The sequence below is a fragment of the Bubalus bubalis genome, chromosome 11 (genome assembly GCF_019923935.1).
Source record: "Bubalus bubalis isolate 160015118507 breed Murrah chromosome 11, NDDB_SH_1, whole genome shotgun sequence".
Taxonomy (NCBI): Eukaryota; Metazoa; Chordata; class Mammalia; order Artiodactyla; family Bovidae; genus Bubalus; species Bubalus bubalis.
This window is the reverse complement of record NC_059167.1, coordinates 40,880,964-40,953,052: the sequence shown is the minus strand read 5'-3', so window position 1 is coordinate 40,953,052 and position 72,089 is coordinate 40,880,964. Positions and strand designations below refer to the sequence as shown.

At 40.5% G+C, this 72,089-nt stretch overlaps 2 long non-coding RNA genes across 4 annotated transcripts; one reads left to right on the top strand and one right to left on the bottom strand.

Moving 5' to 3' along the window:
- Nucleotides 1-37,775: 37,775 nt before the first annotated feature.
- On the bottom strand, nt 37,776-39,029 carry LOC123328290. Its single transcript, XR_006543134.2, has 2 exons — nt 38,706-39,029; nt 37,776-38,282 (listed from the first exon to the last, which is right to left on the bottom strand). It is a non-coding gene; the product is annotated as an uncharacterized LOC123328290 (long non-coding RNA).
- Nucleotides 39,030-44,851: 5,822 nt separating this feature from the next.
- On the top strand, nt 44,852-62,044 carry LOC123328038. Of its 3 annotated transcripts, XR_006542765.2 has the most exons (5): nt 44,853-45,083; nt 55,368-55,514; nt 56,178-56,342; nt 56,479-56,606; nt 61,980-62,044. It is a non-coding gene; the product is annotated as an uncharacterized LOC123328038 (long non-coding RNA). The 3 variants fall into 3 exon arrangements; XR_006542764.2 differs by lacking the exon at nt 61,980-62,044 and having other exon boundaries at nt 44,852-45,083; nt 56,479-56,954; XR_006542763.2 differs by lacking the exon at nt 61,980-62,044 and having other exon boundaries at nt 56,241-56,342; nt 56,479-56,954.
- Nucleotides 62,045-72,089: the final 10,045 nt, after the last annotated feature.

Genomic DNA, 72,089 nt, shown 5'->3' with positions numbered 1-72,089 from the left:
CACTGATCAACTTTTTGTATTTTTAACCCAATAACTGATTGTTTTGATAATTGTTGCTATAAATCATGTTTTAAAATCTTGTCTAGCAAGCCATTGTAATTATCCTTTTTAAAAGAACACTTCAGTATTCTTGATAGCTTATTCTTCTAGATGAATTACACTGAGAGTTTGTCAGAGTCTATAATGTATTCATTTGGGATCTTGGTTTTGCATAAAATCTATAAATATTTGCTTAGGACTTATTGTCATTACTACTATATATGGTCTTTCCAACAGGGATCGAATATATATCTCTCAAATTATTCCTCTTATCTTTTATTTTTCCCACTATGAGTTTCAATTTTTATTTGAATAAGTAAGTCATTTATGTCTTGAATTAAATAAATATGCATTTAACCATTTCAGTTGTAATATAATCTTTTTATTTTATGTTGTCTCTAGCTATTTGCAATGGGTCTAAAAGAATGCATATGATTATTATGTTTATTTTTTCTAAAAAGTTATTATCAAATTTTTGGAAATTTTATTGTATTTTTCTCAAGTAAATATCATCAACATTTCTAGTGTTATATCTTTAAAAAACAGGTTTAAAAAAAAGACACCCTTGTTTTGAAAATAGTCTCATTCATCCTGGAAAAAGACAAAATAAGAAAATTTTAGGTTTTCCTTTTTCTTCCTAAACAATGCCTTCAATAAAAGATATTTTACTTTTAAGGTGAGGTTATTTTGTGGCAAGGCAGTCAGAAACATCAACAAAAGTTTTAAGTCTTTTTAGTCCATGCTTGACAATAATTTGGATATGCCATGAGGTCAATATTTGTTTGTGTGTGTACTGCAAGGCCCAGGAGTTTATCTACTAAAGGAGTATTACAAGATTCCACACCATCGCTTCAGCATGTGAGTATCATGCTAAAGAGATTAAAAAGTTTGAAATTAAGGTTCAAAGATAAACCAGAGTGAAGTTTTCTTAAATATTAAAGTTTTCTATTTGTTTTCAAATTGTTCTTTCTTCCTTCTTGGTAGTCACCATCTGTCTTTAATTATCACTTTATTTAATTTCCTTTGAAAATCATTGGTATTTCCTAAATTTTAGTTGTTTGACCTTAAGAAATTCTGAAGCCCTTCTTACCCTCTATTTCCTTATTTATACAATGGGAATGAAATTTTTTTTTTGCCTGTCTCCCTGGGTGATTGTTTCAATCTGATAAAATGGTTAAGGCACCATTTCCTTTGTAAGAGTGGTTGGCCATTGAGAACCATTTCAACTAAATTTAGCAAGAATATGTTCAATCTATTTCATGGCTGCCATGGTTCCATGTAATTTTGGAGGGGTGCAAATACAAATGAAATATAGAATAAGGTCTCCATCTCCTAGAGAAATGGCTCTCAAATGTTTGTGTGCATCCAAACTCCCAGGGTCTTGTTAAATAGCAGTTTCTGATTCAGTTTTTCTGGGGTGAAGTCTGAGATGCTGCTTTTCTTTTCTCATAGTTTAGCATTACAGCACTTGTTTATTGAAACTACTTCTCTGATTGGAGTTGTTATTACTTAGGTTTCCAGGTCTTTGAGGAGGAAAAACACACAACCTCTGTTGATTGGGTTACCCACAGAAATTCGGACTTGGTTAACAGTCAGAATCAAAAAGATTCAAGTCCATTCCCAACCAGGAGCACTATGAACATATGGTCACTTGGGGTGTGATCAAGGAAACAGGGCTATTGCAAGCAAGAGGGGAATATGGGGCACAGGTTAGGAATGAGGGCATCCATGGGCATGGAGGATAGTGAAGGCTGGAACACTGCACTGGGCGGGTCAGAGCGCTGGAGCAGGAAGAGGAAATTAATCTTGGGCAAAAATGCATAAAGACCTTTCCAAGGAAGACATTCTGCGTTCCTGACATCCCCCTAAAGGATGCTGATGCTACAGATAACAAGACCGTTGCAGAAAAGTCATACATGTTAGAGGCAGAGATCAGGAAAACTAGGTTGCCGGGGTCCAGCCCCGGCTGATCCAGGGTATTCGAAGTGGGGACGGCGTCGGTGAGGATAAGGATACAATAGCTTCAATTAGATATTAATTAAAGATATAAAGAGTAATAGAATGAGGATAGCTCAGTAGGAAAATTCAGTGGAGAAAAGAGGCTGAGTAGCTTGGTTTACGCGGGAGACCAATAAAACTTCAAGACAAGAAGTTTGCACCACTTACATAGGCCGCAGGCATCCTTCCGTTCTCCCAAAAGAGAGGAGACACTGAGGCCTCCCCGGTCGGATCTTAGAAGCCCAGGCATAATTAGCAAGCATGGCGGGTTCCGCGCTCCAGATGGAGACTCAGCCAGAATTTGAGAGAGACAGCGACATGGGGAGACCAAGTTTCAGTGAACAAGGCCCACACTTTATTTTCCAAAGTAGTTTTTATATCTTAAGTTGTGCATAGAGGATAATGGGGGAAGGGGTAGAGTCATGCAAGGACAGCAGTTCCTGGTCCTAATCGAAGCCAGGCTTTCAAACTTACCATATGCAAAAGTTCAGGTGAATTACATCATCTTCTGGACCGGAGGCCTGTTAACATTTTAAGAAACTTATTTTTTTTTAAAGGTGATTATTCCAAAGTCAGGCACCAGCCTCCAAAAAAGCATTGGACAAAGCTGCATTTTACATTTCTATACACCCATTATATCAATCAATACACTGCCAAGGACACAGTAGGTAAGGAGTATGGAGACTTAGCAGCAAACATTGGCTCAGTAAGTGAAAAACCCTTCACCAATACAATTTCTAATCAATCTTTTAACTACTCAAAAGAATCTGTGTTTAGACAGTTTAGAACATCTCCTGCCTCTCACAGTTGGGAGGCTCTGAACAATCACATGTGGCCGGAAAAACCTATTCAGGCAGGCTAGAGGATTTCCAAAGGAGTTCGTAGGTTGAAACACTGTCACACCCAGGAATTATTAACTGGAGCTGTAAGCTAACTCTTTTTTCAGAGAGAGGTAGTGGGGGACAGCCCCCGTAAAGTCAGAGGTGTAGGTGAGAGCACAAAGCAGAAAGTAGGCAGACTCTGGTTTAGGGGGTAGATGCTCGAGAACTTCCAGGGGGACTCCTGAGGCTCGATCCCGCCTTTGCGTATGCCGAGCCTCCTTCCTCATGACCTTTGCCATGGGCGGATCTCCTGCTCCCGGCAGTGATAGAATTCCAGTTGAGCTATTCCAGATCCTGAAAGATGATGCTGTGGAAAGTGCTGCACTCAATATGCAATATACACTCAATATGCAATATGCCGGCTCCCAGCACTAGGTATCATTAAGTATCCAAATATGTAGAAAACTAGAAAAATCAGTGTGGGCCAGAGCATGAGAAAAGTTTTCATGGCCATGAAAAATGGACAGGATTCAACTTGAGATTCCTTTCCAATGTTGGTAAGGAGACAAAGCAGGCTCAGGCATGCTATGATCTCTCACTGGAGAAAAACAGTGGCTTGATTTTTGAAACTTCTGTGGATTCATGCATTTTAAGATGCTTGAAATGGCTTCTTAAAAAATGTTGAAGGTGCTTAGCCAAAAATCAATGGTTTTAAGTTGTTGGAGTTCAATATTTTGTATGCATGTATATTTGGAAGTTCAGATTGCTCCTACATCCATGAAACATGTATGTGCACATGCCCTCTTACGTTTGATTTTATCACCAATCAGGATATTTTCTGTGCTTCTCTATAGACAGGTCACATGCTTTGTGTTTATAGTATTGTTAAAGGCAATATTTGGGCTTCACTAGGGACCATTTAGGTTCTAACAACAGATAAGCAGTTGCTCCTACATGCTGATCAGCTTGCTCTGGGATGAGTGAGTTACTGCATTCTTATCCCCAGAGGTTTGTTGTTGTTGTTCAGTCACTAAATCTTGTCTGACTCTTTGCAACCCTGTGGACTGCAGCATGTCAGGCACCTCTGTCCTCTGCTATCTCCCGGAGTTTGCTCAAATTCATGTCCATTGATTAGGTGATGCTGTCTAACCATATCATTCTCTGCCACCCCCTTCTCATTTTGCCTTCAGTCTTCCTCAACATCAAGGCCTTTTCCAGTGAATCAGCTCTTCACATCATTTGGCCAAAGAATTGGAGCTTCAGCTTCAGCATCAGTCCTTCCAATGAATATTCAGGGTTGATTTCCTTTAGGATGGACTGGTTGCATCTCCTTGCAGTCCAAAGGACTCTCAAGAGTCTTCTTCAGTACCACAGTTCAAAAGCATCAATTCTTTGGTGCTCAGCTTTCTTTATGGTCCAACTCTCACATCAATACATGACTACTGGAAAAACCATAGCTTTGACTATACAGACCTTTGTTGGCAAAGTGGTGTCTCTGCTTTTTAATATGCTGTCTAGGTTTGTCACAGATTTCCTTCCAAAGAGCAAGTGACTTTTAATTTCATGCTGCAAGTGGTCTGTAGCAAAGCTACAAAATTGCATAAATTTATCTTCAGTGCTCACTGACTTTTAGGTGCCCCATCTCTTGGGGATTTAGTGCCCATATACTTGTCCCCAGTGGCCCTGATCACCCTCACTCTAGTTTCCATGATTATAGCCTTTCTTGTAATCAAATGTGTTTCATTTTATGTCTGTCCCTTCAGAATGGAGCTATTCCATAAACTCATCTCCCCATAGGCCACACATGAGCCCCAGACTTCAGTAAAGGTGTTCATTCATTGTTCCCTGACCACAGGTTCTGCTTTCTGCTCTGAGCTTTAGCTTTCTCCTGGACTGCCCCTTCTCTTTCATTCTTTCAAGCCAGGCAGGACCTACCCATCTTGAACTCAGCTCAAATCCTGCCAACTTTGTAAAGTCTTCCAAAATTTTCCTGACATGGATCCCTCAGTAGGTTGTTGTGTGTCCTGTTCATGGGCAATTAGTCATTTGCTGAGAAACCTGTATGCAGGTCAGGAAGCAACAGTTAGAACTGGACATGGAACCATAGACTGGTTCCAAATAGGAAAAGGAGTACGTCAACGCTGTATATTGTCACCCCGCTTATTTAACTTATATGCAGAGTACATCACGAGAAACGCTCAGCTGGATGAAGCACAAGCTGGAATCAAGATTGTCGGGAGAAATGTCAATAACCTCAGATATGCAGATGACACCACCCTTACTGCAGAAAGTGAAGAACTAAAGAGCCTCTTGATGAAAGTGAAAGTGGAGAGTGAAAAAGTTGGCTTAAAGCTAAATATTCAGAAAACTAAGATCGTGGCATCTGGTCCCATCACTTCATGGCAAATAGTTGGGGAAACAGCGGCTGACTTTATTTTCTTGTGTTCCAAAATCACTGCAGATGGTGATTGCAGCCATGAAATTAAAAGACGCTTACTCTTTGGAAGGAAAGTTATGACCAAACTGGACAGCATATTAAAAAGCAGAGACATTACTTTGTCAACAAAGGTCTGTCTAGTCAAGGCTATGGTTTTTCCAGTAGTCATGTATGGATGTGAGAGTTGGACTATAAAGAAAGCTGAGCACAGAGAATTGATGCTTTTGAACTATGGTGTTGGAGAAGACTCTTGAGAGTCCCTTGGACTGCAAGGAAGTCCAACCAGTCCATTCTAAAGGAGATCAGTCCTGGGTGTTCATTGCAAGGACTGATGTTGAAGCTGAAACTCCAATACTTTGGCCATCTGGTGTGAAGAGCTGACTCATTTGAAAAGACTCTGATGCTGGGAAAGATTGAAGGCAGGGGGAGAAGGGGATGACAGAAAATGAGATGGTTAGATGGCATCACTAACTCAATGGACATGAGTTTGGGTAAACTCTGGGAGTTGGTGATGAACAGGAAGGCCTGGTGTTCTATGGTTCATGGGGTCATAAAGAGTTGGACACCACTGAGTGACTAAACTGAACTGTTTTATTACTGTTTTTCTGTTGCTGTCTTCCATCATCATTTAGAACTTATATTCAGCTCTTTAAAAGTTGACATCCTGGTTCCTCTGCTACAAAATCTCCTTGAACTTAGAGTTTGGATCTTAATATGTTTTTGTATTTGTACAGAGTCTCACACAATAAAATGTTTTTTATGTGATAAACTAATTCTAAAATTTTCAGGATGATCATAGTGAATATAAAAGGCCATTCAGGGACTTCCATTGGCTTAGCCAAAGAGAATAATAACTTGAAAAACCTGGATAGGATCAATGGAAGTCTTACTGATTTTCTCACAAATGTACCCCAAAGCTCTGGATCCCCTCCTGTTGGGCTGGCCCTATTACCATGGGAACTATGCCTTCAGCTTCAGTCCAGCTTTCAAGCTGCCAAATAAGAAAGGGTGTGCATGTGTGTGAAGTTGCTCAGTTGTGTCCGACTCTTTGTGACTCTATGGACTGTAGCCCACCAGGCTTCTCTGTCCATGGGATTCTCTAGGCAAGAATACTGGAGTGGGTTGACATGCCCTCCTCTAGGGGATATGTTCCCAACTCAGGGATTGAACCCACAACTCTTTGATCTCCTGCATTGGCAGGTGGGTTCTTTACACCAGTACCACCTGGGAAGCCCATGGGGAGGACATTTCTTAGGGCTTCTTGGCTCTTTCCAGTCCTGTTCTCCACACAAGTAGGGGTGTGGTATCTCTCCAAGGAGAAGCACATGCTGAAGCTGGAGATAAAGTGCACCTGCAGGCACAGGTGAAAACGCTGGGTGGGCACTGGGAGAGGTGCTCCCAGCAAGGAGTCAGCGTCTGCGATGCATCCATCACCCACACTCAGTTTCTGTCTTCAGAACCCTCTGGCCTGTGACAGACGCGATGTTGGTCTCTCTCTCCCATGCTTATTTGGGAATCCTGGTCTTGATGGCAACTCTGGTCAGCCGTGCCTGGTTCTGTGTTTCCCTGAGAGAGTAAATACCGATCAGTCTGTGTGTACGAGCTAGGGCAGGGCAAGCTCTTGGCCTGGAGAGGCAGCCAAGCTTCTACACACATGGGCTCCCTCCTAAGTGGCAAGGACCTCAGCTTCAGGGGTCCAGCACTGGCTTTGGATCACTCTTTTCCCATCCTTCCACCCTGAACCCTTCTATCATACTCTAGACCTAGTTGCATCACTGTGAAAAGCAAGACTTTAAATAGCTCCCTCCGATCAGTGATATCTGACATACTTTCAGCTCTGAGAAATCACAACTGCCACCCAGAAGAATGACTGGGGAGAAGCCAGATTTCTTTCCTCTTTGTTCTCTGATGGCACCCACAAGACCAGTGGGCCAGCTTGTCCCAATGAGGTCAGAGCTGGATTTTCATCTTGTGGCCACATCCTGGCTACATGACCCATGGGCCTAGCTGTTCTTCACTCTGCCCATTCTCTCACTGGTGCCTTGGAGGCTATTCTAGAAAGAAATTCTCATAAATGTACTGCCTTCTTTCAGATGGAGGGAGGGTCTCAGGGGATGGACTCAAAGGAATGAAGAAAGTGTAAGGAATTGAGACAAGAGATTGAGGCAGGTGATTCTGGAGCTGAGAAGTAGTGTTCAGGTTGGTCACCAGTTCGCTGATGCCTCTACTATTCAAGAGGGTAAACCAGAGGGATAGAGGACTAGGGAAGAAGAGCTAGTAGTGAAAATAGAAGAGGGAGTTTCTGTCTTTGGGGAGTTGACACTCCTAAGACACAGGATATATTTGTGTGTTAACTGTGTATTTAATTAGGATGTGTGTGTGTGCTTTCCTGAACCAAACCAGCATCCTCTAGACCCTTGCTGTATAGAGCCTCTACTTTAGGATATCACAACTCAAATGTCCCGTTGCCTTTATAATGCTTGATCTTAAATGCAATAATGATGAAGTGACTATCCAACCACAGGAACCTTATTTAGAGATTCCTTCGGATGATCTGAGAGATGCTGAGAAATTTTCTCTGCCCACCTCCTTCTGTCCCCTTCAAAACATGAAATCTAACCCACCACTGTTTCACCCACCACAGTTTCAGAAACTGAAATTGCATGTTGGGTCTTTTGAGGATATCTCAAAGACATCTTGTTTCCTAAAGTCTTTAATTATAAGGCAGTGTCTTATAGACAAGACAAAAAAAAAAGATTATTCAGAACTATTTAGGTATTTGGAAAATAGTATTATTCTCCCTTAGTAACTCTGTAAACCAAAAACCAAAATAATTCCCACTTTAGTGTAATAATTAAATGTAAAAAGAAAAAAATGCAACTCATTAAAATGCAAGAAGAATATAAATAAATGTTTACTTATTCCAGGCCAGAAAGGCCTCTCTAAAGCAATAGAAGAAAATATGACAGAAAAAAGTAGATTTGACTACATAATAATTTAAGAATCCAGTTTGTCACAATAGATTATAAACACTATTCATGATAAATGTCAAACTGGGAGAACTTGCAATAAATATGGCAAGAGACTGATATCATAAATGTATAAAGAGCTTTTCCAATCAATAGAAAGATCTCTAAGATCTCCTCTGGAAAACTGGTTAAAAAAATGAAGATGATGCACATATGAATAAACACTCAATTTCACTAGCAATCAAAGAAATGTAAAATAAAGTGATAAGAAAATACAATTTTCAGGTAAGAAATCGACATTAAAAAACCAACCGATGAAACTAAGATGACAGTGAAATCTCCAACTTGATGTCCCCTCCCTCTCAACAGAGCCTCTTGATTGGCTCCTCTCTCTACTCTGTCGGGGACTGAACTTATCCTTCTGCATTTCTGGGTCATCCACTCCCGTCGATGCTCTTGTCTTGCTTTCAGTGTTTATCTGTGTCCAGGGTAGTGCTGATAAGGAGGGAACAGAGCATGGATGGGAAGGAAGTCTGGAATGACTGTCATATTTCTAGAGATGTTCTTTCACTCAGAATATCTCATACCTACTACAGGCCAAACGACCTTTTGGTTCTCACTGCCAAATTTAATAGACATTTGGTAGAGAATTGAAGGCAGGAGGAGAAGGGGATGACAGAGGATGAGATGGTTGGATAGCATCACTGATTCAGTGGACATGAGTTTGAGCAGGCTCTGGGAGTTGGTGATGGACAGGGATGCTGCATGCTGCAGTCCATGGGGATAGCAAAGAGCTGGACACGACTGAGCGACTGAACAGAATTGAGAGAATGACTTATACTATAGCTTGAAAGCCATTAACTCTAGCCCCTTTAAATGGATAGAGATTACTCTCTGGGCCCATAACTGGTCCATTAGCCCATGCCCAGCTTCCCTTGGTTCCTTGCCTGCCTGGGCCTCCATGTTTGACATCTTTAATGTTGTCTTCATCACACTCTCTAGAATCTTAACTTTCTACTCTGTTACTTTGCTTTATCTCCCACCCCCAGGGACAGATTCCTGCTTTCTCTGCTTCTTGCCTCTATTCCCTGCTTGTTGAAGGACATAGGACCACAATATGGCTATGTCCACTGCAACACATGTGCTACACAATATTGATTTCGTATTGATTTTCCTGGGCACTTCCCATAATGACTGGTCCAAACATGTTCTAATACACAGAAGGCTCTTCTTCTTTCTCTGATAATCACATTAATAATGTTAATAAACAAAATAAAACAACAATAATAGCAAATGCTACTATACTACTTACTCTACTTCATCCTATAAGCATTTAGCAGTTATTTAGTCACTGAACTCTTCTAGTAATTCTATGAGAGAGGTAGGTATTATTGTATTTCCCATTTTACAAATGAGACAACTGAGGCACAAGGAGTGAAAGGAATTTTCCCGGGACCATGGTGGGTGGGGACAGATTGGTCATGTTGTCACAGTTTGACACTGGATAATCTAGAGACGTCTGGATCACATCTTTATCTTCTGTCACAGGAGACAATTTTGCTTCCAACATCACTGAGAAAGTCCATATAACATACAGGCTTTCTTACACATTTTCTCTTTTTGTATTATGGTTTTTGCTAGTTTGTTTAAACAATAGAAATACATTTTTGCACAGATATGGAGGCCAGAAGTCTGAGATAAGAGTCTCAGCATAGAGGGTTCTGGTGAGGACAGTTTCTGGCTTGCAGGTGGCTGCCTTCTCAATGTGTGTTAACATGACCACTCTTTTGTGCATGCATAGAGAGACAGCACAAGCTTTCTATAGTCTCTTCTTAGGAGGGCACTGATCCTATCAGATCAGGGCCCCACCCTCATGGCCTCACCTAATCCTAGTTACCTCCCAAAGACTTTTGTCTCTGAATACCACCATGGCATCTGGTCCCATCACTTCATGGAAAATAGATGGGGAAACAATAGAAACAGTGAGAGACTTTATTTTGGGGGGCTCCAAAATCACTGCAGGTGGTGACTGCAGCCCTGAAATTAAAATATGCTTGCTCCTTGGAAGAAAAGCTATGACCAACCTAGATAGCCTATTAAAAAGCAGAGGCATTACTTTGCCAACTAAGGTCTGTCTAGTCAAAGCTATGGTTTTTCCAGTAGGCAAGTATGGACGTGAGAGTTGGACTATAAAGAAAGCTGAGCACAGAATTGATGCTTTTGAACTGTGGTGTTAGAGAAGACTCTTGAGAGTCCCTTGGACTGCAAGGAGATCAAACTGTCAATCCTAAAGGAAATCAGTCCTGAATATTCATTGGAAGGACTGATATTGAAGCTGAAACTCCAAAACTTTGGCCACCTGATGCGAAGAACTGACTCATTTGAAAAGACCCTGATGCTGGGAAAGATTGAAGGCAGGAGGAGAAGGCAGAGGATGAGATGGTTGGATGGCATCACCAACTCGATGGACATGAGTTTGAACAAGCTCTGAGAGTTGGTGATGGACAGGGAAGCCTGGCGTGCTGCAGTCCATGGGGTCACAAAGAGTCAGACATGACTGAGCGACTGAACTGAACTGAACCACCACTTTAGGGGTTAGGGCTTCAATATATGAATTTGGAGGAGACACACTTAGTCCACAGCATTTGCTATTCAGTTGTGTATATTATGTTCAGTTTTGTGTGTTAAGTTTTAGAGCTGTCCTTGGCCCCAGCTCTATATAATTTGTCTTTGGGGGTGGGAGACAAAGCAAAGTGACCAAGTATAAAGTTAAGATTCTAGAGGTGATGAGGACATTAAAGATGTCAAACGTGGAGGTCCAGCCATTCTCTTCCCCTTATTTCAGACTAAGAAAATAGCATTTATCATAGGAGGCTGGCCCCCCACCTGTGTCCTTGGCCCTAGCTCTTTCTAAAGACTCAGTTTTTTGCTCTCCTCCATCCTCAGTTCATCATCAGGTTCTTCAACTCCTCCTCTCCAGTGAATCTTTCCTTTCAAAGCCTTCAAATGTGCTCTGATCTCCCTCATCCTGAGAGAGTTCTGAGCCCTCCTGTATAGTGAGCCTACAAGGCTTTACCTACTCCTGTTTACTTCTTGGGAGAAGGCAATAGCAACCCACTCCAGTACTGTTGCCCGGAAAATCCCATGGATGGAGGAGCCTGGTAGGCTGCAGTCCATGGGGTCGCTAAGAATCAGACACGACTGAGTGACTTCACTTTCACTTTCCACTTTCATGCATTGGAGAAGGAAATGGCAACCCACTCCAGTGTTCTTGCCTGGAGAATCCCATGGATGGAGAAGCCTGGTGGGCTGCAGTCCATGGGGTCGCACAGAGTCGGACACTACTGAAGCGACTTAGCAGCAGTTTACTTCTTAAAGTTATGTCCTTTATTCAGGTACTCATGAAATATCTTCAGGTGCTGTCTCTGAGCTCCATAGCTGGTCTTGTATCTCATGACTCTTGGCTCCCAGAGACCCTGTGCCAAATCCAGTCCTATTGGTATTCAGGGACCTACTCTCCCAGCATACTATTACTTACTCGTGCCTTGTCTCCTAGAGATCATGGCCCCTCAGAAACATAGCCCCTTCATCTCTCCATTTATTAATTAGCTAATTAAAACTGTTTCTTGAGTGCCTACTGTGCATCAGGCACTGTGCTAAGAATGAAGAATACCAAACAAATATGGCAGACCTTCAAATTGAGGCTTGCTCAAATGAAAAATAGAAAATCATTAACTAATGATTCTATTAATCATTAACTAACTATTCTATTGTATAGTAATACAATAACTAATGTTTTGATGGAACACATGTAATAGGTACCATGTGAAAACTCATTTTTATGTCATTTAAACTTTATGTGAAGTTTAAAGATGAGGCAGCTGAAGCAGAGAGAGAGGTTAGGTAGCTCACCCAAGATTATACAACTAATTGCAACAGGAGCTCCAAGCATATTTCCCTCTTTAATTCCGCTGTGCTAACTACTGCAGATATCTCTGTGAGATGAAATGGGAACCCAGAGACCAGAGGAACCAAATCTCTGAGTGGCAGGGGCCATTTTGTACACTGATGCTAACACTAGATCTGTGTCTTAGAGGAGAAATAGACATTTGCCCAGTGGACTGGAGGGTGAGCAGAAACACCAGGACATAGAATAGTGAAGAAAGGTGATGGGACTAAGGGCTGCAAAAATACTTACACAACCTGGAAATATAGGCTATCCGAGGGGAAACTTGGAGATGTGGTTCAAAATTTAGACAGTGGCTATATTGTAAAGAGGGCTTCCCTTGTGGCTCAGCTGGTAAAGAATCTGCCTACAATGCGGGAGACCTGGGTTTGATCCCTGGGTTGGAAAGGTCCCCTGGATAAGGGAAAGGCTACCCACAGTATTCTGGCCTTGAGAATTCCATGGACTGTATAGTTCATGGGGTTGCAAAGAGTTGGACAAGACTGAGTGGCTTTCACTCCACTTTCATACTGTAAAGAGCCTTATAAATGAAGAAGTTTTAATTTTACATTTTAAGATCCTGATAACATTTGCAAAATGATAACATTTCTGAGATGTCCAAATACTCTTTCTCGAACTGAAACTACTTTACAGGTATACAGAATGTGAATTAGGAATTTCCCAAATCCGCGCCTTTCTGCTGAGCTCACTGTGTTAGCATCCAGAGTATTTCAGCACCTTTCTTGACCTATTATTACATAATTTCAGTGCCTTCCATCTTTCAGAAAGCAATTCTGTGATTTCTTATCTAACTTGAGCCTTTTCTTCTCTGTACAAAGGGAAGATGACATAATTCAATTATCTGTTTTTTCTGTTTGGAAATAAGGCCAGAGATACCAACATCTCAAATAATTCTTTTTCTCTTGACTTCTTGTGCACTCAAATAGGCATGGGCTGAGTGAATTTGAAGATACAGTTATCATCCTGGGTGGGTAGAGGGCAGCATAAAGCCAGGGGCCCATGCACTGACTCCAGAGCACTGTGCCTCAGCATCCCCTGTGCCACTAACTAAACAGTGGACCTGACAGCTTTGTCACCTTAAGCCTTGGGCTACAAAACCCTTCAAGCTCTTGTTCAGTTTTTAAGTCATGTCCGACTCTTTGCAAGCCCATGGACTGCAGCACACCAGGCTTCCCAGTCCTTCACCATCTCCTGGAGCTTGCTCAAACTCATGTCCATTGAGTCGGTGATGCCATCCAACCATCTCATCCTCTGTCATCCCCTTCTCCTGCCTTCAGTCTTTCCCAGCATCAGGGTCTTTTCCAGTGAGTCAGCTCTTCACATCAGGTGGGTGAAGTATTGGAGTTTTAGCTTCAGCATCAGTCCTTCCAATAAATTTTTAGAGTTGAATTCCTTTAGAATTGACTGGCTTGATCTCCTTGCCATCCAAGGGACTCCCAAGAGTCTTCTACAGCAGCACAATTTGAAAGCATCAAGGCTGACGGAGAAAATAAAGGCTCCCTGCTCTAAGGGTTGGTACTGGTCTGTTCACTCCTTGTCAGCAGTGACTCACCCAATCCCATTTCTGTCCTCAGCACATGTTATGGAAAAGTTCTGCCTTTCTTCAGCTTGAATTTGTCATCAGTACAAAATATCAATGAGATCTTTCCTATATGTTTTGGGAAATGGTGCTCAGTGCTATTATAGACATCCAGTAACAAGGCATTTATTTATTCAGCATGCATGAGAATGAGCTATTGCACAGCCATAAATTTTCTGGATGATTGAAAATTAACTCTCTTTTTTAAAAAAATTCCTCCTTTTAAATTGAAGTGTAGTTGCTATACAATATTATATGCTACAGGTATACAATATAGTGAGTCACAATTTTCAAAGATTATACTATATATTTTTAAAGAAACAGTGGATATATTCCCAGTGTTGTACAATATATGCTTTTAGCTTATTTTATTTTCAATTTTTTTAGCTGGAGGAAGATTACAGTGCTGTGTTGGTTTCTGCCACATGTGTGGGCTTAGTTATTCAGTTGTGTCAGACTCTGCAAGGACTGTAGCCTAAGGACTAAGGACTGTAGCCCGCCAGGCTCCTCTGTCCATAAGATTTTCCAGGCAAGGCTATTGGAGTGGATTGCCATGCCCTCCTCCAGGGGATCTTCCTGACCCAGGGATTGAACCTGCATCTCCTGAGGCTCCTGTATTACAGGTGGGTTCTTTACTGGCTGAGCCACCAGGAAAGCCCTGGTTTCTGTTGTACAACAATGCAAATCAGACATAACTATACATATATCACCTGCTTCTTGAGCCTCTCTTCCCTTCTCCCATCCCAGCCCTCTAGGTCATGGCTGAGCCTTATAGCTTGTTTTACATATAATAGTTAGTATCTCTTTCTTGCCCCTCCCTGTTTCCCTCTCCCTACTAATAACCCTATTCTGTTCTCTATATACCTGATTCTGCTGTTTTTTTTTTTTTTTTTTTTGCTATATTCACTCATTTGTTGCATTTTTAAGATTTCTCATATAAGTGAGATCATACAGTATTGGTCTTTCTCTGAATTATTTCACTAAGCATAATGCCATCCAAGTCCATCCATGTTGCTGTAGATATCAAAATTTCATTCTTTTTTATGGCTGTTAACTCTCTTTTGAATATCATTTGGGCAACAGCATTTCTGGAATCTATTATATATGTGATGGGATAATGCATTTTGAGATATGCACTATGTTTTTCTGTCTCTGCTCTTCTCTTTTTTCCTTTCCCTTATCCAAGCATATCAGTTTTCTTTCATTGTCTCAAAGAAGGACTATGATGGGGTGGAAGGCAGAAATACACTGTGCATCTGTCTGGGGTTTGTGGTTCAAAGGCCCAGGTTCTTAGAACAACTTAGTGGATTAGGAGAGTGGCTGAAAGAAAGCGGACTTGGGCTGTGGAAACATGCATGAGGAAGGATAATCCTTCAGACTAAAAATATATGCACCCCAGGGCAGAAGAGGAGAAGGAAAAGCTACAGAGAAAGAAGGGGGTGGGGAGAATGGGGGAATGGCAGGAGAGGAACAGAGAGGTAGAGAGACAGAGATGCAGACCTCCCTTGCCTGGACAGGAATGCATGAGTGCTGCCTCCAGAAGAGCCAGGCAGAGCTTTGCAGGAAGATCATTACTCTGCAGGACTGATGCCAAGCAGCAGTGAGCCAAGGATGGGTGAGGAGCAGGAGTGCTGAGGGCAACAGTGAGCTCACCCGTGTTTGCCAGTGACTCAGGGACCCAGTGACCAGCTCACCAGTGTTTCAGCATTATTGACATCTCTTGGAAGCTTTGCCAATACCTCAGAGTTATGGAGTCTAGGGTGGTGCTATGAAAACTTGAGGTTTGAATTCCTAATCCACTCAGTGGGATAAGAGCTCTTAATAGAAATATTGTGAGCTAATGGACATTAAATTTCTTGCAAACCTTGCTTTTCTGAAGCATCAGGTAATCTGTTCCATGGTTGGGACTGGCTCACATCAACATCCTGTGGACCTGTTGAGAAAGGAGCACTTCTACCCCCATGCCAGTGTTGTAGGCTCTGGTGAATTTTCAGTTTTTGTGTCTTCTTTTTATTTTGTTTCCCTGTCCCCAGCCCAGCTTTTTCTTCTTGGTACTTATCGTGGGTACACCTAGTTCTCCCCCTCCATTTTCCTCTCCAGATTTGCTGTCCTCGATGTGCTTTGGCCAGGAAGCCAAATAAGGAACCTTAGAGTTATACATAAAGGGAGAGGAAATCAGACCTGGGAGTCAGCTCATTTTCCTCATCTGCAAAATGAGGGAGCTGTAATAGATCATTGCTAAAGTCTAGTTCAGCTCTAACATTTTATGATTCCTCTGAATAAAGTGTGGGAGCTTTTAGCCACCATTTTTGGAACATACACTTCTCCCATTTCCTGAATTTCAACCATTTTCTCAGGGGATGAGTTTGCTCTGTTTGTGACATTTTGAAAAGTGACATTATTTAACTTGGCATTTATTGCTCAATTTACATACATTTCATCCATTCCTTTAAAAAGTTCTTGAGCCTCTACTGTGTGTCCAGTGCTATATTATATGATTGGAATACAAAGATTAGTACATAGTGACTTCCTCAAGGTGTTCACAGACTATAAAATTGATTCTCGATCTTCTCTGCAGTCATGGAACCCTTCAGGAATCTGATGAAAGCCCATTATATTACAGGCTATTATCTATTGAGCACTTACTGCAGGCCATGTTCTATCCCAATGCTTCAAAAGTAGCATATTTTATCCTCAGATATCTATAAGGTAGTTATTATTATCTGCAGATATACAGATGATGAGACATAAGCCCAAGGACACAGGGCTAATAAGTGTTGAAAACCAGAATTTACTCCTTGTCAGTGCACGTCTAGAGCCTCATATGAAACTGCTGTGTTTCTGAAATTAACCACAATAAGAACAACATAATAACAGCAACAGTTTCTGAGAATAAGTGCTGTGTACCAGGCCATGTGTAAAAGTTTCTATGTTAATTATTTCATTTAGTATTAATCCTAACATCATAATCAGATACTTTTATTATCTGCCATTCAGTATGGAACCTCTTGGCTTAAAATGGTTAAATAATTTGCCCCAAGGTACACATCTAGTAGTGAGGGGAGATGAGGTACAAAGTGCATTTTTGGTACAGTTTTAGATGGTTCATGAACTTCTTGTCCTCTGACCAAGAGGAAGAGACTGATAAAAAGTGTATTGATTTGTAGTAAGTGCAGGGAGCAGTTCTGTGGGAACAGCATAAATCATTCTTCAGGAGCAGGGGCAACTTCCCAGAAGAAGTCATACTTGAACAGAGTATAAAGGATAAATAGGAGCTTCTTAGATGTCCAGTGGTGGGGAGAAGGGCATCTGGGGTAGAGGGAAGAGCATGCGCAAAGGCAGGGAGCCAGAGACTATAGCACGATCTGGTGGTCCAGTGGTTAAGACTCCATGCCTCCACTCCAGGGGGCCTGGGTTCAATCCCAGGTCAGGGAACTAAGATCCCGCAAGCACGATCTGGTGAACCACAGAGTTGAGTGTCACTAGGATTTGCTGTGTGTGAAGACAAGGCAGGAGAGAGTGAGGCTGAGAAGTCAGACAGGAGTCAGGTCACCCAAGCCCCTGGGTGTGAAGCAAAGGCATTTGAATTCTACCTGCTCTGTGCAGAGCCACTGAGGGCTTTGCATGTGGGAGCAGGTTGTTGGAAGGTGCATTGTAGAAACCAGGGTGCAGGGAAAGCTAGAAGGGTGGCCCCCTGGATCAGAGCAAAGGGAAAGGTGAGTTAGGCTGCTATTGTGATGAGAGCCCAAGTTAAGATACTGGTGGTAGAGACTGACTTGAGAGACATTTAAGGGATAAAAATCAAATAATGGTAGGAGTGAATAGGAGACTCTAGGAGACTCCTGGGGAAAGCCTGGGGCCTGGCTTGTCAGCTTCCTGGAACTAATCTAGAAAGATCATCAAGAGAACATGGAACATGAAATGAAGTAGAAAAAAATCATATTGACCAGTTTTACTTTGGGAGATTCCTGACTATAACTGATCTCCATGTGCTACATGAGGTGGTTGAAATAGGCCTGGGAAGTTGAGTTTCCCAAGTAACCAACACCAAATTTTGTGGGTTGAATTGTGTTCCCCTAAAATTCATCTGTTGAAGTCCTAGTCTCCAGTACTTCTGAATGTGACCTTATTTGTAAATAGAGTCATTGCAGATGTTATTAGGACTTCCCTGGTAGCTCAGACGGTAAAGCGTCTGTCTACAATGCAGATGTAATTAGTTAAGTTAGGATGAGGTCATACTGCACCTGGGTGGGGTTTTATTCCAATAGGAGTGGTGTCATTTTAAAAGGGGAGAATTTGGGCATAAACACATGCACAGTGACAAAGCCACATGAAGATGAAGGCGGGGATCAGGATGTCTGTACAAGCCGAGGAATGCCACAGATTGCAAGCAAACCACCAGAAGCTATCTGGAATGATACAGAATAGATGCTTTCTCATGGCCCCCAGAAGGAACCAACCCTGCCAATATCTTGATTTTGGATTCCCAGTTTCCAGAATTGTAAGACATACATTTCTGTTGTAGAGGCCACCCAGTTGATGGTACTTAGTTACAGCGGCCCCGGGAAGCTAGTGCAGCAAGTAGCCATGTGTGCGTGCTCAATCGTTCAGTCACGTCCTGCTCTTTGTGACCCCATGAACTGTAGGCCATCAGGCTCCTCTGTCCATGGGATTTCCGAGACAAAAATACTGGAGCTGGTTACCATTTCCTACTCCAGGGGATCTTCCCAACCTAGCATAGATGGTCTCTAAACTTCCTTCTGAGGTGACGGAGAGAGAGAGAGAGAGAAATCAACTGTCTGGATTTGCCCAGGACCAGGGGGTTCCTTGGAGAAGGCAATGGCACCCCACTCCAGTACTCTTGCCTGGAAAATCCCATGGACGGAGGAACCTGGTGGGCTGCAATCCATGGGGTCGCTAAGAGTCGGGCACGACTGAGCGACTTCACTTTCACTTTTCACTTTCATGCATTGGAGAAGGAAATAGCAACCCACTCCAGTTGCCGTCTCTGGGGTCGCACAGAGTCGGACACGACTGAAGTGACTCAGCAGCAGCAGCAGCAGGGGGTTCCTGATGCTGGGTAAGATTGAGGGCAGAAAAAGAAGAGGGCATCAGAAGATGAGATGGCTGGACAGCGTCACCGATGCAATGAAGATGAACTTGGGCAAACTCCGGGAGATGGTGAGGGACAGGGAAGCCTGGCGTGCTGCAGTCCATGGGGTCGCAAAGAGTTGGACATGACTTGGTAACCGAACAACAACAATGACACAGAGTTTCCAAGGACTTCCCAGTGGCGCTAGTGGTAAAGAACCTGCCTACCAATGCTGGAGACATAAGAGATGCTGGTTTGATCCCTGGGTCGGGAAGATCCCCTGCAGCAGGGCATGGCAACTCACTCCAGTATTCTTGCCTGGAGAATCCTCATGGACAGAAGAGCCTGGTGGGCTACAGTCCATGGGATCACAAAGAGTCAGACATGACTGAAGCGACTCAGCAGCAGCACCGGGGTTCCAATAGGGGCTTCCCAGGTGGCTCAGTGGTAAAAATCCTGCCTGCCAGTGCAGGAGACATAAGAGACACGGGTTCAATTCTTGGGTCAGGAAGGTCCCCTGGAGAAGGAAATGGCAACCCACTCCAGTATCCTTGCCTGGGAAATCCTGTGGATAGAGGACAGCCCGGTGGGCTGCAGTCTGTGAGGTCCCAAAGAGTCAGACACGCCTGAGCACATGCATCCCTTAAGGTGTGTTCCAAAGAATGGGGTTTTCAAGGATAAAACCAAGGAAGTTCTGGGTAAATTGGGATGAATTGGTCACCCTAAGAGAGTGAGTCTGCTTAACTGCAGCTTGTCAGGGTGAGGGCAGAGCTGAGTGACTTAGGACAGGAGGGAGCAGTGAGCACAGCCCTCAGCAGGGCTCTGTCTTCCCACAAGCAGCTCTTGCAGCTCTTCTAAACATGTCAGATCAGCATTTAACAAACAGTGCTTTGGAGAGCCATGGGTGTTGGCCTGTTTTGGTCACTCTGGTTCTCTGGATGGCTGCTGGTGGCATTCTCTGAGGTGCAGAAATGCTAGGAGTGGAGAAGCCCCAACATGAAGGATGGTTCTGTTTAAGGTGTGCTGAGTTTAAGGTAACTGGTAAATCCAGGATGGAATGTTGGCCGTAACAGCCAGATGGAGCCAAAAAGGAAGTATAAATGGGTCTTCAAAGGAGGAGGAGCTGGGAGGAGCTGCCGAAGTTCTAGGAGAAGTGTGCCTAGGATACAGGGCCCAGGACCACTGTGAGTCATTGCTAACAAAGAGACTGCAGTGAGAAAGGAAGTAGGGTTGGGGCAGAGAATGTCTTGGCAGCAGGAGGAAAGTGCGAGGTAACCTGATTTATTCAATAAGGTGGAAGAGTCAGGCATACGGAGTGCCTGTGTATATTCAGACAAACACATGGATGCTATTATGCTGCCCTGCTGTGAATGACATTCATCTCACTGCCTCTTGCAGCCCATGAAATAGCTCCCCTGGTCATATTAAATTGTACCTGCTTACCCCTGAGCTTCAGGAAATGGGAGTTGCCATGTGATACTAGCATAGGTTTTCAGATCTATCCTAATGTTTCCTCTTTCCTCTATTTCCTGGCCCAGGAGAGAATCTTAGTTTATTGACATATAATTCAAGGATGAATGAATGAAAAAAAGGCCCTTTTCAGACGGGGTGGATTTAAAGCCTGTCTATCATTTCTTGGTGATCCTGTGATTCTGGTAGAAACATATGTGTTAAATAGTAGTAACAACAAGATAATATCTTACATTCACAGAGGGCTTTATACTTTATTAAATGCTTTCACATGCATTGTCTCCTATGATTCTTGTATACTACTCATGTGAATTCTGGCATGAATTTTTACAATTTCTTACCATAGGTAAGAAATGGTCTGTCTTACCATAGGTGAGAAATTAATTTATTGACTTAGTAGTGTTTGAAGACTCCATTCTCTGATCTTCACAGACAGTCTTTGCAGGCCCACTGGGAGCTTTTATTCTCACACAATAGGGGGAAAAAAAAGATTTTCAGGAAATTAAGAGATAATTATTTAGTCCATAATTAGAGCAAAACATTGGACTAAGCTTTGTTGGATGATGCAGTGAGACACTAAATGGAGCTTCTGCTCTCAAAGAGCTGAAGATTTAGTTAAGAAAACAAGAAACACAAACAGAAAAGATGACTCAGTAAGAGGATCTTATAGGCCAAATGTGTAAGGCAGACAAATTGGAAGGAGAATGCTTGCTTTGAAATGCTCAGCTGAAGGGTTCATTGAGAAGGTAGAGCTGAAAGACCTTCATACTGTGGGAGGAGAATGGGGAACTTTCAGAAGGGCATGCACGGCTCATCCAGAGACTTTGATAATGGGACTTGTTAAGCTTTGGTTTTCTTGTTGAAAAGAGCAGAAAGGTTGCTGCCAGCTGGCACATGTGTGTGTTCATGAGAGCACAAGACTGGCATTTCCTTGTGGAGTTATAAAAGATAATTTTTTGCAGAGTCCAGATGTGTCTTGGAAAAGGTGAAATACTAAGGGAGGGCAGTGGCTTACTGCATGGGAAATAGGAAGATTTTTCCAAAGAAATGGTTAGGAAACCATGGCTGACTTAGGGGTTAATCCCATTAAACAAACAAACAAGAAAACCACTCCAATGAATTAGCTGTTTTTGATCTAGAGTGAGTCCCTTATTCCTGAATTGAATTTGGTTGAAAATGTTTTCTCAAAGTGTGGTCCGTGGACTGGTCAATTCAGTGTCATCTGGGAGCTAGGAGAAATGTAAAATCTGTGACCTGAATGCAGATCTACTGAATTTAAATGTCCTTTAATAACATCTCTGGTAGGCACGTTAAAGTAAATTAATTATTAGGAGCTCAGAGCATGTCTTTGCACTCAAACAATGGGGCCGAAAAAGCTATTCAACATAGGATAGTTCTAGTACTCATTATGCAAACCTAAGTATCAATTTATATCATTGTTTCTATGTATGAATGTATTCTTAGGTACAACTTGCAGCCCTAGAGATAATCATTCTCCCCCTTCACCACCTTCTGCATGGCAGCAGAAGCCCAGTCCTCAGACCCTGGGTTGATTTCTGGGGCAAGTGTTAATGAATTCAGCTGAGTAGGAGATGGGTTGGGGCTTCCCTGGTGGCTCAGACAGTAAAAAATCTGCCTATAGTGCAGGAGACCAGGTTCAGTCTCTGGGTCAGGAAGATACCCTGGAGAAGGGAATAGCTACCCACTCCAGTATTCTTGCCTGGAGAATTCTGTGGACAGAGGAGCCTCTCTGGCTACAGTCCGTGCCTTGCAAAGAGTCAGAGATGACTAACTGATAATACACACACAAACACACATAGGCATGGGCACTGGGGGCATCGAGGAAAAGGCATGGGGTTTATGGACAGATGTGGATTCAGATTTACTTACTTCTCAGAACCTACATCCTTCTTCATAAAATAGGGCCGTGAAAAGTTGAGATTACCTGCCACACATGTTTGTAAAGTTAAAAAAGATTGATCATGCAAAGCATTCAGAAAAACGCCTGGCATGTTGAGAGTATTCCTTCTAAAAGCAAAAGTAATGTACATTTCTACCCTTCTTCCACACAAACAGCTTGCTGTCTAACCTTTGGTGTATCATTGAACCTTTTTGAGACTCAGCTTTGACTTCTATATAATGAATTGGTTACTAGATGACCCCTAAGATTCCCAAGGTGTGACCATTAAGTACCCCAGCATGCAAGTACAGTGCCCATAGGAATGGGTGCTGCCTCGCTCCACTCCCCCTCACCCCAACCCACCCTCCTGATTCTCACACTGCTACACTCCCTGCTCACAGCCCAGTGCCGCTTGTCTCTAAAACCAAAGACTGGGAACCTAGAGGAGAGCTAGTACCATTCCTTGAAGGACCAATCTTTGCCAGGCTACGACAAGCTGAGTGAATTCCACAGCCATTAAGGACACTAACACACCCAGGAGGCCAGGTCTGAGGAGAGGTCTCTAGTAGGCATCCTTGGCTGCTAACGTGGAGAAACTGGCTGGGCTACACCCCTTTCCTGAGACATTGTAATCCTACCTAGAGACAATGTAGGGAGCCCAGGGCTTGTGTTGCACAAGTAGGTGCCCAGCAACAAGTCTGCATATTGCAAGTGAAGCGAAGCTTTTTAGTCATGGAGCCCAAATGGGAGAAGTCGCGGTAACTTGAAAATTATCAAATTAAAAGGCTTAAAAAAAATCATGTTAACGCAAGTTTCCACTTGGCAAAGTTGGCTAAGCAATTTTGGTTTTGGCTGGGATTTCTCGAAACAAGAGAGGGCTCTTGCTCTGTGCTTGGGCGAGTGCTGCCAAGGTGGTTAATCTGGGTTCTGTCCCTCCTGCTGACATAAGGGTTTCACCTGAGCCTCTGTATTTCTCTGGTCCTTTCTAAGGCACACAAGCAAAATGAAAAGAAAGCCCCAAATAAACAAAAGCCAACTGTTGATTTCTTGAATATTTGTATTTGGAGGGAAAACAAGACTTGCCTGTGGCTTTGCTCGAATGCATGTGTTTCTTCTGAGGCTTGTGTCTCTGAGCTCTGCTCCGTCCTCTTCTTTTCGGTCATACTTGCCTTGTCATTCCTTTTGTTTCACCGTTCCAAGATTTCTTCTTCCCTGGAACCATGTTCTCTTTCTTATCACCATTTCATTGATGCGGGAACCATCACATAGTGGCCAACTAGAGCACTTCCCTGGCAGGATGCTTCTCCGGTGCCAAAAAGGCCATTTCTTTCTACTTCCACCTAAACAGTTTCGCTTCAACTCCCTGTACCTGCTCTGAATTTTGAAGAAATGATGAATCGATTTGTCAATAAATATTTATCAAGAGTTTACTCTCTTCCGTTCTGTCATGGGAGTGTAAGAGCAGAGGTTTTCCAATATGAACACTGGGACCTTAAAGCAGGAGAGTGTGGACTTAGACTTGAGGAAGAGCTTGATACAGGCTTGGGGGAGGCGGTGGATGTTGACAAGTGTGCTGTGAGGATGAAATTTCATTCAGATCAAGTTTTATCTTAGATAATAGTGTAAATTTTCCACTCTACTCTTTAAAATGTCTGTTTGTGTTCATGTATAAATAATGTTTAGATTATTTACCATGGAATAAAACCAATGTTTCTAGAAATTTTTTTTCTATGTATTTATTTTAAAGACCTTGGTGTTTTATGTTGTTGTTGATTTTGTGTGTGTGTGTGTGTGTGTGTGTGTGTTTTAGAGACGTTTATGTTCGCAGAAAAATGAAGAGGAAATTAAGGAGATTTCCCAAATACCCTGTTCCCACACATCCAAAGCCGTCCTTATTATCAGCACCCTTCACCAAGGGTGGTACATTTCATGAACTGCATTGTTACAATTCCTGAACTGCACTGACACAGTGTAATCACCTGAAGTCCGGAGTTTATCTTAGGGCTCACTCTTGGCCATTCTGAGTTTGGACAAATGTATAATGATATGTTTTATAGGAAACTGCCAACTGCCTTCCAAAGTGGCCATACCATTTTGCATTCCCATCAGCAATGAATGAAAATTCCTGTTGCTTCACATCCTGGCTAGCATTTAGTATTAGTGCTTCAGATTTTGATGACTAATGGTATCTTTCTGTTGTTTTAATTTGCATTTCCTTGATCAAGTAGGATGTAGAGCTTCATTTTACATAATTACTTATCACCTGTACTGCCGCACAATTGCACTCATCTCACATGCTAGTAAAGTAATGCTCAAAATTCTCCAAGCCAGGCTTCAGCAATACATGAACCGTGAACTTCCTGATGTTCAAGCTGGTTTTAGAAAAAGCAGAGGAACCAGAGATCAAATTGCCAACATCTGCTGGATCACGGAAAAAGCAAGAGAGTTCCAGAAACACATCTATTTCTGCTTTATTGACTATGCCAAAGCCTTTGACTGTGTGGATCACAATAAACTGTGGAAAACTATGAAAGAGATGGGAATACCAGGCCACCTGATCTGCCTCTTGAGAAACTTGTATGCAGGTCAGGAAGCAACAGTTAGAACTGGACATGGAACAACAGACTGGTTCCAAAAAAGAAAAGGAGTACATCAAGGCTGTATATTGTCACCCTGTTTATTTAACTTATATGCAGAGTACATCATGAGAAACGCTGGACTGGAAGAAGCACAGGCTGGAATCAAGATTGCAGGGAGAAATATCAATAACCTCAGATAAGCAGATGACACCACCCTTATGGCAGAAAATGAAGAGGAACTCAAAAGCCTCTTGATGAAAGTGAAAGAGGAGAGTGAAAAAGTTGGCTTAAAGCTCAACATTCAGAAAATGAAGATCATGGCATCCGGTCCAATCACTTCATGGCAAATAGATGGGGAAACAGTGGAAACAGTGTCAGACTTTATTTTTTTGGGCTCCAAAATCACTGCCAATGGTGACTGCAGCCATGAAATTAAAAGACGCTTACTCCTTGGAAGGAAAGTTATGACCAACCTAGATAGCATATTCAAAAGCAGAGACATTACTTTGCCAACAAAGGTCTGTCTAGTCAAGGCTATGGTTTTTCCTGTGGTCATGTATGGATGTGAGAGTTGGACTGTGAAGAAGGCTGAGCACTGAAGAATTGATGCTTTTGAACTGTGGTGTTGGAGAAGACTCTTGAGAGTCCCTTGGACTGCAAGGAGATCCAACCAGTCCATTCTGAAGGAGATCAGCCCTGGGATTTCTTTGGAAGGAATGATGCTAAAGCTGAAACTTCAGTTCTTTGGCCACCTCATGCGAAGAGTTGACTCATTGGAAAAGACTCTGATGCTGGGAGGGATTGGGGGCAAGAGGAGAAGGGGACGACAGAGGACGAGATGGCTGGTGGCATCACTGACTTGATGGACGTGAGTCTGAGTGAACTCCGGGAGTTGGTGATGGACAGGGAGGCCTGGCGTGCTGCGATTCCTGGGGTCACAAAGAGTCAGACATGACTGAGTGACTGATCTGATCTGATCTCTTCTTTGGTGAGGTGTCTATTAAGGTCTTTTGGCCCATTTTTTTTTTTTTTTTAATTCAGAATATTTGTTTTCTTATTGTTGAATTTTAAAGGCTTTTTGTATATTTTGGATAACAGTCCTTTCACAGATATATGTTTTTCCAAATATTTTCCAGCAGTCTGTGGCTTTTTTTTTTTCTCAGTTTCTTCACAGTGCCTTTTGCAGAGCCGACATTTTTAATTTTAATGAAGTCCAGCTATTGATTTTTTTTCATGGATTGTCCCTTTGATGCCATATCTAAAATGTCATTACCATAATCATGGTTATCTAAACTTTTCTCCTATCTTATTAATCTTCTAGGAGTTTTGTAGTTTTTCATTTTACATTTAGGTCTATGATACTTTTGAACTAGTTTTGTGAAGAGTTCATTTTATCTATATCTAGATTGATTTTTTTTGCAATTACTCCAACACCACTTGTTAAAAACACTCTTTGCTCCATTGTGTTGCCTTTGCTCCTTTGTCAAAGATCGGTTAATTGATTATATGTATGTAAGTCTATTTCTGGGTTCTCTATTCAGTTCCATTCATCAATGTTTTCACCAATACCACTGTGTCTTGATTATTATAGCTTTATAGTAAATCTCAGCATCAAGTAGTGTCAGCCCTCCAACTTTGTTCTCTCTTGAATATTGTCTTGGTTATTCAAGGTCTATTGCCTTTCCACAAAAACTTTAGAATCAGTTTGTCAATATTCACAAAATAATTTTCTGGGATTTTTGTTGGGATTGCACTGAATCTCTTGATCCAGTTGGAAAGAACTGATATCATGACAATGTTTTCTTCTTATCCATAAAGATGAAATATCTCTCCATTTATTTTGTTCTCCTTTGATTTTGTCAGGGTTTTATAGATTCCCTTATAGATCTATCAATCTTCTACATATCATATTAGGTTTATAGCTAAGTATTTAATTTGGGATGCCAATGTAAATGGTATTGAATTTTGAATTTCAAACTTCACTTGTTTATTTGTGGAATTAAAAATGTTAATAACCAGTTCATTATTACTGTTGCTCAGTTCAACTATGCCCTTACTAATTATCTGCCTGCTGGATTTATCCATTTCTGGTAGAGGGGTATTGAAGTCTTCAACTATGGTAGTAGATTTATCCATTTCTCCTTGCACATTTAGTGGTTTTTGCCTCATATAGTTTGATACTCTGTTATTAGGTACCTACATGTTTAGGATTGTTATGTCTTCTTGGAGAATTGACCCCTTTATGATTATGTAATGTCCTGCTTTATCTTTGATAACTTTTTTTTGCTTTGATGTTTGCTCTGTCTGAAATGAATGAAGTAGCTACTCCCACATTCTTTTGATTAGCCATTAGCATGGTATATTTTTTTCCATCCATTTATTTTCAATCTATATATGTCTTTATATTTAAAGTGGGTTTCCTGTAGATAACATACAGTTGGGTCTTTCTTTTTTGATACACTGTACAAAAAAGATCTTCATGATCCAGATAATCATGATGGTATGATCACTCACCTAAAGTCAGACATCCTGGAATGCAAAGTCAAATGGGCCTTAGGAAGCATCACTATGAACAAAGGTGGTGGGCATGATGAAATTCCAATTGAGCTATTTCAAATCCTAAGAGATGATGCTGTGAAAGTGCTGCACTCAATATGCCAGCAAATTTGGAAAACTCAACAGTGGCCACAGAACTGGAAAAGGTCAGTTTTCATTCCAATCCCAAAGAAAGGCAATGCCAAAGAATGCTCAAGCTACTGCACAATTGCACTCATCTCACATGCTAGTAAAGTAATGCTCAAAATTCTCCAAGCCAGGCTTCAGCAATACGTGGACCGTGAACTTCCTGATGTTCAAGCTGGCTTTAGAAAAGGCAGAGGAACCAGAGATCAAATTGCCAACATCTGCTGGATCATGGAAAAAACAAGAGAGTTCCATAAAAACATCTATTTCTGCTTTATTGACTATGCCAAAGCCTTTGTGTGGATCACAATAAACTGTGGAAAATTATGAAAGAGATGGGAATACCAGACCACCTTACCTGTCTCCTGAGAAATCTGTATGTAGGTCAGTAAGCAACAGTTAGAACTGGACATGGAACAACAGACTGGTTCTAAATAGGAGAAGGAGTACGTCAAGGCTGTATATTGTCACCCTGCTTATTTAACTTATATGCAGAGTACATCATGAGAAATGCTGGGCTGGAGGAAGCACAAGCTGGAATCAAGATTGCCGGGAGAAATATCAATAACCTCAGATATGCAGATGACACCACCCTTATGGCAGAAAGTGAAGAGGAACTAAAAAGCCTCTTGATGAAAGTGAAAGAGGAGAGTGAAAAAGTTGGCTTAAAGCTCAATATTCAGAAAACGAAGATCATGGCATCCGGTCCCATCACTTCATGGGAAATAGATGGGGAAATAGTGGAAACAGTGAGAGACTTTATTTTTTTGGGCTCCAAAATCACTGCAGATGGTGATTGTAGCCATGAAATTCAAAGACGCTTACTCCTTGGAAGGAAAGTTATGACTAACCTGGACAGCATATTAAAAAGCAGAGACATTACTTTGTCAACAAAAGTCCGTCTAGTCAAGGCTATGGTTTTTCCTGTGGTCATGTGTGGATGTGAGAGTTGGACTATAAAGAAAGCTGAGCACTGAAGAATTGATGCTTTTGAACTGTGGTTTTGGAGAAGACTCTTGAGAGTCCTTTGGATGGCAAGGAGATCCAACCAGTCCATCCTAAAGGAGATCAGTCCTGGGTGTTCATTGGAAGGACTGATATTGAAGCTGAAACTCCAATACTTTGGCCACCTGATGTGAAGAGCTGACTCATTTGAAAAGACCCTGATGCTGGGAAAGATTGAGGGCAGGAGGAGAAGGGGATGACAGAGGAGGAGATGGTTGGATGGCATCACTGACTCAATGGACATGAGTTTGGGTAAAACTCTGGGAGTTGGTGATGAACAGGGAAGCCTGGCATGCTGTGGTCCATGGGGTCGCAAAGAGCTGGACATGACTGAGCAACTGAAGTGAACTGAACTGATGACAATATCTGTCTTTTAATTGATGCATTTCAATGGCACCCCACTCCAGTACTCTTGCCTGGCAAATCCCATGGAGGGAGGAGCCTGGTAGGCTGCAGTCCATGGGGTCGCTAGGAGTCGGACACGACTGAGCGACTTGACTTTCACTTTTCACTTTCATGCATTGGAGAAGGAAATGGCAACCCACTTCAGTGTTCTTGCCTGGAGAATCCCAGGGACGAGGGAGCCTGGTGGGCTGCCGTCTCTGGGGTCACACAGAGTCGGACACGACTGAAGAGACTTGGCAGCAGACCATTAACATTCATGATGATTATTGATATAGTTGGATTATGGCTACCATATTTGTTAGTGTTTGCTACCTGTTGCCATTGTTCTTTATGGCTATTTTTTCCATTATTTTTCTGCCATTTGTGGTTTTAAATGTGGCTTGTTTTAATTTAATGTTATATGATTCCACTTTCTCTCTTAGTGTAGACTTTTTTTAAGTAATTTTCCTAGAATTTGCAATATCCTTTTACAGCTAGTCCAAGTCCACTTTCAAATAATACTATACCTTTCACATGTGGTATACTTTATAATAACCAAATAATCCTAATTCCTTCCATTTCTTGTATCACTGCTGTCATTCATTTCACCTATGTATAAACATACATAATGATGTACATATATATCAACTGCTGCTGCTGCTGCTAAGTTGCTTCAGTCGTGTCCGACTCCATGTGACCCCATAGATGGCAGCCCACCAGGCTCCCCCGTCCCTGGGATTCTCCAGGCAAGAACACTGGAGTGGGTTGCCATTTCCTTCTCCAATGCATGAAAGTGAAAAGTGAAAGTCAAGCCGCTCAGTCGTGTCCGACTCTTAGCGACCCCATGGACTGTACCCCACCAGGCTCCTCCATCCATGGGATTTTCCAGGCAAGACTACTGGACTGGGGTGCCATTGCCTTCTCTGATATGTCAACTACATTGTTGCTATTGTTATTTTAACCAACTTTTATGTATTATATTAATTAAGAATAAGAAAAATAAATGTTTCTATTTTACCTTCACTTATTAGTTCTTGGTACTTTTCCTTTCTTTATGTAGATCCAAGTTTCTGACTTATACAATATTTTCCCCTTCTCTCTAAATGTTAAACTTCTTTTAACATTTCTTTCAAGACCAGTCTACTGACAGAATTTTCTTCAAGTTTTGTTTGTTTGAGAAATTCCTTATTTCTCCTTCACTTGTAAAGAATAATTTAATAGGGTACAAAATTCTGTGTTAGTGGGTTTTTTCTCTAACACCATAAATATTTTACTTCTCTATCTTCCTGCTTGCGTGTTTTCTGAGGAAAAGTCATTTTCCGTAGTTTGAAAATGATATGCTAATATGTAATTTGGAGGCGGGTATTTATTCTGCTTGGTGTTCTTTGAGCTTTCTGATGTCTGGTGGTTGGTGTCTGACATTATCGGTGGATATTCTTAGTCATTATTGTTTCAAATATTGTCCCTTTCTCTGTTTCTTCTTCTTGTGTTCCCATTAAATATGTAGTTTTTCCACAATCCTTGGGTATTCTGTCATAATTTTTTTTCAGTCCTTGTTCTCTTTGCTTTTCAGTTTTGGAGGTTTCTCTTTGTATATCCTCAAGAGCAGCAATTCTTTCCTCAGCTGTTTCTTGTCTACTAACAAGCTCATCAAAGGCATTCTTCATTTGTGCTATACTGTTTTTGATCTCTCTAGCATTCCTTTTTGATTCTAAGATTTCCACCTCTCCACTTATATCGCTCATCTGTTTTTGCATGCTGTCTACTTTAGCCATTTACAGCCCTTAGCATATTAATCATACTTGTTTTAAATTCACAGTCTGACAGTTCTAGTATCCATGCCATGTCTGGTTCTGATGTTTCCTCTGTCTCTTCAAATTGTGTATATGACTTTTTAGTATGCCTTGTAATTTCATAGCCAGACATGATGAACCCATAAAAGAACCTGCCATACACAGACCTTCAATATTGTGCTGGTCAGTGGGAGAATAGTGGAGAAAAGTTTTATTGTCTATGATTAGGTCTAATTCTTTGAGTGAGCCTTTGGACTATGAACTTCATAAGTACCACTCAGTTGCTTTTTTTAAATTCTCTTCCTTAGGTGGGACAGGATGGTTAGAGTGGACCACGGTTGATTACTTCACTTCACTCACATGGTAGACTAGCTGACTAGAGCTAGGTGCTTTCCTTCCCTCAGGTCAGTTAAGCTCCCAAAGCACCCCAGCAGGTTAGGCTCTAGTTAACAAGTGTCTCCTGAGGGCAGATCTCCCTAAGATCAGTGTGCTCTAGCGTATTTCAAAATCCTTCCTTTTCCTCTTGCCCTTCCTAAAACAGGAGGGAGTTTTTCTCCAATATTTATTGCAACAAACCGCTTGGGCTCCTGGACGTAAAACTCACAAAAGACTGGGTCTCTTTGGAGCTTTTAATTCTCAGAGTTGTTCATGCTGGGTCTCCAGCCATCAGTCAATTATTGATACAGTTCAGGCTTTCCCACCCCAGGCCTGGTTCCTGTGGCGGTTTCTGCTCCTGAGTCTCTGCTCTGGTAAACGTGGACTCCTAGTATTTGCCTGTCTGTCAGTCCAGTCTTGGGGATGATGGTTTGCTCTGTGTCCTCCTCTCTGTTACAGATTCAAGAAGAGTTGTTAAATTTTCAGGCTGTCTAGGCTGTTATTTATTGTTAGAATGGATTGGTGACTTCTAAACTCCTTACATGTAGAACTTACATGTAGGATACTAGAAATTCCTGGAGATAGTTTTTTAGATGCTTTGCATCCTTCCAGCAAGTCATTGTAGGCCCTGATAAAGTACTGGCTCCAGTGTAAGATAATGACACCAGATATATGAGCATAGTGACCACATGGATATTCAGAGACATCTCAAATTTACAGTATTCCTTCCTATTATTTTCAGACATGAACTTGTACTTGTAGACCCATATGATTTGAATTTTAATTTGGAAACAAGATCTTCATCAGGTTTTGTGACTTACAGGGTTATTTGTCCTGCCTTTGCAGAATTACTGATCCAGAGAAATGAGATGAGCACATGTGAAACAAAGGACAATATGAAACATTAAGTAATACCCTGAATTATTCCCCCAAAGGATTTGAGATGATGAATAAGGCCATTTTTTATTGTTTATTTGTGAGTAGTGTATTACGAGTGTTGACATGGCTTGGAAAAATGAAAGATCAGGACAGAGTAGAGACCATGGAACTGGAGGCTGTGCTTGAGTGGAGGTGAGAAGAAGGCTGGTTTTGGCTTTCAGAATTGCTGGGACAGTGGTAGTTGCCGATGAAGAAGCTAGAGGTTTGAAAAGAAGGGCTTCTTATCTCTTCCCAGAAGCGCTGGCACCTGGGAGCAGAGAGGCTTGGGGTCAGTAGGTTCCTACATGTGGTCTGTTACAAGTTCAAGGTGGCTCAGGCAATAAAGAATCCGCCTGCAATGCAGGAGACTTCTCTGAGTTGGGAAGATTCCCTGGAGAAGGGAGTGGCAACCCACCCCAGTATTCTTGCCTGGGAAATCCCATGGACAGAGGAGCCTGGCGAGCTATAGTCCATAAGGTCGCAAAGAGTCAGACATGACTGAGTGACTAACACTTCAAGGGTTCCTTGAGTGGGCAATTCACTAAAGAAAGGAGGCCATCCAATTCCACCTCCATTTAGTCTCACAAAGGTCTCTTCTTCCTACATTGTTAGCACCCTTTTGACTTTCAGCTCTTATTCTAGAGAATACATTCAAGGGCTCCATCCTGCTCAGTTGTCCTTCATCTCTTTTATAGGCTGGTTTTGTGAGGTGCCAGGGCAGTTTTGTTAGTCACTAACCCTTCTTTAGGGAGAAAGTCACTTTATGGGAGTGGAGTCACTCTCAAGTAATAATTGGCTACTTAGATGAGTGTGAAGAAAGGAGCAGTCAGTAACAAAATGGAATATCTGCAGTAATAGTAGACAAACACATTTTCTACCTCTTAGCAGGCTGTTTCCAAACAAAATAGGGAAATAGGTGGCATATGTTCTAGGGGGTCTCATCTCTGGGCTTTCCCCTGACTAAAGGACTTCCTTCCCCCTGCCACTTAAGTACCCCTTGCCTTTGTGTCTCTGGAACAGAAGAAGTATTTTTAGTAGAAAATTCATAGGTATTGGTGAATTATTATTACAACTTCAAGAGCAAGTTTCTTAGGGTACCTTGTATTTTAATAGAAATCAAAATCTTACAGAAGGAAGGGAAGTATGAGACTACCGTCTTCATCGTGTTGGCCTGGCCATGATTTCAGGCAAGGAAAGAGTCAAGGTCAGAAGTCCTAATTAGATTCGGTACCTGGCGTAACCACAGAGAGGAGGAAGGGGTTCCTCCTTTCAGTACATGGATTTCTTGGTCATGCTTACTTGGGCAGCCCTGCCAGTGAACATATATTTCTCCTTTTTAATCCCCTCCTCAGTAACTAGGCTCTTGGCAGAGGACACCGCTGCTCCCAGCATTTGGATAATAGAATAAACCTGATGGAAGCAGAATGGCCTCCCTCTGAGCATGAGTGCGGTCTGGAATCATGCTTGTGCCCGTTGCTCACTGCTGTTCATAGCCATGGGGAGAAGGCTTTGTCAAATGTCAGACTGATGGGAGGCTTGAAGTGACACAAGAACCCCCAACCTATCTCTACTTGATCATCCTCTTTGAGGAACCCTAAAAATGACTCTGACTGCTTGCGTGTTCAGATAAACCAGTTTAAAAAATACTACATTGAGGGGAGGGTGACTGCTCTCCACGTCTTGTCTGCATCAGAATGCCCGAGTTGTGATATGTATTTTTGTTTTGTGTATTTGTTCCCTGTCCTCACAGCTGTTAAGTCTTTCAGAGAAGGAGCAGAGTAGACTATACTCTGTCTTATTCATAATGCCTAAACATCTTGTCTGTACATAAAAGGAGCATTAGTAACTGAAGGACAGACAGATGAATTGATAGAGCATCTTGTTTAATCAGGCTTTCCTGATAGCTCAGTTGGTAAAGAATTCATCTGCAATGCAGGAGACCCTGGTTTGATCCCTGGGTTGGAAAGATCCCCTGGAGAAGGGAAAGGCTACCCACTTCCCTATTCTGGCTTGAAGAACTCCATGGACTGCAGAGTCCATGGGGTTGCAAAGAGTCGGACATGACTGAGAGACTTTCACTTTCCCTTGTTTTAGAGCCATTATATTTTCACAAAAGAGCAATATTTTAAAAATGCAATTCTTCTACAAAATAACACAATTTCTGAAAAAGTTATGGATGGCACTTTTGAAGTTTGTGAAAGAAAGTTCTGGGTAGGATTACGTAAGATTTGCTTGCCTTATGAGATACTGCGGATTTTCTTGTTTCTGAGAGAAAAAAAATTACTCCCCACATTATCTTTAGACAGCCTGCTGATATTAACATCTTTGATTCAAAGTGACGGTGCTGTCTCTGAGAACATTTCTGTGGGTTGGTTTCTTGGGTGAAACTAAGTGGCATTGACAATGATCTGGGACCCTGTTTTGAAAGATATACTGTGAGGGAGAAAGAACAGAGGGATGGAGAGGGCCCTCAAGTAGCCCACAAGTCATTCAAATGCCTCAGCAGTCATGGACCACAATTTCTGTGGACCCCACTCTCCACTACACATACATAAGTACACAGATAGGCCTGGTCCCTCATCTCTACTTGCTACTTATTGGAGCATGACAGAAAAGAATGATGCAGTGACAGAAAAGTGAAAAAAAAAAAAAAAGAACAAAAGAAAGATTATAATGTATGGAACTTGAGGTACTAATATAATGGCCCCTTAAGGGACACTTGCTGAATTAAGAAAGAGAATAGAGGGTCACAGCTGGTTGAGACTTGACCAGGAAAGGTGGGATGCAAGGCAACAGATGAAAAGGTGATGTAGGAGAGGGAGGAGTGGCAGAGGGGGCTGGACATGGGTGCAGCTGAGCAAGAAGCAGAGCACACCTGGGAAATGTGGGGGTGAAGGGGGCAGTCCAGACAGCGGACAGCCAGAGCTGATGATGCTACTGTGATAGACGGGGACCACTAAAAAGTGTACAGGGGCACCCCTGTCCCCCAGTAATGAAACTGCACGTCTCTTCAGCACAGAGCAATGCTATGAAGTGAGGACACTGAGTTGAGAATTCCAAGACAAAGACAAATCTCATGGAGCACGTCCTAAGTAGCCATTCTAATGGCAAAAAGACTATAGATAGCACAAAGCAAGGAATTACCCAAAGTACGTTTTTAAAATAATTTTACAAATTTTACCCCATAAATATATTTTTCCATTCCATTATAAATAAAAATCCCCATTATAATCTTTTTTGTTCTCCTTTTTTTCAATTTAGAAAAACGTATCTTTAAGGGTTAGAAAAAACAGTAAGAATTTGGGCTTCGGGAATTATGGAGCTCTAAAAAATTGTTTCTATCTCTGCCACTTTTTAGTGGTATGACTTTGGGCAGATTAATGTCTATCTCTAAGCTCTAGTTTTCTTATCTATGAAATGGGAACAACAAAAGCCCCCCATGATTGTGAAGAATAAAGTGGAAATGTACTCAGTGCATCACAGAGTGTTTGATCTTCAGGAAGGACTCAAGCTCAATCAGTGGTAGCTTTCACTCCCCACAATCAGTGCGCTGCCAGGAGCAGCTTGATGCTGGTGAACGTAGTTGTCAGAGACTGAGGAAGGAGGTTGTGAGACGATGTAGCTTCCTATTAACTTTGTCACTGATTGTTGGATAACTTTGGACCAAATGCTATTCTTTAATGAACTGGGGCGCAAAACATATTATGATTAATGACTGTCACAACTGGTGGCCAGATGTTTACATAATTCCCTCTGTTTTAGAGCAAACATATTAGATGAAAGGGGTTGAATCATAGAATTAGGCAAATAAGAACAGTATTTTGGGAATGTATTTTGATTAGGCTAATATTAAAAATTAGCATCCTTAAACCAGTAATCTAAATGAGGCAGTTTTTGGACACAGTGACTGGTGGAGGGAGCCCAGCATAGGAGTGCATGTTTCCAGCAAAACCTCCATCAATTAAATCCTCCCCTTAGAACAGAAAGTTAAATCTGTCCTTAATAGTCTCTAGGATAAAAGGGCAAATCGTTTCTTTTAATTGAGAAAGGATAAAATGTGTTTGTTCTACACATGCATTTATGTTCTATTTCAGCATCATAATTATTTTTGCAGCTGTCAGAATTTCACACAACCTAATAGGAAAATAAATCTGAGTCCAGATGGGCTCAATACTTTTCAGAGGAGTCCAGGAAAGAAAAACTCCACAGTGACTGACTGACCTCATTCAAGTCCGAACTCCTAAGCCCAAACCCTGGAGTGAATGGGAAAGGGGTTGATTAGTTAGAAAAAATTCATGGGATTTTTTTTTTTAAATCATCCTGAATTGAGATGATTAAAAAAAAATCAAACAGATAAAGGGTATTGCTGTAAAAGAGCAAGGTTTGCATAACTGAGTATCTTGATTATGTGGGGGAAGATGGGAAAAAAACCCTTGCCTGTTCTGGTCTCAAATGACTAAATCCTGAAAAGGCCAAGAGACAGAGTCACCAAAGTCAGAGTGAAGCTGGAAGCTTGGCTAAGCTGCCCACAGATGGAGTGCATGGTCCCTGAAGGGTTTTTATCAGTTGTAAGGGTGAAAGATTCTATTAATTACATTTATTTTTAGAATTTATAGTTAAGTCAGGAAGCTGAATTCATTCATTTGACACACACATATATATATATATCCATTTATCTTTTCCCTTTATTTTGTAATCGAAGGATCATTGATTCACAATGTTGCTTGTTTCAGGTGTACAGAAAAGTGATTCAGTTACATATGTATATTTAAATCTATTCTTTTTCAGGTTCTTTTCCATTTTAGGTTATCACAAGATACTGAATATAGTTCCCTGGGCTATACAGTAGGCCCTCATTGTTTATCTGTTTTGTATATAGCAGTGTGTATATGTTAATCCCAAACTTCTAATTTATCCCTACCCCATGCCCCATTTCTATTTTGTTTACACAAGCATATATGTAATATTTGTTTCTCTTGGAGGTAGTTTAAGCAACATAGCTAAGAGATATACAAATGTGCATGAATTCAATCCTGATGACGAGTATATATATAATATTTGTGGACACTTGTTGGCACTACATGTGCCCTCCATGAGCTGCTAACCCAGAGCCACAAAGGTGATCAGATAGAGAAGCTGTGGTAGAGTCATGGCTCCTCTAAACACATCTACATCTTAATCCTCAGAAGCTACATGAATACATTATGTTGCATGGCAAGGGGGAGGTTAAGGTCTACATATGGAAGTTAGGTGGCTGATCAGGTGACCTTAAAATAGGCATATTATCCTAGATTGTCTGTGTGGGCTCTATGTACTCACAGTGGTTCCTAAAAGATGGAATAGGTAGGCAGAAGAGCCAATGTCAGAGTGATGCCAAATGAGAAAGACTCAACAGGCCACTGCTGGCTTTGAAGATAAAAGGGAGCTTGAACCCAAGAATACAAGTGTCCTCTGGAACGTGGAAAAGGCAAAAAACCAGATTCTTCCATAGATCTTCTAGAAGGAATATAGCACTTTCGACACTGTGATTTCAGCCCAGTGAAATCCATGCTGGACTTCTGAGCTCCAGAACCACAAAATAATAGATCTGTGTTATTTTGAGCCACTTAGCTTGTAGCAGTATGTTATGGAAGCCATGGGAAACTAATACAGACAGCAAGGCAGTGGAATAGGAAGGCACCCCAGAGTCACAGCAATAGAGGAACAGAAAATATCCTAGGAAAAGTCAATGCTTCTTTTGAAAAGGAAAGTTCACTGGCAACTTCCATTTGAATTTCATAAGAAATTCTTTATTGTAGTCATCAGTCCTAAGGTGGCAGATTCTAGAGCTGATAGCTTATATAACCTTTGCTTTTTAAAAGGAGGCTAGGGTCAGTTTCTTGACCCTGATTTAAGGGGTAAGATTACGCATAGGAAACAATGTGAAGTGTAGAAGAACAAATGTTCCCCTACGTAACCCTGTCAGAGTGTCTCCAAACTTGCTCACCTTTCTGCTCTTTCCAAACCAGTGCTTTCATACCTACAGGGTTCATGGGGGTTAGACTGGACCAAGAGTTGTACTACAGACCACTGTTTCCATGATCGTTGTGCCCCCGCAGAGCCCTCCCTACTTCCCCACTGTCCAGAACCACCCGCTGGGCAGATTCTCTACATCCGGACAGGAAATTCCCCATGCCGGTCTTCTGGGTGAAGTGCTGCCAGTACTGACCGTGGGAATGCCATTTCTTCCCGGCCTTTTCAATATTCTTATTCCACTCCTGCTATCACTGCCAATCTGTAGAAAATTACAGGATAAATGTTGGTGAAGGACTGAATTTACATAACTTGCTTTTTGTTGCTTGCTGTTGCAGGGGAGGGGAGAGGAGGGATTCTGCTTTTTGTATACAATTTGTGTGCATTTTATTGGAGGTTATTGGGTTAGAGTCATCCCAATCATTCACTATCCTGGCATTGCTATGCATGTGCTGTCGGGGCTTAGTATTCAACGATTTTCTTTGTTCAGATTTGGATTGCTGTCTCTGCTTGCAAATTATTTTTCGCAACAACGCCTCTCCTCCCCTCTCCTCCCCTCCCCTTCCTTCCCCTCCTCTTTTCTCTCTCTCTCATACACACGTACATACACACACACACACACACACACATGCACACATGAGAGGAAACACATTACTCCATTGCCAAATTCAGGACCCATTAATACCTTTCTCAAGTTCAAGGCCTGGAAAGTTCAGGGATAAGTCATCTTCTGTGTCCTGATCATCACCCAGCCATTGCGTTCTGCTAAACAAAGCAAAGCAAATTTGCTAGAGGTGGAGCCCAGGTCTGTGTTTTAATCGAGCATGATTTCTCCAATTTAGTTCTATTGACACTTTGGACTTAGTAATTATTTGTTATGCAGGGGGCTGTCTTGAGCAGTATAGGATGTTTAGCAGCATCCCCAGCCTCTACCCTCTAGGTGCCAATAGCAACACCTCCACAAGTCATGGCAATAAAAAATGTCTTCAGACATCCCCTAAGAGGCAAAAATCACTCCAGGGTGAGAACCATGTACAGTAGAGAGATCAGCACACCCAACTTCAAGCAACTTGTTAAGACAGCCTCAAAAATAGTGAACAGGCTCAGCTGTTCACCCAGCTGTGTGGACCACCTGTGGCCAATTACTTTGACAAGAGTATTGAGTTACAGGCTTGGGCGTGTGGCCTCAGCTCCGGGCAACTGTATGCGCTCTGTGGGTTTTCGCCACTGGTGGCACTGGGTTACACACAGTCCCCGTTCGCTCTGCTCTTCAGCTGCTGGAAGGCAGCTTAGGAACTTGCTAACTGATGGTGATGACAGTTCAAACCAATCATATGATCCCGACGCAGTTGAATGTGTAAGGTAGAAATAATCATAGTCACTTTTTTGTGCAAACTATTATTGTTGGTGGTGACGTTATCGTTCATATTTACAAAAGAAAAAAGTTCCCAAACTTGGGGAATGACATAGATTTCATTAACGTTTCCCTTAGCAACTATAGATCCGCATTTTCCCTGACTGCTACGTGTCCCGACAGCACATTCAATAGAACACGTTCAAATCCAAGTTCGTCATCATTCACCTCCCACACAACATTTTTAAAATCTTTCCAATGTTTATCAGTTCTTTCTGTTACCTCACCTTGCAGCAGCACACACAGAAGATACCTAATTCAATGATCTTCTCTTCCAACATACAATTACCAAATTGCTTTTCCTAAATAAAGATTGGATTAAAAACTCTATTAAAAAACATAAAATGGCTTCATTAACTATTAATTTCTAGTTTTGTAGTCCAGCATTTAGGGTTGTCTGGCATTCACCTTCATAGCCTGTATTTTTTTCCTCTTTCTTTGTCTTTCCTTCCACCTATTTGTCCAATGTTATTGCCCAACCAAACATTTCTCAAAATGTGATCCATGGTCCACCTGAAAAATAATCAACAAAGATACTTTTTAAATGCAGATTTCTAGGCCTAGTCTCAGAATTTCTAGGGATAGGAACTGATTACCTCAAAAAACTGAAATATCTTAAAACCCAGATAAGAAGATTTTCTCTTTTTAAAATACTTAGTGCTTTGCTTCTGGTATCTCTTCTAAATTAGAAAATAAGAAAGAGGAGAGGAAGGAGATGAGAATAGAGGGTGGGTACAATTTTTATGCCAGGGATTGTGTTAAACACTTTACACTGATTATTTCATTAAATATTTTCAATATTATTATTCAGTTTATAGGTGCAAAAACTGCAGCTTGGAAAGGTTTATTTACTTGCCCATTATTACACTTACTATGTAGGGGAGATTTTCACTCCAAAGTTCATGGAATCAATACTGACCTTGCTCAGACTTCATTCTGTTCTTTACACACGTATCTTATGTGTTTTTCTGAGTAAACTTTTGTGAATAAGGCCTTGAAAAAATGGCTCAGTGGAAAGAGCATGGACTTAGAGTCAAACCAGTTATCTGCCTGAATCCTGGCCTGGGTGTTTTGGGGTTTCTTCTAGCTGGCCTTAAAGTACAGCCATCTGCCTCTTGTTCAGAACATAGCCAGACAATGAAGGAGGGGTGGACCCGCGAGGTGCACAGAGCAAGCCTCTGCTGTCTTTTAAGGAAGACACCTGGGAGCTTCTGTATATCTTCTCTGACCACACTTCCTTGTAGGAGTCACACATATGAAAAAAATAGGCCAGATGGCCTGAGATGTTTTTTAGAGCTCTTCTCAAGACCTTGACAAGAAACCAAATAGGCTAGATCTTTCCAGTTCCAGTCAGGCTGCATCCATATGTGAGAGTTGAACCATTCCCAAATAATTTCCAACTAAAATTTTATTTTCACTAATCATCTGTTGTCTGTCTTGCTGGAGATGAAATGCAGGGAGGGCACCACTTCATTGTCACCAGATGGTGCCATCATGTAGATGGACGGTTCCTGCTCAGGGCCACTGGAAGGGGACAGGGGAAACATTTCTACAACAGGTCCTTCAGTGGAGCAAAATCTGAAATCAATTCAAGCATTTGTTACTTATACCCATTTTGGTTCCAAAACAGATTTGAGTAAGCTTTCATTAAAAGACACAAGTACAATAGATCTGTTAGAACCAAGAGAAAGGAACAAGTGCCATACACTGAAGGGTGATTGTATCTATTCATTACAAACATTTTAAATAATACCTATATTTATGGACACATATCATGCATGTGGTTAAGTGCCCTGTTAAGTACTTGTGTCATTTCATTTAATTCTCACAACTCTGTGATGATAGCTCCTATTATTATTTGTAGTTTATGGTAAGAAACTGAGTAAAAAAAGGTTTAGTGATCCACTCATAGTCATATACCAATATATACACACAGCATCGCTGAGTCAGGATTTGAACAGTCTAATCCAGGATATGGGTTAGGCAGAGAAGTCTATCAGGCAGGGTTTGAATCTCTGTTCTTCCACTTACTAGCCCATAACCTTGGCAAGTCACTTCACTTTGTTAAGCTTCAGTCTATTCATCTGTAAAATGGGGATACTGATATTTGCCTGTTGGGTTAGTGGTGAAGACTTAGAGACAATGTATAAAGATGTATAGTAATGTGACTGGCACAGTAAGTGTGAGAGCCACTCAGGCTACCTTATGCTCTACCTGTGAACTTTCGTTATCTCATTTGCATAACACTCTAATAATGTTCCAGTAATCTTATAATAAAAAATTGAATAGTGCTTCCTTGGTGGCTCAGACAGTAAAGAATCCGCCTGCAATGCAGGAGACTCAGGTTCTATCTCTGGGTTGGGAAGACCCCCTGGAGAAGGGAATGGCTACCCACTCTAATATTCTTGCCTGGAGAATTCCATGGACAGAGCTACATAATGGGTTACAGTCCATGGGGTCACAAAGAGTCGGATATGACTGAGTGACTAAAATTTTCACTTCACTTTTTTCAAGCAAATATTTAGGTTACTAGCTACGTAACAGTTTATGAATTTATCCTTCTTTTCAGATATCATTTGCGAAGGACTTCATGTTTCTCCCCATTTCATCCTGGCAACATAATGCTAAGATTGTATCCTTGCCGGAATGGCAAAACTTTACAAACTAAGAGGAATATTCCAGGGGTTCAAACTGGACAAAAGAGAGGCACTGATAGGATGTGAAATAACATGGAGCTGACTGAGTGACTGTCAATTTTCCTTACTGAGTATGCAAATCCTCAATAAAGCTCATCAAATACAAAAGTAGGATTTAGCTGGTATGGCCCAGCGCCTCGTCACTGTGTGCTTTTGAAATGAGCTCTTCTTTTTGTTAAACAAATAAATGACAGACTCCCTGAGTGTCCTCAGGACCATAAGAAAGCGTGACATTGTCATTCAGGGCTGCTGACACGGAGAAAGAATGGGGCACCAAAGCCAGCCAGCTAGTGATTGTGTGGTGGGCTGGTCTTGTTACAGAAATCCTTGAGCAGATGTCACCACTGGCTTGAAAACACTGGTATCTTATTGTGCTACAGAAAGACACAATGATAGGTAACATGTCCCTGCTTAATTATCTGAAAAGCCTTAAATCCAAGCATTTTGTTTACATATATGTATGTGCCTATACACATGTGCGTGTGTTTACATCAAATAGACAAAACTCAGTGGGCAAAATATACTCTACTCCTTCCAGATTAGATCCTGTTTCTGTAACCCTCAGTTGTGAGCTGTCCACGTGGTACTGTTCTGAGAGCTGCTGAATGGGCCAAGGGTCACGCAGGAGCAGATGGGCTTAGGATACAGAGCATCCTTCCCCTTACTTGTTGGAAACTAGATCTTAATTAGACCAGTACAGGCAGGCTCCACGCTCAGATGGCTAGTTAATCTAATAGAGTACTTTCTCTTAGGAAAAAAAAAGAGTAAAAATAATTTGCAATGAAACCCTTAATTTGATGCTTCCACCAAAGGGACATTGCAATATCACTGGGAACCTCCTTGAGCCTTGTGGGAACCTGCTCAGTTCAGAGTGTTAAATGGGCATTTCACCTCCCTTTTTTCAACTCCCGCTACTCTCATCTACTTTTTTGCCCTCTTTCATACTTCTCCTTCTTCATTTCATCTTTGCTTCTCTTTCTTCCTTCTCATCTTTATCCTTCCTTCCTGTTTACATTCCATTTTTCTTTCTCCTTTTCCTGACTTTTGAAAGATTCTCTTATTTGTACCATGCATCCAGGGGAAGCAGTTAAGAAGTTGGGGAAGTAACCTAAGTGCTATGATCTGACTGCTTGTGTGCCGCCATGCCAAAATCCATATGTTAAAAACCTAATGCCCAAAGTGATGGTGTTAGGAGGTGGCACCTTTGGGGAGGTGATAAGATCACGAGAGTAGACCCCTCATGAATGGGATTAGGGTTCTTACAAAAGAGACTCCAGAAAGTTAACCCATGCCTCTTCCCTGATGCGAAGATACAAAAAATAAGACGTCTGCAACCCTGAACAGGGCCCCACCCAACTATGCTGGCACCCTGACCTTGAACTTCCGGCCTTCAAAACTATGAGAAATAAACTTACGTTGTTTATAAGCTGTCCAGTTTGTAATATTTTTTAGTAGTACCCTGAATAGACTAGGACATCAAGCCAATTTGAGATCCAGGCCATTCTAACAATTTACTGGGTTTGCATTAAAAAAAAAAAGTAGACTCTCTTCAAGTTAATTCCATTACATAGGCACATCATGTCATATCCCTCAAGGTCAGCATTCTTCATGACAAAATAAAAACACAATTTGGTATGATTTTATTACGTCCGGTGACACACTTGAATGACTGGGAGAAAACCAAACATCTTTCTTTAAAAGCTTTCCATTTCCTAGAATTAATACAAATTTCTTACAGCTGGTGGGTGGGACCCCTTGGTTTTACAGTTGCTATAATTCAAAACATCTAAAGTTAAGTGTATTTGTTAGCAGAGGTAGACTTAACAGTGAGCCAAAGGCAGAAAAATCATGTCAAAAATTATGTTTGACTGAAGGCTCAGATGGAACTTGCTCCATTGTCACGTGATCTCAATTCACAAGAAAACAAAACTTATAGAAAGAACATGGTGTTTTCACTAGCTGCAATCACTCTGAAAATCTCCCCAGGTCTCCTGGATATCATTGGCCTTTGCTACAGGCCTGACATGGCTCTGTTAGTCCAAGGTAGTCCCCTGGGACTGCCTACAGCTGAGTGAGTGATATTTCCCCCACCATGGCAGTTTACTAGAAAGGGCTGCTTAGCTACTGTCAGGGTGTAGAGAGTATTTTGGGAGAACGCAAAGGTTTTTTTCTCTTTTCTTTAAGGGTTGAATAGTCTTCTGAAATAGCATTGGCTACTCTGAAAGCTGCACCATTTCATCTGTCAGGGGAAAGAATAGGTGACTGCCTGCTGGCTTGAACTGAAAGCTGGACCTGGGCATTTGAAGGTTCCTCACCCTTCCCCCTGTTTTTGGAGTGTGTGCTTGTTTACCTTCCCAGCTCCTTGCTGCCAGAAGCTTCCCAAGGATACAACCTTGGGTTAATAATGTGGTGATGAGACTATCTGGACTGTGGACGTGACTGAACTCAGGCAAATCTTCCGAATAGATTTGTAAACTCCTGAGGAAGCTTGAGAAATAACATCATCTTAAAAATAATATTTTGATCCCAGACCATACCATGTTTCTGGCTACATGTTACCCTTGACAAGCTTTACCCAAATTACCATACACAGTCACATACTGTTTGCAACTGATTCCATTTTTAGCAATGTCAAAGGGAAGAAGGAATTCTCAGGACAGTGATTACATTTGATATGCCTAATACTGCTCTCAGAAGGTCAACTCCATGCATGTCCTTCCCACAGGCCAGCATTCCCCAGCACTATTCATACAGCTCCCTCCTGCATGAAAACCCCCTAGGCTCTGCCAAGTTCCCCACCAGTGCCTCAGCCCTCTTCTCTTTCAGGTATAGAAGGAAATCTAGATGGTCGGCATTTTGACTGGCTTTGTTCTCCGTGATGCCCGCTTCCATCCAAGATAAAAGCCTGCTAATTTGCCAGTCTCAGCAGTGGAGCTCGAAAGGGGAAAGAAGGGTAACAACTGTGGTTGCCATCTGTGTGTGTGTGTGTGTGTGTGTGTCTTTCAGACTTGTGTAAGAGTGTATGTTCCCAGCCACAGGCTTTGTGGAATTACTTTGGCATAAAGCCACAAGATATGGAAATTCTAGGCTTGGGAAAGTTATGGAGCCTGAACATCAGCTTATACTGGAAACCTTTTATACACCAACTGGAAGTTTCACTTTTTTCTTTCATTGTTTGCAGTTTTATCATGAAATAATACACACAAAAGAATGTGAATACAAATATGATAATGAACATAACAGATATTTATATATACATTCTGTGTGTCTATATATGTATATACTACAGAGCAAAAAGAAAAATAAAACCCATGTACATAGCACATAGCTTAAGAAATAAAAGTTTTTTTAAAAGTTCTATATTAATATGTCCCTAGTTGAATTCTTCCTGCTTCTATCTACTGTTCATAATTCTCTTTCATTTGGGGCTTTGTTACATATGTAACTATCCCTAAACAAGCATTGTTACATTTATGGTTTCAGAATTTGCATGAATAGGATATGTAATGTGGTTGTCTGCTACTGCTACTGCTAAGTCACTTCAGTCGTGTCCGCCTCTGTGCGACCCCCTAGACGGCAGCCCACCAGGCTCCCCTGTCCCTGGGATTCTCCAGGCAAGAACACTGGAGTGGGTTGCCATTTCCTTCTCCAATGCATGAAAGTGAAAAGAGAAAGTGAAGTCGCTTAGTCGTGTCCGACCCTCAGCAACCTCATGGACTGAAGCCTTCCAGGCTCCTCTGTCCATGGGATTTTCCAGGCAAGAGTACTGGAGTGGGGTGCCATTGCCTTCTCCATATGTGGTTGTCTACAACTTGCTTTTTCCACTCAATCTGATTTTTGAGATTCATCCGTGTTAATCTATGTAGTGTATATTATGAATGTAGTTGAATGCAGTATGAATGAATGAATGAATGAATGTGGTTCAAGACACTGTAGGGGATTTTATGTTATGCCTACCTCCCAGTGTATTACCCATTTTGCTTCACTATGGGCATTGTGCTCTTTCTGGTTCATTTGCTAATGAGAGCAGTGCTTCTGGGAACATTCTCTTGCCTGACTCCTGGTGTACACATGCAAACTTTTCTCTAGGGCACAAAATATGCGCAAAAGAGCAGGACCATGGGGTAGGTTCACCATCAGTTTCGCTCCCTAATGCCAAATTGATTTGGTGTTTTACAAATGTACATTCACACCAGCCAAATATGAAAGCTAGGGTGTCTTAGCTCCTCAGCAACATTCAGTGTTATCAGACTTTAGAAAATGTACCACTCTGATGTGTATGAAATAGTACATCCTTAGGATTTTAATTTATGCCTCTCTGAATACGAACAAGCCTGAGTACCTTTTCAAATGTTTATCTGCCATTCATACCTCCTATTTTGAATTCATGTCTTTTGGCTGTTTTTCTTCTGCTTTTTTTTTTTAGTTTTGTTGATATATAATACTTTGTAAAAAAACCTATACTACAGATATTTCAATTTTACATGTGATAAATGCCCTTTTACTTTCTTTATGAAGCCCTTTGATGAACAGGAGTTCTAAATTTTAACTGTCAAAATTTACCAATATTTTATTATAGCTACCTCTTTAATCTTGTTTAAGGAGTCATGTCTGACATCAAGATCATAAAGATATTCTATTTTGTCTCCTAAATAGACTATCTTCAAGTTTTGTTTTCACACTATACATGTAACTGGTTTATATACATGGAATAGGAATGAATCCATTTTCTTTTTTCAAATGTATAACCAAGTGCCTCGCCATGTTACTATTTATTGCATAGTCTATATACTAGCCCCCTATCATGTATCAGGTTTCCAAGAATGTGGGTTCTATATTATATTCATGGGTCTGTCTGCTACACATTACAAGATCATATTCTTAACTGTGAAAGCTTTGCAGTAAGTCTTGATTTTTGCAGTCTCCTTGTCTTGTTATTCTTCCTGAAGAGTACAGTAACCATTCTAACCTTTTGTTCTTCTACATAAATTTTAGAATCAACTTGTCAGGTTTCACTTAGAATCGTATAGGAATTTATGTTAGGATTTTATTGAGTTTATAAATCAATTTGGAGAGAATTGATGTATTTACAATATTCAGTGTTTAGATCCTTGAACATTCTTCCTTCATTCTTCGGCCCTTCCTTCCATCCCCCTTCCCTTCCTCCTTCCCTTCTTGCTCCATCCCTCTTTCCCAGTCTTCCTCCCCCTTGCCCATCGTTAGCAAAATTCTAATTATTTTGATGTGAATCTTTTAGTCAGTGTTTTTGTAACATATGCTTTTGTTTGTATTTTAATTTCTGTAAATGCTTTTCTATAATATCATTTATTACTCTTCTCAGTCCTGTTTTTCAGATACATTTAAGTGCTTGTATGTCTATCTAGATGGTTCTTGCTAATGGCTATATAGAATGCCAACATGTGAAGCTGCTTTATTTCATTTATTCATTCCCCCAGTTAACTTCAACTCACCCTGCCGTGCTCACATACACACAAATAATAGTTCCACGAAGAACCTGGTTCAGTTGTGTGGAGGTAAATTTCTTTGGGGGTTATTCACTTAGAGAAGGGCTTTGTCATAGATGATGAATATGGATAGAGCACTACATTTTGACAGATTTCTCTCAGAATGGTTTCAGTGTGTAGTTCCCACTCCCTGTATTCCTGTTGCATTATCCAACTTTCTAATCTTGTAGGTATAAGAGAATATAACTTTATTTAACATTTATTTTCTTGATTACTAATGACTTTAGAATCTCTTGACATGATTTTTTCCCTTTTGGATTTCCTTTGCTGTCATTTTCCTGTGATGTGATGAGATGAGTATTTTTCCATTAGGACTGCTGGCTAAGGCATTCTTATATATTCTAGGTATTAATCCCTTATCTATTTTAAGCAATACCTTCTTTTAAATTTTATATCTATTAACTTTTTCTACAATATCTTTTGCTGAAGAGAAGTTCTTTATTTTTAAAATTTAATCCCTTGGATGGCAAGGATATGAAACCAGTCAATCTTAAGGGAGATCAACCCCAAATATTCACTGGAAGGACTGATATTGAAGCTGAAGCTCCAATACTTTGGCCACCTAATGTGAAGAGCCGACTCATTGGAAAAGACCCTGATGCTGGAAAAGATTGAGGGCAGAAGGAGAAGAGGGCATCAGAGGATGAGATGTCTGGATATAATAAATATGAACCTGGGCAAACTCCAGGAGATGGTGAGGGATAGCGAGGCCTGGTGTGCTGCAGTCCATAGGGTTGCAAAGAGTTGGACACGACTGGGCGACTGAACAAAAACCACAATAGAAATATAATTGACATAAAACATTCTATTAGTTTAAGATATACAACAAAATTATTTAACATATGTATATATTGTGAAATAATGACAAGTTTAGTTAACATTCATCACCTCATATAATTACAATTTTTATTCTTAGGATGAGAACTTTTAAGATCTACTCTCCTGTAGTTGTTCAGTTGCTAAGTCCTATCTGACTCTTTGTGAACCCATGGACTTCAGCACATCAGGCTCTTCTATCCTCCATTATCTCTGGAATTGCTCAAATTCATGTCCATTGAGTCACAGATGCTATTTAACCATGTCATCCTCTGACCCCCCTTCCTCTCCTTTTGCCTTCAATCTTTCCCAGCATCATAGTCTTTTCCAACGAGTCAGCATGTCACATCAGGTGGCCAAAGTATTGGAGCTTCAGCTTCACCATCAGTCCTTCCAATGAATATTCGGGCTGATTTCCTTTAGGATTGACTGGTTTGATCTCCTTGCAACCCAAGGGACTCCCAAGAGTCTTCTCCAGCACCACAATTCAAAAACATCAATTCTTTGATGCTCAGCCTTTTTTAAGGTCCAACTCTCATATCTGTACACATGACTACTGGAAAAACCATAGCTTTGACCTTATGGACCTTTGTTGGCAAAATGATGTCCCTGCTTTTAATACACTGTCTAGGTTTGGCATAGCTTTCCATCCAAGGAACAAACATCTTTTAATTTCATGGCTGTAGTCACCAGCCACAGTGATTTTGGAGCCCAAGAAAATAAAATCTACTTTCCTAGAAACTTCCAAATATGCAATACAGTATTGTCAACTGTAATCACCATGCTGTACATTTTACCCCAGAGCCTATTAATTTTATAACTGTTAAGTTTGTACCCTTTGACCAACTTCACCCTTTTCCCCTCATCTCTGGCAACCACCAATCTATTCTCTGTTTCCATGAGTTCAGGTTTCTTAAATTCCACATTATAAGTGAGATCACACAGTATTTGTCTTTCTTTTTGACTTATTTCACTTAACATAATGTCCTCAAGATCCATCTATGTTGTTGCAAATGGCAAGATTTTTTTTTAATAACTGAACAGTATTACCTTAAAGAACAGTATATTTTCTTTACCCATTTATCTATCAGTGGATAGTTATTTGTTTACATGTTTTGGCTGTTGCGAATAATGCTACAGTGAACACAGGGGTAGAGATACCTCTTTGAGATAATGCTTTTGCTTGTTTCAAATATATGTATTCAGAAGCAGAATTGCTGGATCATATGGCAGTTCTATTGTTTATTTTTTGAGGATCTCCATATTGTTTTCCGTTGTGGCTGCAGCAATTCACATTTCTGCCAACGCTGTACTAGTTTCCTTTTTCTCCACATTCTCACCAACACTTGTTATTTGTTGTGTTTTTGATGATAACTGTCCTAAGGTGTGAAATGATATCTTTTGCTGTTTTAACCTCCATTTACCTGATGATTAGTGAGTTTAGCACCTTTTTATGTACCTGTTGCCCATTTGTATTCCCCTTTGGAAAAATGTCTATTTAGTTCCTCTGCCTAGTTCTAATTGATCTTTTTTTTTATATTGAGTTGTGTGACTTATCTGTATATTTTAGATATGAACCCTGTTAAAAATTAAAAAGAAAAAATTGGAGACCAACCTTGAAAATTTCCTGAGTAGACAAAACCAGTTTAATCATATTGGCAAAGCTTAATTTAGCTCACTTTGCAAGACTAACTTGATCTGGGTCATTTCTTGCTTATGCTTCTGGAGATCAGAAGCAATACTTACACTGTTTACCAAGGCTGATATGAGGTAATCACTAACCAATTTCCTACCACTGAAGAAAATTCTAATGAAATGACCAATCACTGTAAAGAATAAAGATCTCTGCTTTCTCACTATATAACTGTTCTACAACAATATCCCCTTGAACCTCAGTGATCCTGGTTTGCAGACTGTCTGTTTTGGTGTGTGCACAATAAACTTTTACTAATTATTACTTCAGTGATTAATTGGTTTGACTTCTTTCATTTCTGAACTTCTGACATCTCACCAGATACAGAACTTGGAAATATTTGTTCCTATTACATAGATTCGGAGAAGGCAATGGCACCCCACTCCAGTACTCTTGCCTGGAAAATCCCATGGACGGAGGAGCCTGATAGGCTGCAGTCCATGGGGTGGCTAAGAGTCGGACACGACTGAGCGACTTCACTTTCACTTTTCACTTTCATGCATTGGAGAAGGAAATGGCAACCCACTCCAGTGTTCTTGCCTGGAGAATCCCAGGAACAGGGGAGCCTGATGGGCTGCCATCTATGGGGTTGCATAGAGTCGGACACGACTGAAGTGACTTAGCGTAGTGTATTATATAGATTGTCTTTTAATTTTGCTGGTGGTTTCCTTTGCTGTACAGAAGTTTTTAGTTCGAGGTAGTCACACTTGTTTATCTTTGCTTTTGTTGCCTTTGTATTTGATATCAAGTCCAAACAATCCTCACAGGAGCTTAACTTCCTATGTTTTCTTTTAGGAGTTTTATGGTTTCAGGTCTTAAGTTCAAGTTTTTAATTCATTTTGAGTTGATTTTTGTGTATGATGTAAGATAGTGGTTAAGTTTCATTCTTATACATGTAGAATGATTTTCCCAACAACATTTATTAAATAGACTATCCTTTTTATTGCCAAATTCAGACTTAAATTGAAGAAAGTAGGGAAAACCACTAGACCATTCAGGTATGATCTAAATCAAATCCCTTATGATTATACAGTGGAAGTGAGAAATAGATTTAAGGGCCTAGATCTGATAGATAGAGTGCCTGATGAACTATGGAATGAGGTTCGTGACATTGTACAGGAGACAGGAATCAAGACCATCCCCATGGAAAAGAAACGCAAAAAAGCAAAATGGCTGTCTGGGGAGGCCTTACAAATAGCTGTGAAAAGAAGAGAAGTGAAAAGCAAAGGAGAAAAGGAAAGATATAAACATCTGAATGCAGAGTTCCAAAGAATAGCAAGAAGAGGTAAGAAAGCCTTCTTCAGCAATCAATGCAAAGAAATAGAGGAAAACAACAGAATGGGAAAGACTAGGGATCTCTTCAAGAAAATCAGAGATACCAAAGGAACATTTCATGCAAAGATGGGCTCGATAAAGGACAGAAATGGTATGGACCTAACAGAAGCAGAAGATATCAAGAAGAGATGGCAAGAATACACAGAAGAACTGTACAAAAAGATCTTCACGACCCAGATAATCACGATGGTGTGATCACTGACCTAGAGCCAGACATCCTGGAATATGAAGTCAAGTGGGCCTTAGAAAGCATCACTACGAACAAAGCTAGTGGAGGTGATGGAATTCCAGTTGAGCTGTTCCAGGTCCTGAAAGATGATGCTGTGAAAGTGCTGCACTCAATATGCCAGCAAATTTGGAAAACTCAGCAGTGGCCACAGGACTGGAAAAGGTCAGTTTTCATCCCAATCCTAAAGAAACGCAGTGCCAAAGAATGCTCAAACTACCGCACAATTGCACACATCTCACACGCTAGTAAGGTAATGCTTAAAATTCTCTAAGCCAGGCTTCAGCAATATGTGAACCGTGAACTTCCAGATGTTCAGGCTGGTTTTAGAAAAGGCAGAGGAACCAGAGATCAAATTGCCAACATCTGCTGGATCATGGAAAAAGCAAGAGAGTTCCAGAAAAACATCTATTTCTGCTTTATTGACTATGCCAAAGCCTTTGACTGTGTGGATCACAGTAAACTGTGGAAAACTCTGAAAGAGATGGGACCAGATGGTCTCTCTGAAAGAGACCAGACCACCTGATCTGCCTCTTGAGACATTTGTATGCAGGTCAGTAAGCAACAGTTAGAACTGGACATGGAACAACAGACTGGTTCCAAATAGGAAAGGGAGTACGTCAAGGCTGTATATTGTCACCCTGTTTATTTAACTTATATGCAGAGTACATCATGAGAAACGCTGGACTGGAAGAAGCACAGGCTGGAATCAAGATTGCAGGGAGAAATATCAATAACCTCAGATATGCAGATGACACCACCCTTATGGCAGAAAGTGAAGAGGAACTCAAAAGCCTCTTGATGAAGGTGAAAGTGGAGAGTGAAAAAGTTGGCTTAAAGCTCAACATTCAGAAAATGAAGATCATGGCACCCGGTCCCATCACTTCATGGGAACTAGATGGGGAAACAGTGGAAACAGTGTCAGACTTTATTTTTTTGGGCTCCAAAATCACTGCAGATGGTGACTGCAGCCATGAAATTAAAAGATGCTTACTCCTTGGAAGGAAAGTTACGACCAACCTAGATAGCATATTCAAAAGCAGAGACATTACTTTGCCAACAAAGTTTCGTCTAGTCAAGGCTATGGTTTTTCCTGTGGTCATGTATGGATGTGAGAGTTGGACTGTGAAGAAGGCTGAGTGCCGAAGAATTGATGCTTTTGAACTGTGGTGTTGGAGAAGATTCTTGAGAGTCCCTTGGACTGCAAAGAGATCCAACCAGTCCATTCTAAAGGAGATCAGCCCTAGGATTTCTTTGGAAGGAATGATGCTAAAGCTGAAACTCCAGTACTTTGGCCACCTCATGCGAAGGGTGACTCATTGGAAAGGACTCTGATGCTGGGAGGGATTGGGGGAAGGAGGAGAAGGGGATGACAGGGGATGAGATGGCTGGATGTCATCACTGACTCGATGGACGTGAGTCTGAGTGAACTCCGGGAGTTGGTGATGGACAGGGAGGCCTGGCGTGCTGTGATTCATGCGGTCGCAAAGAATTGGACACGACTGAGTGACTGATCCTTTCTCCATTGTATATTCTTGGCTCCTTTGTTCAGAAACCAACTGACCATATAGATATGTGGATTTATTCTATTACATTGGTCTAAGTGTCTATTTTATAAGACTACCATACTATTTTGATTATTTTACTTTTGTAATATAGCTTGAAATCAGGAAGTATGACCTCTGGTTTTCTGTTCTCAGGATTTCTGTATCTATTTGAGATCATCTGTGGTGTGTTCCATACGTATTTTAGGATTATTTGTTCTATTGCTGTGAAAAATGACATTGAAAATTCGGTAGGGATTTTACTGAATCTGTAGATCACATTGGAGAGTATGGACATTTAATTCTTCTAACCCATGAACATGAAATACCTTTCCATTTATTTGTGTCTTCTGCAGTTACTTTCAGAAGTTCTTCATTTTGATGCAATCAGTTTCCCACCCCCCCTTTATGATTTAACTTTCTGAAATATTCCCCAAGAGTCCTTTTCCTGCTTCTAAGTGTGGTAGACAGAATATGGCCCCCAAAGACATCTGAATCTTAATCCTTGGAATGTATGAATACATAACCTTACGTGGAAAAAGAAACTCTACAGGTATGATTAAGTTAAAGATCTTGAGATGGGACGATTTCCTTCATTATCTGGGTGGGCCCAGTGTAATCACGAGGGTCCTTATAAGGACGCAGGGAAACAAGAGAGTGAGAATTAAAGAAATAGGTATAATGGCAGAAGCAGAGGTCCGAAGAGATAGATGTATTTTAAATTTTTTTATTTTATATTGGTGTATAGTTGATTAAAAATAATGTGCTAGTTTCAGGTATACAGCAAAGTTATAAACAAATATGTATCTATTACTTTTCCAATTCTTTTCCCATTTAAGTTATTATATAATTTTTGTTTTACCAAAATAGTATCAGATTTATTGGGCAACAAAATGCAAAAAGTTGTGAGTTCTCTGTGCTATACAGTAGTCCTTGGTTATCCATTTAAAATATATCAGTGTGTACATGTCAATCCCAAACTCCCTAACTATCCCCACTAACCTTTCTCCCATAGTAACTGTAAGTTTGTTCTCTAAGTTTGTGAGTTTGGAATTCTCTTTTGTAAATAAGTTCATCTGTATAATTTTTTTTTTAAGATTCCTCACATAAATGATATATGATACTTGTCTTTCTCTGACTTACTTCACTTAATATGATAGTCTCTAGGTCCATCCATATTGCTGCAAATGGCATTATTTCATTCTTTTTAATGGCTGAATATATAAGAGTTGGACAAGACTGAGCGACTTCACTTTCAATTTTCACTTTTATCCATTGGAGAAGGAAATGGCAACCCACTCCAGTGTTCTTGCCTGGAGAATCCCAGGGACTGGGGAACCTGGTAGACTGCCCTCTATGGGGTCGCACAGAGTCGGACACGACTGAAGCGACTTGGCAGTAGCAGCAGCATATTCCATTTTATACATGTGCCACACCTTCTCTGCCTGTTCATCTGCTGATGGACATATAGGTTGTTCCCATGTCTTGGCTATTGTAAATAATGCTGCAGTGAACACTGGTGTACATGTATCCTTTCAAACCATGGTTTTTTTCTTTTTTCTGGATATATGCCCAGGAGTGGGTTTGCTGGATCATATGGTAACTGAGTTTTTAGTTTTATAAGAAACTTCCATACTATTCTCCATAGTGATTGTGCCAATTTTCATTACCTCCAACAGTGTAAGAGGGTTCCCTTTTCTCCACACCATTTCCAGAATTTGTTTGTAGATGTTTTGATGATGGCCAATTATGACTGCTATCTTATTGTAGTTTTGATCTGCATTTCTCTAATAATTAGCACTGTTGAGCATCTTTTCATGTGCCTTTTGGCCATCTGTATGTCTTCTTTGGAGAAACATCTGTTTAGGTTTTCTGCCCATTTTTTTTTTTGACTGGGTTGTTTATTTTTTTGATATTGAACTGTATGAGCTGTTTATAAATTTTGGAGATTAATTCCTTGTCAGTTGCATGGTTTGCAACTATTTTTTCCCATTCTGTGGGTTGTCTTTTCATTTTGTTTATGGTTTCTTTTGCTGTGCAAAAGCTTTTGAGTTTAATTAGGTCCCATTTATTTTTGTTTTTATTTCCATTACTCTAGGAGATGAATCAAAAAAGATATTGCTGTGATTTATGTCAAAGAGTGTTCTTGTCCTTCCTGATTTGAAGATGCTACGATGCTGGCTTTGATAACTGAAGAAGGGACCACAAGCCAAGGAATGTAGATGGCCTCTAAAAGCAGGGAAAGGTAAGAAAAGGAGTTCTTTTCTAGAGGATCCAGAAGAAACACAACTTATAGGCACCTTATCTTTAAAACTTCTGACAATAAATTTCTGTTGTTTAAGCCACTATGTTTATGGTATTTTTTTAACACCAATAGAAAACCAATATTCTAAGTTACAAAGTTATTTTCCTGTGTTTCTTTTTAAGAATTTTAAAATGTAATTCTTACAGTTAGATTTTTAATTCATTCATATAGTTCACTTTTATAAACAGTGTTATAGAGATGTCTACATTTTTTTTTCCTAAAGTAAGTCAATTTTCCCAACACCATCTACTAAGTTATACATTCTCTCCCCATTTATTTATGGTTTCACTTTGTCATATATGTAAGGTTCTCTTATATACTGAGCTCTCTATTCTGTGTAGTTGGTCCACTTTTCTATTTATTTAGATCTTCCTTAATGTTGTTTAATGAAGTTTTCTAATTTTCTCTATGAATACTTACAGACACTTTCTAAGATTTATTCTTAGGTATTTTATGGTTTTTTAATTGCTACTATAAATTTTATATTTCAAAAGATTTATTGTCTATTTGTTTCTGGTAGAAAAAAAATGTGACTGATTTTTATATATTAATCCCATTTCAGCCATTTTGCTAATCACAGTTATCAACAATATTTTTCTGTAGATCCATTTGATTTCCTATGCAGAAAATCAATCATTTAGATGTTTTGATATCTTCTTGCTATAGACTGAATTGTTGCCTCAAGTTATTGCCTCCCTCACTTCCAAATTCTTATGTTGAAGTCCTAACTCTCAATGTGATGGCATTTGAAGATGGGGCCTTTGGGAGGTAAGTAATTTACATTAGGTTATGAGGATGGGGTCCTCGTGATGGGTTTAGTAACCTTATAAGAAGACATCAGAAGCTTACTTTCATGATTGCTTACTCTCTCTCTCTCCCTCTCCCTCTCCTTCTGCCATACAAGGACACAGCAAGAAGCTAGCTGTTTGCAAGCCAGGAAGCAAGATCATAACAGGAACCAAATGGGCTAGAACCTTGGTCTGTGGTTTAAACCACCCAGTTTATCATATGTTGTTATAGCAACCCAAGCAGGTAGGCACACTTCCTTTCCATATATTTACATCTTCTTTTATCTTGCCTTACTGCTCCAGCTAGATCTCTAGTACATTGTTGAATCAAAGTAATAATAGTAGTATCCTCACTATATTCCTAAGATTAAATGGAATGATTCTAGTTTTTGACCATTATCACAATGCTTATTATAGATTTGTGGCAGACACACTTTATCAAATTAAAGAAAATTTCTTTAATTTTTTTTTTGCTAAGGTTGTTGAATTTCATCAATTGCCTTATTTGCATCTATTAAGATGACTATATGATTTTTCTTCTTTCAGTATTAATTTTGAAAAATGTAGCAGTAGATTTATAATGTTACAACCTTTTATTTCTTAGATAAATATTTATTTCATACTTATTTTTCTATGTATTATTTTTTGTTTGTTTTGATGGACTTCATTTTATAAATTTTGGTTTAGGTAGGTCACTGAATCTATGTTTACGAGTCAGATTAAACTACAATTTTAGTTTTTCATATTCTTGTAGTTCTGACATCCAGGTTTTACTCATCTTGCAAAGTGAGTTTGAGGAGCTTTACTTCTTTCTCTGTTCTCTAGATTGAATAAGATGGAGGTTATCTGCTTCCTAAAGCTTTGGTATAACTCACTTGTAAAATTATCTTGACCTGTTATTAGAAGGTTTGATACTACTAATTCAATTTCTTCAAGGATTGGAGGAATATGGTGGCTTACATGATAAAAAATCTACCTGCAAAGCAGGAGACCCGGTTTGATCCATGGGTTGGGAAGATCCCCTGGAGAAAGGAATGGATACCCACCCAGGATTCTTGCCTGGAGAATTCCATGGACAGAGGAGCCTGGTGGGCTACAGTCAATGGGGTCGCAAAGAGTTGGATATGACAGAACGACTAACACTTTCATTTTCTTCCTTCGTAGGAATATTTTAACTTTCTGTTTCTTCCTAAGCTTGGTAATTTATAATTCTCTTCTAGAAATGTATCTCTTTTGTCTAACTTTTTGAACTTATTGGCATTAACAATATTGTCTTATTAAATTTTAACCTATGCTGTATCTGCAATTACATCCCCCTTTCATCTCTAGCATTTCTTGTGTGTTCTTGCTCTACTTTTCTTGATCAATTTCCCCATAGGTTTGGTTATTTTATTAATCTTTTTCCAAGAACAGTCTTTCAGATTTGTTGATTCTCTGTATTAGCTCTTTGTTTTCCATTTCATTTATCATCCTTCATATGTTACTAGATATTTTATGATGATTTTAAAAATGCCCAACATTTTTTGAGATATTGTCATTGGCCAGGTAGCACATCAAAATGCTCACATACATATTTTAAATATTATCATATTTTGTCCTCAGAATAGCTTTACGAGGAAGATAATATCATTTCTATTTTATAAGTTAGGCTGCTAAGTTGCTTCAGTCGTGTCCGACTCTGTGCGACCCCATAGACAGCAGCCCATCAGGCTCCCCCATCCCTGGGATTCTCCAGGCAAGAACACTAGAGTGGGTTGCCATTAGGAAACACTGTTAAAGTTTTAAATTCACTAAGTCACAAAACTGGGATTCAAATTCAAGCCACTGTACTATACTTTTCCTCTATATTCTTTGAAATAGAATTCAAGAATAAAGATAATATTTAACTCTAGGGAATAAGCAATGTTGGGATTTTGGTGTGGTATGAAGAAATAGCATGTTTTTGTTGTTTAGAGTTGAATGTCAGTTCATGGCCACTACCTTCAGTAGTAATTCCATGCTAAAGTATATGAAGTATTTTAAAGTCAAGTATTTCATTCATGGTGGAATGAAAGGGCCTAATTACCATCCGTGTCCTAGCCAGGTTTTTTACTTCAAGACATATTTGAGCCAAAAAATAATTGTTGGACATATAATAGAGTGCTTCTTGCAAATTATCAAATTGTCTTGTAATGAATGATAGTATTTTTTCAAATGTCATTTTCAAATCACTTCCTTGAATGAGTTTTCAAAGCATGCTCCAGTACTGTATCTAATTTCCACATTTTTTACTTCAGCGGCTGTAAGTAGAGAAGACCATTATTATTCCCATCCTACAGATACAAGTATGAGAAGTTAAATAACTTGCTCAAGTTTATGTACCTAGTAAGAGGCAGAATGATTCTCAAATGCAGACTTTTGGATTCCCAGCTTGTTCATTGCTTTTTTATTCAAATATTCCTCATATATTTATTTCAGAACCACTATATTTAAGGTACAGTTTGGGAGCACTGCAGTGTAATAGAAAGTTGTATATGTCATATATATAAGACATTCATAAAAAATAATTGTGATAAAATGTTATAAGAGAGATCTAAGTAAAGGGTTATGAGAAATTCAGAGGAGGGAGAAAATTTATTTCTGAGTGGAAGGAAGAGGAGGATTCTGATATTTTTCTACTAACCTTCAAATCAATCTTAAGAATTAATCATCAAAAATCCAGAGGAATTTTTTTCAAAGTTTGCAATGTAATTACATTACATGGGATTCCTAGGTGGCGTAAAGAATCCACCTGCCAATGCAAGAGATGCAGGTTCAATCCCTGGATGGGGAAGAGTCCCTGAGGAGGAAATGGCATCCCATTCCAGTTTTCTTGCCTGGAGAATCCCATGAACAGAGGAGCCTGAAGGGCCATAGTCCATGGGGTCATAAAGAGTTGGACACGACTGAGTGACTGAACATGCATGCACATTACATTATATTACATAGAATAAACAGACCAGACACAGAGAAAATTCTGGACAGAAAGAGCAAAGTGAATAGCTCAGTATACTATAATGTTTCCCTCAGCTGGATTTAAGGAACTTTCCAGATTTCTGTAAGTCCATGGTAAGACCACCATTCTCATAATCAGATGCTCCACTTCTCCCCTATTATAACCAAGAAAAAGGCTGTAAATGGAATCAAGGACCTGCCTTCTCCAAGGCGATCATCAGGACTAATGCCCGTATGCCTCAGTTACCTCTATCTCTTCCAGACGTCCAGGAACCCAGGTCAGCAAAGAACACACAGGAACATCTCCACGTATACAGATCTACGTCCTCTAATCATCTAAATCCTTTCACTCAGCTTTCTATATCTTATGTTCTTTCTTTGGCATCATCTTCCACAACCGTGGTCTCTCCCAAGAACATTCATCTCTTTATCTTATGATCTATCTAAAAAAGTCAAAGAAAGTAGTTGAGGCCCTCTCAAGTGGTACCTGCTTTTTCTCACCCAGTCCCCACACTGTGGACCCAATATAACTGGTGCCCTCCTTATTTGCCATTGTTTTCTCAGATATTTTTTCTCTTCTATCTTCTTCCAGAACCCCAAAGTAGACAAAGCTACTTTCCACTTTTCCTCCCTGAAATCATTCTCTAATCTTTCAGTTATACAACTCATTGAAGCTTTTAGCACTTGGTCCAGTGTTTCTGGCATCATCTTAGCAGTTATGTAGATGGTCCATCCCGCAAACTGTCCTCTCAGAATCTTGACCTCTTTACTTGGAATGATGTCTTCAGCCCATCCCCCTTGGCTACTGACTCTCAGAGCTAAACTCTGGACCCTATCATTTCCTTTTACATATCTCAATTTCAAGCACTTTATTCTGTAACAGTTACACCTAACTTTTCAACATATTTATCCCAGTACTCATAAATCAACATTTCTTTGACCCCGTTAGGAACTTCAGTTCATTGCCCTTGCCTGTTTCTTTTTATTGTACCTCTCATCCTTTCTGTTCTCTTTAACTAAACCAAGTTCCATGCTTCATCACCCCCTTGCATACAACCGAAACACCCTTTCTTTCTCTCTCTCTCTCTCTCTCTCTCTCTAAGAGTCACCTAGCAAAAGCACAGCCTTGGTTAAATAAAGCTCTCTGCCTCATCTTTTCCTGCGTTTGAGCAGTGTGGCCAGGGGAGAAAAAAAATCTATTACTACACTGCATGAACTCGTTCTAAATTTATAACCACAAAACTCAAGTGGACCCTCAGCACTGCTCAGCCAGTCTTCATCTCTCTAGTCAATTTCCTTTCCCACTCTTGGAGGAGATTATTTCACACCATCTGTCTCTTTGAAACTGTTCTCCTCTTTTCACTCATAACTGATGATCTCGCTTCCTATTTCACAGAGAAATAAGAACAATCAGAAGAGAGAAATACATTTTCCAACACCAGATTTGTCAATTGCACTTTATCTGTACCCTTACCTTCTGTCTCCTCTCCTAGTAAATGGGATAAATTTCCCTAGTTCCTATCAAATGCTTGTGTACTAGATCTCATCTACTGTAACCTACTCAAGAACTCTGGTCTTCTCCCCTGAAACTTCAGTTTTTCCTATTTCTATCGGTAAGCAGACATGGTGAGATATCTTTTGTTAGGAAAGAACTCATTCATCCTCCAGGGAATGGGGAAATGATCTGATTGGTGAATAGAGAAGCTCAACTCAGCTTCTTCTCTCTTTCTCCTTGGACTTCTACCTGCCTAAAGAAAATCCACCTATTATTCATTTCCTTAAAATTATGTATTACAAGAGCAGACCCCAGTGGAGAAACCCTACAATTGTTCAGGGCTGCCAGGTACTGGGCAGGTAAGTCTACCTAATTCTCTGTAAAATATTGGCTCTGTAAAAAATTAGTCCATATGGCTGATGGACTTAATCCATCTACCTTAACAGTTTTCTCAGTAAGTAATATTCTGATCTTCGACTGCCTGTTTCCTATGTGTCATAGATTCAGAATTTGGGCAGATATGAAAGGGATGTTTTCTATTGGTTCTCTCAAACCCCAGCATCTCCCATCTTAAAAAATATGGGTAAGTTTTTGTCTTTACCCATCTCTTACCTCCTTGTTAGAAATGTCCTCCATTAAAGCCAAACAGCCCAAGAAATCTGCTGTAACTCACTGTCAACTCGTCCTTACCACCTCTTACGTCTTCAGACTTTCCTCTCCAGCATGCCATGGAAACTGTTATGTTAAGACCACTAGCAACTTACATTTTTCCAAATCCAATGGTTGGTTCTCAGCAGTGAATTGATCATTCTACCTCATTTGCCACAGCTGATTATTCTTTCTTTAAATGCTTTTCCCCTGACTCTTGGCTTCACGAATACCAGAATTTGTTCTTGGAAATCATAGTAGTCTTAATTTTAATTTGAAAAATTCTAAATATTTATTAGTTGGAGGGTATATAAAAACTATATATATTCAAAAACATGATCAGATAAGTAGTTACTGACAGGGAAAAACGTGTTATTACAAGAAAGGTGAAAAAACCAAGGTTGTGAAATAGTAGGTATGTTTTTATCACATTTTTATTGTCTATAGAATAATACATATTAAATAGCACAGGCATATAAATCAATCTGTTGGGCTTCCCAGGTGGCTCAGATGGTAAAGAATTTGCCTGCAATGCTGAAGACCCAGGTTCGACGCTTAGGTCAGGAACATCCCCTGGAGAATGAAATGGCAACCCACTCCAGTATTCTTGCCTGAAGAATCCCATGGACAGAGGAGCCTGGTGGACTGTGGTCCATGGGGTCGCAAAGAGTCGGATACAAATGAATGATTAACACATAGAGAAGTAGGGATCTCAAAACATGGTATTGTTTTCTTCCTTCTTTCCTACTGGACTCTGGTTGGGGGAAGGAGAAGAAGTAGCAGTTCTGGGTGAGATTTTCTAAGTTCAGAAATAAAAACACAGATCAGAAAGAAAAAGACTGATCAGGTTGATTATATAATAATTTCTTTATGTTCATATAGATAAAATTTTCATATAAATGTATATGAAGCTGGGAAACACTTTCAGTAAATATGACATGATTATATAAATACATCATTCAAACTGAGAAGAAAATCTCTGAGCCACAACTAAGTAACACATGTCATAGCCAATTTTTTTAAGGAGAAATATAACTGGCAAAAATCATAAAAGATTATTTAAGCTTTATAGAAATCAAATGCCAGTTAGAATTGAAATGAAGTAATCTCTCCATTAAAACACATTAGTAGAATATAGGTATAATTCCGTATATATATATATATATATATATATATATATACCTGTATAAATACAGGCATGTATATATACATGTGTGACCTCTTTCTCTCTCACTGCTCTGCTAGGTTATAAAAGTTCCACGAGGGATAAAACTATTTTGTGTAATTAACTGCATTTATCCCAAGCACTCAGCTCAATGATTTTAACTATGAATTTAATATCTGTTGGCTATATAAATGCCAATGAAATCATGGTGAAAAAGGTGTACCTTTTCTATAATTGTGTCTTGCTGGTTTACAAAGCCATTTAAGAATTATTAGTATTTTGTATTTTTTTAAGTTTTCCAGTTTCTGAAGTGGAAATCAGTTATGTAGATTGATGCAGTCTTTAAAAAAATTTAATTATTCTACATCTAGTTTTTTTAATATGTTTTTTCTGTTCTTTGTTTAGCAATGTAATCTACTTATTTACCTCATGTTTTGGTGCAATTTACAAGAAAAGTAACATGCCAGAGAAAATTGCACTGTAAATGTAAATCAAATAAAAATTCCATTTCAGGTCTCTGGTGAAGATACCTCTAACATGAATTACAGGGCGAAATATAGCCTAAACAACCACTGGCTTGTTATACAGACTATAAAATGCACTTAAAATAAAAAAAAACTGCAAAAGGTCAAGGTCTTTCTCTTTCTCTTTTTCCAATCATATTGGGTAAATAACAGGGCATTAGAATGAAAAACTATTAAGATTATGCTCTTTACTCTGGGATTGAAAGCTATGAAATATTGACAACACACATAACTCTAAAAGTGCTAGTCTTTCATTTCAGCATTGATATTTGAGTGATTTTGGTAGAAAATATATATAGATATATTGCAGTTCATTTGAGAATTGAAAGACAATGCAGATTTTAGAGAGAAAGCTGCAAAATGGGCCTCTGGTATTATGACCTGAGGGGCCCCACCCAAGCCAAAAATTGAAACGCATGCCTTTGGGGAAATAAGCGTCTGACTTTGAAATCCTGTCAGAAAGCAAATCTGGAGAAAGACTCCCAAAATGTGGCTTCTTGGACAATTTCTGCTGCCATAAACTTTCCACCGCCCTCCCTCTTCCTGCTTCACATTAAGGAAGAAAGTTGCTTCTTCATTGCCAACAGCAATCAAGAATACTGGCCTTAATAGAATATTGCTCAGCCATAAAAGGGAATGAAACTGGGTCATTTGTAGTGATGTGGATGAACCTAGAGTCTGTCATATGGAGTGAAGTAAGTTAGAAAGAGAAAAACAAATATGGTATATTAACACATATACATGGAATCTAGAAAGATGGCATTGATGAATCTATTTGCAGGGAAGCAACAGAGACACACATATAGAGAATGGACTTGTGGGCATGGGAAGAAGGGGAGGGTGGGACAAACTGAGAGGGTAGCATTGACATGTACACATACTACCATGTATAAAACAGATAGCTAGGGGGAAGCTACTGTATAGCGCAGGGAACTCAGCTTGGTGCTCGGTGATGGCCTACAGGGGTGGGATGGGGTGGTGGGAGAGAGGCTCAAGAGGGAGGGGATGTATGTATACTTATGACTGATTCATACTGTTGTACAGCAGAAACTAACACAACATTGTAAAGCAATTATACTCCAATTAAAAAAATAAAAAGAATACTGGCCTTTCTACATATTGTCTTTGAAAAGCAGACTTGTTGTTATTCAATTACTAAGTCATGTATGACTCTTTGTAACCTCATGGACCATAGCATGCCAGGCTCCTCTGTCCTCCACTATCTCCTGGAGTTTGCTCAAATTTATGTTCATTAAGTCAGTGATGCTATCTAACCAGCTCATCCTCTGCTGCCCCCTTCTCCTTTTGCCTTCAGTCTTTCCCAGCTTCAGGGTCTTTTCCAGTAAGTCGTCTCTTCTTATCTGGTGGTCAAAGTATTGGAGCATCAGCTTCAGCAGCAGTCCTTCCAATGAATATTCAGGGTGATTTCCTTTAGGATAGACTGGTTGAACTCAGCACAGTCCAAGGGACTCTCAAGAGTCTTCTCCAACACCACAGTTCAAAAGCATCAATTCTTCAGCGCTCAGCCTTCTTTATGGTCCAACTCGCACATGACTACCGGAAAAACCATAGCTTTGACTATACAAGCCTTTGTTGGCAAGGTGATGTCTCTGCTTTTTAATATGCTCTCTAGGTTCTCATAGCTTTTATTATATACTGAGAACCCCATGGACAGTATGAAAAGCAAACTAGTATAAGGCAAAAAGAAAACTACTGAACTGGGCTTTAAGAACATGCATGCATGGTAAGTTGATTCAGTCATGTCTGACTCTTTGTGACCCCATGGATTGTAGCCCATCAGACTCTTCTGTCTATGAGATTCTCCAGGAAAAAATACGGGAGTGGGTTGCCATGCCCTCCTCCAGGGGATTTTCCCAACCCTGGGATGGAATGTGTGTCTCTTACATCTCCTGCATTGGTATGTTGGTTCTTTACCATTAGCACCACCTGGGATTTAGGAAAATAGTGTTCAAACCCCAAATCTATCATATATTAATTCATACCAGCCATTAAACTATTCTAAACCTTAGATTATTATTGAATTATTCAGCCTCAGATTACTCATCTATGTAACAAAACTAATACTATCAGTTCCATCTGACTCCCATAATGGTGATGTCAGTTCTGGTAGTATGCACATTGCTCTTCTTTCTGCACCTTTCTTCACCCTTATCCATGGGATTTTAGATTTGACCTCAAAGGCAAGTTCTTCTCATCAAACTAACAATCCATTATTTACCCTTTAGTTAAAAATAACATTGTTGTTGTTCAGTCACTCAGTCATGTCTGACTCTTTGCAACCCCATGGCCTGCAGCATGACAGACATCCCTGTCCTTCACCATCTTCCAGAGCTTGCTCAAACTCATATCCGTTGAAGCCATCCAGCCATCTCATCCTCTGTCATCCCCTTCTTCTCCTCCTTCAGTCTTTCCCAGAATCAGGGTCTTTTCTAATGAGTCAGCCCTGCGCATCAGGTAACCAAAAGTATTGGAGCTTCAGCTTCAGCATCAGTCCTTTCAATGTATATTCAGGATTGATTTCCCTTAGGATTGACTTGTTGTATCTCCTTGCTGTCCAAGAGACTCCCAAGAGTCTTTTCCAACATCACGGTTCAAAAGCATCATTTCTTCTGTGTTCAGCCTTCTTTATGGTCCAACTCTCACATCCATATATGACTACTGGAAAAACCATAGCTTTGGCTAGATGGACCTTTGTCAGCAAAGTAACGTCTCTGCTTTTTAATATGCTGTCTAGGTTTGACATACCCTTTCTTCCGAGGAGCAAGTGTCTTTTAAATTCATGGCTGCAGTCACCATCTACAGTGATTTTGGAGCCCAAGAAAATAAAAAGTCTCTCACTGTTTCCATTGTTTCCCTCCATATGACATGAAGTGATGGGACCGGATGTCATAATCTTTGTTTTTTGAATGTAAAGTTTTAACCTAGCCTTTTCATTCTCCTCTTTCACTTTCATCAAGAGGCTCTTTAGTTCTTCTTCCCTTTCTTCCATAAGGGTGGTGTCATCTGCATATCTGAGGTTATTGATATTTCTCCTGGCAATCTTGATTCCTGCTTGTGCTTCATCCAGCCCAGCATTTTGTGTGGATCACAGCCTTGTCTAACTCAATGAAACTATAAGCCATGCTGTATAGGGCCACTCAAGATGATGGGTCATGGTGGAGAGTTCTGACAAAATGTGGTTCACTGGAGAAGTGAATGGCAAACCACTGCAACATTCTTGCCTTGAGAACTCCATGAACAGTATGAAAAAATAACAAAGACATGTGCTTTCTCCTTAAAAGTATGTTGAGATTGTGGCATGGAAGGATTGAAAGTGATTGAAATTTTAATTCATAGGAGAGATAGAAATAATTTTGAAATATAAGGTATTACCCAAAGTAAGACTTAAGACCCTCTCTGGTTGATTTTCTCTTTGTTTCCGTCATGCATGTACTCATGATGCTCTAAATGATGCCTGGAAGGCTGGCCCTCTCCTCATCTTTGAACTTCAACTCCTCTGGCCATCTTGCAGGCTCCTCTATAGTCCTGAGGAGCTCGTGAGTTCCTGTGAGCATTTCTTCCAAACTCATGTCAGTCCATGGACATATCACTCAGTCTAGCCTCTGCACAAGTCAGAAAACTCAGTTATTGTGTATTCCAGTCTCTCTCAACACTCATATTTCATGATTGACCAATTCTGTTAATTCTTTCTGACCTGTCTCTCTAAACAGCCCCTTTACTTTCTTCTCTTCACTACCACTTCCCTACTTCAGATTCTCATCATCCCATGCCAAATCTATTGAATTAGCCACCTACCCAGATTTCTCCTCTTACTATTCATTTTCCATCCTGCAGTTGCACTGCTCTTTCTTAAAAACAAAACAACAGTCACCTGCTTTAAAGTATTCAGAGACTTGCCACTATCTAGAAAGTCCAAACTTCTTAAAATAGCCTTCAAACTCTCAAACCTCCTAGTTCAGCTTCCTCCTGGCCACTCTGCCCTCCTCTCCTTTATCCCACACTTTGCCTTCTTGGCTGACTTCTGTCTTCCTGGAATGCCTGTACACTGTCCAACCCTAGACCTTGCTCATGCTGTTCCCTGGATCTGTTCCTTCCCTGATGGAAATGCCATCTCTTTTGAAAAAACCCAGCTGGACTCTCTACCCCCCAACCCCAAGTTTTATCTCTTAAACTTTGGTTCCCCTTCCTTTTGGTCCCCATAGCATACCTATACCTTTATTCTTGGATTTACAGCCTACCACACCTAGACAGCATATTAAAAAACAGACATTACTTTGCCAACAAAGGTCCGTCTAGTCAAGGCTACGGTTTTTCCAGTGGTCATGTATGGATGTGAGAGTTGAACTATAAAGAAAGCTGAGCACTGAAGAATTGATGCTTTTGAACTGTGGTGTTGGAGAAGACTGTTGAGAAGTCCCTTGGACTGCAAGGAGATCCAACCAGTCCATCCTAAAGGAGATAGGTCCTGGGTGTTCACTGGAAGGACTGATGTTGAAGCTGAAACTCCAATACTTTGGCCACCTGATGCGAAGAGCTGACTCGTTTGAAAAGACCCTGATGCTGGGAAAGATTGAGGGCAGGAGGAGAAGGGGACGACAGAGGATGAGATGGTTGGATGGCATCCCCGACTCAATGGACATGGGTTTGGGTGGACTCCGGAAGTTGGTGATGGACAGGGAGGCCTGGTGTGCTGCGGTTCATGTGGTCGCAAAGAGTCGGACACGACTGAACGACTGAACTGAACACATTTTCCCCCTCTCTATCTCTATACAAGACTCTGCTCCTAAATGGCATGGGTTGCTTCTTATTCAGCTCCATATATCTAGTGATTGGCCAGAATGCTTGGATTCTATTAAGTATTCAACCCATGCGTGAATGACAAATAAGGAGACAATGCATAAAGAGGTCCTGGGCAGCCAAGCCAGCATGGGAGTTCCGGGTGACATGGACACAGTAATGGGTGGAGAGACGGAAAGGAGAAATGAAGAAAATACTGATGGCAAACGAGCCTTGAAATTTGTGTAAGAAGTCAAGTGCAGATTCCGAGAGAAAAATGTTAAAACAACCCTCTCCCTTTCGTGACTCACCATGCAAAGTCAATCCCACAGCAGGTCTTCTCAGCAAGGCACCCTCAGTGTTTGCCTCTCTAACAGATAATGATCCCAGGAAGCTACAAACAGGATTCCTGGGGAGACTTGGACCTCTCCCTGCCTGGGAGCTTGCCCTAGGATGAACCACCTGATTGCCAGGTAAAAATAGAAGACTCTCAGCTTCTGTGTTTTCTCACTCTTTTCACAGCTCTCCCAGGGCCTATTTCTTTTCATCTTTGCACAGCTTGACACCTCCATTTGGCAAACCACTGCTAGGCATGGGTGTCAAGCCCCACTGGAGTCACACCTTAGTTGCAGAGGTTTGAACGAGTTTCTTTGCACTCCCTGTCTCTAGGGCAAATATTCTAATTCCCTGTGATTGATGGAGAAAGCAGGGAGATTATGGAGGGGCCTGATCAAGGAGATAGAGGACCAGCTATAAATTCTCATCTAAATATGCTGACAGCATATGCCAGGTGAGAGTTGAAGGTGGGTACATTTCTGCTCATAGCTTTTAAGATCTGCTTCCCTCTCTTGGGGGGGCCCCTAGATTCTGTGCAAGGAGAGTTGGTAAGGCCCTCTCAAACAGGAATCACTTTAAAGGGCATAGAGCATTTTCTTCTTTTCTCATTATACACAGAAGAATAAAAAGTCTTGGCTTCAATGCTCCCATCAGGAAAAAAATTGCTTCCAGCTTGTAGACAAGGCCCCTTGAGTGGCCTGGGAAAGGCAGCCCATGCAACTCTGAGCATCCTCCCACACGCGGTTTGCTCAAGGCCCCTTCCTGCCTTGCTAACACACCACTGGCTGAAAGCAGCCATTAATACAACTTCTGGGCACCATCCCAGAGTGTTGCACAGGAAAGCTCATCGCTCTCTCTGTGATGTTAGGTTTCAGAGTTTCAGAAAACATCACCATCTCTTCTACTTTTCATTGTGCATCACCTATTGTTCAAAGATGCCCCAATCCAAAGGGGCCAAAGAAATATTGATATTGCCCACCAAAGTCTCCTAGAGAAAAGGAAAACTACATGGACCCAGCCTTTAGACTGATTCAGGTTACACTCATGAGCAGCCTCTATCCTCTCTCTCTCGTTTTCCCCCGTCTCTCTTCTGGGTCAGACAATTGAGTGTTAGCACTGCCTTCACTGAGATTATTTGTTCTTTTCTATAGGGTTCCAAGCTCCACCTTCCACTCCGGCCAAATTCGAGCTCTTAGCAACCACTGGGGCCTTGTTAAACTGGCGTACGATTCCTTGGATTACTTCCCAGGACCTTTGAACACACTGCTCTCCCTAGGCTCCCTCAATCTCTCAAGTCCCTCTTCAGTACTTTCTCTCTTCTCCTCTCTCTTGGCCACACTTAAACACCAGCTGCTGACTTCCTGGCCACCCACTGCAGCTCATTTTCCTGCATTTATCTCATCCTTTTCCCTGATCCTTTCTTTTAAACCTCTCTCCCACTTCAGGGACTCACTACCCAAGTGTATTCGCTTGCTATTTCCTCATTTATTGTTCTCTTGTCTCAGTCACCAATGACACATTATATCTATTATCACTTCTAAAACCTTTATAGTCAATCTACCCAGAGAATCAGAGTATATCTGCAATGAATATAGAATTGGAAAGGATGGCAATTTTCACTATAATCTTTTATTTTTTTTAAGATTTATATGGTACTGTTTGATCCTTTTCTGAGATGGCTTAGGATAGCATGGGACTAGGAGGCTTATTTAGACTAGAAGCCTGGGAATTATAATACAGAAAAAAAATCTGTTTTACATTATATACAGATATCATTTAATTGATGATTATTAAGTGTTACATAGGAATAAAACATAGATTTCCTTATAATGTTCATACTCCTTAAGAAAATTGGATAAACCCCATAATGAAATAGGGTGCTGATTATATTTTGCATGTATTTTTTACATCCATATTGTTTAATTACCTTTTTTTCATTCAAGTTTTGTGTTTGCAGGTTCATTGATTCATTGTCTTTCCGTCCCTTGTTTTCTTCTTGGCAAATGTGAAGGCTGAAAGAACATTATGAGTGGATTATATGACTTATATAACTTCTCCTATGGTTTTTTGACAGGATAGACACTCAGGATGGAGGAATACTTTAAAAATTCCACAAGTTTTCTTTCCGTATAAATGTATAATGACAGAATAGCAGTAGAGAGACTCATATACAAAGAGAACTGTGTACCCAGAGTGCGTTTAAGACATTTTCTTAGAGCTTAATATAGAATATCACCTGCCTTTCAATGAATTGTTTATAAGAAAGTTTCCTCTTGAAGTAAATCCTAAAACTGGTATTATGAGGATAAAGAAAAAAACAAGCATGGTTTGAAAGTGTGTGTCCTGGAAACATTAAAGGGGTAGACAACTTGTGTGATGATTTAAAGCATATGTTTTTTCATGAGAAAACTAATACATGCTTATTGCCAAAAATGTTGAGGTGAAAGAAAGAGGGTGTCTTTGTGCATACATCTTTACCTAAAATTTCAAAGTATTTTTCTCAGGATAGGTTTCTAAATGTGTACGAATTGAGCCCAAGGGCTGGAACATCTCTGAGACTCTTGACATATTTTGACAAATTGCTTTTCATGGGGGTGGTATCAATTTACACTCCCACCAGGAGTGTATGACTGTGTCTCACCTTACCTTTGCCAGAATGGAATAAAATCTTTGTTAATTGGATAAGAAACAGCATTCCTTCTTGGCTGTACTTTGTATTACTTTATTTCTAGAAAAGTTGAAGCTTTTTCATTTCTATCAGCTCATTAAAGAATAAGATTTTAAAAAAAGAAAATCATGTGCAAATTTAGACTCTTATTAGCCTCTCTGATTGTTTTGTGTTAATAATAGTTTCAGTGGGTAATACAAAGTTCCTCCAAATAGAAATGGAAACTGTTAAACAAGCCCATGCTGATGGAAGTAGAGGCATTAGGAGTATGCACCCTGACACACTGCCCTGTTTGGAAGGGGACTGAAAAAGTGGATGCAGTCTCTCCAAATGTCTTAGGTTAGAGTCTTCTCTATGAACCCCGGAGGGTTCATGTGAAAGCGATTTATTAGGAAGTATTTCCAATAAAAGACAGAAAGGCAACAGCAAAGCGGGCCAACCAGATGTGAGACATCAAGCAAAGTCAAATGGAAGGTAACGTGGTGTAGCTGGGCTTGCTCTGGAGTCATGCCTCACAGCAACCCTACCAGGTGCCTGAGGAGCTGAAGTATTTCTTTATTCCTCCCTTCCTTAGTCGTTGTTTATGATGCTCAGGGAAAGAACATGGACTTTTCCAGGCACTGCTGACTCTCCACCTTCCACAAAAGGCAATGTGGATACCAGCAGCCTGAGGGCAGCCCTCCAGCAAAGAGATGCGGCAAAGAGATGCCAGCTACCGGAAGTGAAAACACTCTGGAAGACGGTGGTGCAGGACATGGTCAACGGATTTGAGGGCATCAGGGAGGAGCATCTGCAGGCATCCTGGGACTAAACGCTCTTATGGACAATAACTCACTTGACTGCCTTAGGTAAAGTCAATTATGGTTTGTTAAATCTGGACGGACCTATGTTCTCCTGCCAATGGTGAGTCATAAAAGGTGGAGAAGAAGCCATAAAATAAAATCTTGTTCATTTTCATGTGTGCTGAGAATGAGTGGGTAGTAGCTTGAAAATGTAAAAGGAAACAAATGGAAGAAGAGTCTAAGAGGATGGAGGGGAAATTGGAAAGAAAAGGAAAAGTGACGGGTAAAAAAGGAAATGGGACAAACCAATATTGTAAACCAATCATCAATCAATTACAA